Source organism: Lytechinus pictus, chromosome 2, assembly GCF_037042905.1.
Source record: "Lytechinus pictus isolate F3 Inbred chromosome 2, Lp3.0, whole genome shotgun sequence".
NCBI lineage: Eukaryota > Metazoa > Echinodermata > Echinoidea > Temnopleuroida > Toxopneustidae > Lytechinus > Lytechinus pictus.
The window spans coordinates 4849923-4909785 of NC_087246.1; the positions used below are offsets into that span (position 1 = coordinate 4849923).

Sequence of the window (59863 nt, forward strand, 5' to 3'; positions counted from 1 at the left end):
AAATCAAATTTGGTGATTGTTTAAATGTATCAAAAGCCTGTTTCACTCATTTCTTTTCCTTTTCTTTCTTTTCTCCTTTCTTTGTCGTGATTTTTTTTTTTTTTTTTTTTTTTTTTGGGGGGGGGGGGTGGTCCAAGGCCCCCCAATCACCACATCTCAACGCCAACGGGGGGGGGGGGGGGGCGTGTGGGCATTCCAGATGCTTGAAGTTTTAAGTCAGTGTTTGTTAGTTTTATTCTTAAACAAGACTAGGTAGGCTAGATCAATAAAGCGAGCATGAAGCGCGAGCTTAAGTTTCTAGATAGGGCACGTTACGTATGTAACGTAATAAGAGTGTCAAAAACACTAAAATATTGATAAAAGGGTATATTATTTCGCAGGGAAAACTGTATACGCGTTTGCAGTGTCCAATTTGCGAGGGCTCATAAAAAGACTAAAATACTTTATAAAGGCTGTACTTTTTGCCCCAACACTTCGTGTTTAGGGTCAGATTTGAGCGAGGAGTGTGGGGTGGTAGTATAAACCCAATTGAAAGTAAAGGTAAAGGCGACGTCCGTGACATAACAATTAAGATATCGTTGTACTTGTTCGGGGTCTCAATTCAGGGATACTTTCAAGGGTACCGTTTTGTTTCCAATTCTTGTTAAGGGTAGTGTTTCACATGCTAATACTTGTTAAGGGGTGCATTTTCAGAACATGGAAAATACTTATTTAGGGTGCTTTTCAAGACACCATGGTCACGCATGGTCTCCACTCATCAATGGAAGTGCCCCTCCCCCTGGTTAATGATTCATCTTAAAGGTCAAGTCCACCCCAGGAAAATGCTGACTTGAATAAATAGAGTGCTGTAAATTTCATCAAAATTGGATGTAAAATAAGAGAAAGTTATGACATTTTAAAGTTTCGCTTATTTTTCTCAAAACAGTGATATGCACAACTGGGTGAGTCAGTCGATGATGTCCATCACTCACAATTTCTTGTGTTTTTTTATTGTTTGAATTATAAAATATTTCATTTTTTATAGATTTGACAATAAGGACCAACTTGACTGAACCATGTGTTAAAAAATGCTAAATCTACATGTTCAGGGAGCAATTAATTGTTGTATCACTTGACAATGAGGAGAAAATTAGAATATATCATATTTCATATAATAAAATACAAAAGAAATAGTGAATGAATGACGTCATAGTCTCCTCATTTGCATTCCAGCCAGGATGTGCATATAACTGTTTTGTGAAATTAAGTGAATCTTTAAAATGTCATAACTTTCTTATTTTACATCCCATTTTGATGAAATTTTTAAGTGTTATGCTTGTTGGATTTTTCTCTTTTTATTCAAATCAACTTTTTGTTGGGGTGGACTCACTAGCGTACCTACGGGGGGGGGGGGGGCAGAGGGGGCAGACTGCCCCCCTGACGAGTCACAACCCATGCAAGGGACATATCCCTGCCCCCCCCTGACGAGTCTTGAAGACCTTTTTTTCTTCTTTTTTTTTTCTTGCCCTTGCGATGAAATCATCGTTAAAGGTAGGTCGTAGAAGTAACAACCAAGTTTTTTTTTTAAGATTGCATTTATGTATAAGAATGACCGTACGCAACGGGGGAGGGGGGGGGGCGACATTTTGAAACATTCAGAATTTTTTTAATGAATTTTTGTATACAAAATTCGCCAAAGGATGTGCACAAAACATTCAATTTTGATTTTTTAAAAAAGATGCAAATGCCACCAATGACAAGCTCGGTCACTTCACTCCCTCGCTCTCAATTTTCTTCGAAAATTGTTGAATGTCTTGCCCCCTCATTAAAGTTCTGTGTAAGGCTATTGTGTAAAACATAGATAGAAAGCCGAGGTCTGATAGGTGTAAAACTATATTAGCATAAACAATCAATTCACATCATATACCAAGATGAATAAGCCTTTGACCCAACACTGACCTTAATATGGAAAATGTTAAGTGAAATTATTGTCGTTATTGTTTATACAAATTAATAAACATGCATGTCAACTTGAAAAAAAGGAAATACCTGCTTATGGTGAAAAAAAGTATTGTGACAAGTCAAAGAGCACGCACTCTGAAACGTTTTTGAAGAACCACGGTCATGACTGTGGTTTATATGACAATTTTTTAAATTTATTTTCCGATTATGAAAAACATAATACATATAACATGAATAAATAACCTAGATGGCATCAATTGAAATAAACAAAATGAATTGCAAATATGTTGAATAGATAAATAATCGAAAGGATTGCCCATTTCAGAGTCATTAACATAATTACACTGTTCTTCCATTGGGTCCATAAAAACATTAAAATAGTTTACATTGCAATACAAAAGAAATTAATAAATAAAATACGCGCGTCTAGTTGTAATATGCTGTAAAGCGCTTTGAGCCATTCTGGGAAAAGCGCTATATAAATATTGGCTATTATTATTATTAGTTCCAATTCTGTAGTTTCGTGTAGACTACATCAGCCAGTTAATACAAAGTAAGTTGTCATACGGCATAAATATACGGTATTTTCATGTTTATTTAGGGATCATACTTAATATTTTCCTATATTGAGTTTGATAATATATATTTTCAGGCTACTTGATCTTTCAATATTGTTGGGGTCCTGGGACCATTTTTGTTTTTACTGGGGGAGCTGAAGTAAATTTGACAAGCAAAAATAAAAAGAAGGTTTCACTCCAACATATAGGTCCTTTTGGTTACATTTTTCATTTTTAACACCTGACGGATTTCCAGGGGACTCTGCTGCCTATGGAAAATAATACATGCAGCACCCCAATGCAAAATCTTGGGGGTGCCTCAGCACCCCGCTTCCCAGGACCATGGGGTGAACCTGGCCTCAATCTTAATTTCGTAACTGATTATCCCTCATTAAATCACCCCATTTGACCGGCTTTTGTAAAGGAATTCGATTGAGAGAAAATTTATGAAAAAATGTGGACCAGAGAGTATAATGGAGGAAGAATTTTCCTAAGTTTCATCAAGCTTAGAGGTACTATTGTCGAATCTGCGACTGCATTAGTGTATAATGAATATCATAATGAATACTAGAGTGTACATATAAAGAGCGCATTGACGAAAATCTGTATTTTTCATAAATTTATTTTTCCCAATTTTCTCTCGTCTTCCTCATTTTTTGCCAGCAAATGGAGGGGGATAACCCTTCAAGAATTTGGTTTGATTCATATTTTGATCAAAATTTTCATTTACATGATTTTTGTGTATTATTAGTCATTTAATTGTTTATTGTGATTAATTATTATGGTTAATTATTTCGTTCTTTTATTTATTCATTCATATATTGGCTAAATTTGCTTACCTATCGGCTTATTCATTATGTATTCATTTACTAATAATCAGGCTCTATCTATTAATCCGACCCCGGATCAGACCTCTAACACGATGATTTTATCATCGATCGATGAATTACACATTTTTCGTATAATATATGCCGGGTGTCTATCGAAGCTAATCTCACTTAAATGTTTTGTTTAGTTTTGTTTTTAATTTGGTTCCATTCGTCTAGCTTATTTACTTTTTTATATTTGTTATTCATGCTGCGTTTTAACTAGGCCTTTATTGAAAACATCGCTCGTTGTCGATCATGGATATTCTCATAGAATTAAAGGTAAATTCCAGTTTTGGTAACGATCTCAAAATGACCTTTTACAGAATCTAATATAATGACCACCCAAGTGTCTGTTTGTATGAATAAAAAATATGTGCCAAAGGATTCTGGAAGAAATTGTGTAATTGCTGAGAAATAAGCAAAATAAGCGCGGATTTGGTCACTTCCGTCGGGTCTTTATTCCAGCAATAATAACACACTGTCCCACGTGTGCCTATCTGTGTTTGCGATCTTCAGCGTGATCGTATTTCAGCTTAGATTTTATGATTTCACAAAGTTCAGTTTATGTAACTGTACCAGATCTAGATCCACGATGATATAGTCATACTTAACCTTGGTTTTACAGACTTTCTCACGAAATTAGTGTTTTACTGCAACTACTGTAATTTAGCTTTAACCCGGCTCATCTCGACAAACAACAAGAACGGGGAAAAAGGGGGAAATTCCCTTTTCGAAAGTCTATGGGCAGCAGTCTTACGCTGCGAATACTAGTAGTGTTTTAAAGAACACGAACTATCATTCATGAACACAGTAATCAAAATATTAGATTGATAAATCATATATAAAAAGTTGATTTAAGTGACGAACATTATTTGAAACCTAAATCAACTCAATATTTTCATTCGACTACAATATTTTTTATCCACCAGCTCAACTTGAAAAAAAAATGCAAGCGTTCCATACAATGCACCGGGGGCGCAAGCAATTTGCTGGCCATGTACTGTAGCCAGATCAAGGCGAAAGGCGATTTTCTCAATAAAAGATTAGGCCTACAGTTCGATAGATCACGATGGAATTGAGTTCTTTGGAAATCAACGAGATAGCGAGTCTAATCGACATCAATGTTATTCGAAAACTTGGATTGCATTTTGGTTTTGAACATGCAGAGATACAGCGTTACGAAAAGACGAATAACCAAAATCCTTCACAATGTATTGGCACCGAGGATATGATGGTTGCCTGGCACAGGAAGGGCGGGACAAGGGAACAGCTCTGCGGGGCTCTCAGAGCAGTTGATCAAAGCAGATTAGCCATCAGAATTGAGAGCGGTGAGTGAAATAAATGTGACATCTCCCCCATGCTGCATGATGTTCAAGCTTAGATAAATAAGAAATCAAGTAGAGCTTAATTTTCTTTTTTTTAATGAATTTTACATAAATGACAAAAACTAGAAAAAAAGCAGAAAGATAATTTGTTGGGCCTTACCTCCAAGTCTGAATTTGCATTTTGTATTAAAACATTTTAAATTTCAATAATAAAAACACAATTACACAGAACATAGAGGTCTAGGATTGGGAAGAACAACATTACCAGATGGTATTCAAAAAGAAAAGGAACTAGCAGAGTTGATGGGACGCTGAAACGTTGCAACCACACTTGGACATTTTTGCACCTAGTCCTAGAGTTTACATTATTGATTTTCTTCATCTTTTCGGTTTATTCATCACTGCTGCTGATTTTGACATCTTATATTCAAACAGTTATGTATAGTATGTCAGTGTATGTGGTATTTACTCATTTTTATTTCTATCCCCAAATATGTGTAAATGGCATTAAATCATTGTTAATCTTGAAAAGAGTATGACCTGCATTAGACAGGAATAACCATCGTTTCTGGGGATTTATTCAACAATTTCTGACATTTTACTATAATCCCCATTCACAAAACCCGTCCCCCGAATTGTCGACCAAATTACACATGCAGGCTCGCACTAACACACTACCGTCGGTGAATGGGGATTATAGTAAAATGTCAGAAATTGTTGAATAAATCCCCAGAAACGACGGTTATTCCTGTCTATGTATTGGTGAGTGAGCCAATGCAGTTCAGCGGAACAACCAAAATACAGAGACTGAAGCTTTTGGTCTAGACCTGCATTTGTTTACTAGTTAACTCCACCCAGAAAGACGTACTTGTAGGATGTCCAGAGAGAGAAAGGCCGTAAGCCTCCATTCTAGGAAAATTCTTAAAAGTTTTGGTCTTCCCAAGAAGCCTTTTTTTAATAAACAAAAATACTTGTTATATAAGGAAACGGAGAGATGCATTAATGAATAGAACAACCTCCCCTTATGTGGTAAAAAGGTCATCAATAATTGTTTCAAATACAACTTGTTATAATTTTGGACTTCAAGGAAAGAGATTTGACCCAGGAGATCCTTTGCTTGTCCTTGTACTTCTTATATCTTACAAGCACTTTGTGTATTTGATGATAAAGAAGCTCTTGGCTAGATAAATTATGTTTCTACTTGTTCAAGATAAGGTCAAACCATGCTTAACATTATTGGAGGAAACAACTAAAATAAGTTTATATTTTGGAGTAAGATTAACAAATTATATTGAGTAGCCTTGAGGGGAATATCAAATATATTGCCCACAACAGAATCATATTGGCCCAAGTCTTTAGATGAGGCCATGAGGGCAATATGGTTCTATTAAGGGCAATATATTGATGTTTCCGATAGAAAAACCAGTCAATATTTTTTGTTATCATCTAAATCATACATCTAGAGCAAAAATCGTGAAATTGGAGATATATGATCTTTTATGGATAGTATTCTATTGTGTTTTGTTTGTATCAGGGGCGAGGCTCTGCAGGTTACAATTATGACATACATGTAACTTGTAAGTAATAATCGCTTTCCTTGGGATGCATGCATTATGACATGTATCTCTTTCCTCGCATCCTCAAGAAAAAGGATGTGAGACGAGGAAAAATACAAAGGTATATTTTGCGCCATCTCTGCATGCAAAGTCAATGTGCACATAAGATCAAGCAAATTACAAATAATATACCTATCCCTCCCCATTATTCATGAAATCTAGAGCAATGCTGTTTTTTTTAAATGACCAGCTCATATGTCTGATATGGTTAATAATGATAATTATTCATAAAATGTGAAGAATTTTTCTCTCTTTTTTCCTTTAATTTTTTCCACCAAATAATGTAAATCATAAGGTAACTCTCTCTAGAATAGTACAGAATTTCAAATTATTGTTGCATAAAGGGGAAACAGTGTCGTCTGGGCTTAACCGGCGATATAGACGATTAATAGCCCTGCACCCACCTCCATGCATGAGTAAACATTACGAACGGTGACCAAGAATCAGTGTCAAGGTCAGTTGAGAGTTCTGTGTCTGGAGAGTAAAGGTCAAGTCAAGTACGTGTTCAGCAGCAACAGGCATGACCTTCGTTGCTGGACAATATTAATTCAGTAAGTGCCTCTCACTCGCACCTACCGGTAATTTATTCATCAATGGCGTTGCGAGCAGGGTTAAATGTGTTTCAATCAAGAACTTAAAAAGTAATTTATACTGCCAAGTAAGCTTCTTGTGATGATGATCACTGGCGTAAATTCAGGCAGTGAACCTAATGTTCAGGTGTCACTCTTCCCCCCCCCCCCCCCGGGCCCCCACTTTAACAGTATGATATAATGTATTTACAGTGTTTTACACAGGTCTGTGATGGGGTTGCAGCTCTGCATACATATCAGATTGGATGTCTGCTCGAGTTTTAAACCCTACATGTATTGCAAAAAGAGTGATTGATTCCTTGGCTCAAGCCCCTCTGTATTGGGCATGCATAGAGTAGTCCGACCTCTCTTATCCGGACACGTTGGGACCAGCACCAATCCGGATAAGGGATTTATCCGGATCTGGGAGACCCAATATTAAATACACGCAGCTGCCTCCGCAATAGAAGCTGCACGTAGTCTATTTAGTGGGCATACACAGACAGTATTCACTGCAGTGTCAGTGCAAATTATAGGCTGTATTTTTACGGAAATAAAATCGATTGGTGGCCAAAACTGTTGGATAATTTACCTGCTCAAATGATTGAGGTATAAATCGAGCATACTTCGAAAGAAAGAGAATGAATGACTCGATGAAACTAAGTTTTACAATAAGATCATCGCGGCGGCTATCGCAGCTTCGCAATGTCAGCCATTGTTACACTGACTGTAGGCTTAAACATGATAGATGGCGCTGTCCGTATTGAGGCCTAGCATTAGCTAGCGAGACATGTGTTGTTTTTCCCGGGAAACAAAAAGAGAACGTGATGAAATGTTTACATTGCGCCCCATTTTCCTGGAAAATTATCCTGCCTAAGTTCTTTCGGTGATTTGGGTGAGATATTTTCATGAAAAATAATGTTGTTTTAGGTAGACTATATTGAAAAATATATGTAATCAAAGGGAGTTTGCCTATAGGATTGAGTTAAGATTGCCATCTCAATTTACTCACGTACTAGATTGAATTTAAAAAAAAAAATCTCGGCAAATGTGCGTCCGGATAATAGAGAGATCCGGATAAGGGGAGGCCGGATAAGAGAGGTCGGACTGTACATACAAAGCTTATTGATTGGTACCCAAACTTTCAGGAATCAAATTTGTATTTTATTATCATTCTCTACAACCCTGTGAGATTTCTAATACAATGCAGGTGAGTTTCGGGTTGCACCAGTTGCTGCACCAGCTGCTGTACCACTTTCTTCACCAGTACCAGTTTTGGTACCAGGACCAGTACCTACACCTTCGGGTATGCACAATCCTCCATGTACAGCCGTGAAGCAACAGACTGGAGAGCCTGAGGCAGCTTTACATGCACAGTCTTCTAATAGCAATGATAGGTAAGTAAAACGATGAATGTTGTTACTGTATTTTTTTAATTTTGTATATGCCCGAATTAGTTAAATTAGTTAATGACCCTACAAGCCAGAACAACAATGGACTTACCAATGTCAAAGTATGAAAATGCTGGCTAAGTAGGTATATATCTTTCTTTGTTAGTGTCAAGAGAACAACTCGGAACTACTGCTCACAAAAGTTTTTTATGTACTTTTGTGGGGTTTCTGTTTTATCAAGTACATGCTGTTTCTTATCCTGTACATTATAGTATGCCATTTTTACACTAAGAAAATAAATAAGCCTACATTTAACTTCACTGAACTGAACAGCAGAGTTTAGTCAGTACACACTGACTGGTAGCAAAAATTGCTAACAACTTAAATTTTGTGCAATGTATCCACTTTTTGCTTATAAAAATTGGAACATTCCATTACACCTGGCAGATTTTCAGATAATGGTACACAGGTACACATATAAAATATATCCAGATAGGATTTCAATTATTTAATAGTTAGTCAGCTCTGAGTAAGGATTAACCACATAGATACATGAACATGTAGTACAGCTTAAAATATTGTCAATTTTTTAAATGTTATTAATTCTAAACATGCCATAGGAATTGCAGCTCTATGGGAAGTATGTTGGCTAAAAATATTTGAAATATATACAGAGTCATCTAGACTCTTGAAATTCTTTATCTTCTGCACTGTATAGGCCACATAGAACAGGAAAGGTAGCAGCAAGTGTTGATCTTGAAAGAGTTATACCAAATATTGCACAGGATATTCGGCAAGATCAAATTAACCAACTTGGTCGTGCTCTTGGTTTTAGACAAGCCGAAATAAAAAGGTGAGCAAATATAGTGTTCGTAGAATAATAGTAATAATAATAATAATAATAATACATTGGATTCAAATCATGCTAAATCCATTCTATAGAGTGCTCAAGGCGCTTGTCAAGAAATTTTGGATAATATGGGTATTTACAATGTGTAAAAAAAATTGTATTTAAGCTATTTTTTAAATGATTGCTAGATGTCTCTTCATTGAGACTTAATAATTATAATGGTAGTGATAGCAGAAATGGCATTTTACTTTGCTGTCCTTTTTTATGGCTTATTCAGTATATATATATTTGTTGTGGTTATTATCATTATTGGAATTACTCAGATATGAATCAACAAACATCATAGCAGGCAATTTTACAGCATTTAAGCTACTTTTAAAATGATTGCTGGATATCTCTTCACTGAGACTTAATAATTGTAATGATAGTGATAATAGCATTGTAATTTGCTGTCCTTTTTATGGCTTATTCAATATATATATATGTTGATATATATTGAATATATATATTGAATATATTTATTTCATATATATATACATATATATATATATATATATATAAATATTATTGGAATTACACAGATATGAATCAACAAACGTCATAATGGGCAAAGTGACAGTGACAGGTACCAGAAACATGCTCCATGACTGGAAGTCAAGAACGTCTATAGCAAAGCAAAAGGATGAGCTAAGGCAAGCACTTGTGGAATCGGGGTTGACAGAAGTTGCAGACGAGCACCTACCACTGGGTGAGTGTTGGGATGGCATAGCTGGGATCTCTTACATAGAGTAGTGTGGCCCATTTTTGTCTCACCTGCATAGCAGAGTGAGACTATAGGCGCCGCTTTTCCGACGGCGGCGGTGTCAACACCAAATCTTAACCGAAGGTTAAGTTTTTGAAATGACAGCATAACTCAGAAAGTATATGGACCTAGTTCATGAAACTTGGCCATAAGGTTTTATAATCAAGTATTACTGAACATCCTGCCTGAGTTTCAAGTCACATGACCAAGGTCAAAGGTCATTTAGGGTAAAACTTGGACATAAGGTTAATCAAGTATTACTGAACATCCTGCCAGAGTTTCAAGTCACATGACCGAGGTCAAAGGTCATTTAGGGTCAATGAACTTTGGCCAAATTGGGGGTATCTGTTGAATTACCATCATAACTTTGAAAGTTTATGGATCTGATTCATGAAAATTAGACATAAGAGTAATCAAGTATCACTGAACATTCTGTGGGAGTTTCAGGTCACATGATCGAGGTCAAAGGTCATTAAAGGTCAATGAACTTTGGCCAAGTTGGGGGTATTTGTTGAATTACCATCATAACTTTAAAAGTTTAATGGTCTAGTTCATACAACTTGAACATACGAGTAATCAAGTATCACTGAACATCCTGTGCAAATTTCAGGTCACATGATTAAGGTCAAAGGTCAATGAACTTTGGCCATGCTGGAGGTATCTATTGAATTACCATCATAACTTTGAAAGTTTATGGATCTGATTCATGAAACTTGGACATAAGAGTAATCAAGTATCACTGACAATCCTGTGCAAGTTTCAGGTCACATGACCAAGGTCAAAGGTCATTTAAGGTCAATGAACTTTGCCCATGTTGGGGTTATTTGTTGAATTACCATCATATATCTGTAAGTGTATTGATGAACATCTTGTGCGAGTTTCAGGTCACATGACCAAGGTCAAAGGTCAATGGACTTTGGCCATGTTGGGGGTATTTGTTGAATTACCACCATAACTATTGGTATAGTTCATAAAACTTGGACATAAGAGTCATCAAGTATCACTGAACATCTCATGCAAGTCTCATGCAAAGTCAAAGTTCATTTAAGGTCATTGAACTCTGGCCATTTTAGAGGTAATTATTAGATTGCTGTCATAACTTTCAAAGTTTATAGATATAGTGTATAAAATGTGGATATAGGGGTAATCAAGTATCACAAGTTTTAGGTCACATGATCAAGGTCAAATGTCAATAAACGTAGTATTGTCTCATTATATGAATGGTGTTTTTTGTTAATAATTATTTTATAGTAGTTTTCAAAGTCAGCACTGCTGCTATATTGAATCGCGTGATGCAGGTGAGACAGCCAGAGGCGTTCCACTTGTATTTGATACTGTACCATGTGAGTAAAACAAAAAAACTTGACACCTCTCAAATCCCCAATTTTATGAAAAAAACATGTCATGAACAAATAATTATTTTATATGGCCTGAAAGACTGAAACACTATAACACAGAACGTAGAATGTAGATTATAGACCAAGGAAGGACAAGAATACCGGACAGGGTTAAAAAAAAAGAAAACAGTTACTTACGTTCCGGGAGGGGTGGGGGGACTTCCATTGACGAGTGGGTATCATTTTAAGGAGATATTGTGCCCAGGAGAGTGCTTCGCTTGTCCATGTACTAATTCTGTAAAGTGCCATTATTACAGTGTTCTTGTCAGAATTCCCCATTAGATGTTAATGAAAGCCAATAAGTTAATAACTTTAAAGGGAAAGGTAACCTTGACGATAAGTTGGTTTAAATTTAATAATAAAATTAGAGAAAAATATTGGTGTAAATCAGTTTTGTGATGTCGCCCTTGAGCAGTGCATCCATATATGATATGACTTCCCCAAATGCTGTTTTCTCAAAAGAATTAAAGGTCATTTTATTTATGCAGTAGATCATCAGGCACATCATTTCATCTCACTAACAAACAATTCCCGGGGGGGGGGAGTCAAATATATAGCTGTACACACGTGACCAAAAAAAAACATGTTTAAAGGGGTGTTTTTTTCAGTTTTGGACGCGGGCACTCATTAAGGGTATCAAAAACACAGATTTTCACAAATAAGGGTGGTTTTGAAAGACTGGTCAATGGTCAATTGCGGGTTCAAACGTATTTAGGGTATTTTTTCTAAGACCAGCCAAACGTGTTAAGGTTATGTTTTTCCCCAAGCTTTTTCCTCAGGGCTTTTTCCTCCTTGTTTCTGAATAATAATAATAATAACGGTTATTTATATGCGCTATACACCAAAAGTATCACAGCGCTTACAATTGTCAGAAGTAAAATATAAATCTTAAGTAACAAAAAAGTATAGAATTGTATACATTAAATTGCATCAACTATAGGTGTTCTCAACTGCGCCAGATGAGGCCTGGTGGCCTCTTGCTTGCTGCTTCGTTCACCAACAATTTAAGGGACAAGCCCGATCAGCACATCATTCACAGAAGCTCTAGTATAGCAATTGAGGCCACCAGGCCCCAGATGGGTTAGCCAAGTCAAACCAAACAGTGATAGCAAAAATCATCAAAACAAATACATATTTAATAAATGAAAATAGAAAACTAGATAGTTGGAAAAAGATATGACTTGAGTTGTCGTTTGAAAGATGATATGGTTGGTGTTGTACGGATGGTAGAGGGAAGTGTATTCTAAAGTCTAGATCCAGCTATACTAAAACGTTTTTCTGCTATGGAGAGGTTTGTTCTCAGAATAACAAGTTTCGTGGTATCATTCAGGGAACGTAGATTACGAGCAGGTGTGTAATGAGCAATTGTGTTTACAAGATATGAAGGACCAGTACCGTTAACCAATTTATAAATGTACAGACAAAGTTTGAACATGACACGTTGAGAAAAAGGGAGCCAATGGAGTTCCCTAATCAAAGGAGACGTATGTACATTGCGACCTACTGAAAACACTAAACGTGCGGCACGATTCTGAACACTTTGAAGTTTTTTCTGATCTTTAACACAAAGAACTGAAAAGAGACTGTTACAATAGTCAAGTCGAGAAAGTACAAGTGCCCTAACTGCATGATGGCAAGTTTTTTCATTGATAAATCTTCTAATGGTCCATAGATTCTTAAGATGGAAATTACAGGTACGTACAGTATTACTGACATGAGATGAGAGTGTAAGGCACGAGTCAATACATATGCCAAGATTCTTAACTTTAGAGGATAGTGCAATTTCATTATCACATAAATTGAGTTTTTCATTGGATAGATTTTCATTTAATTGATTTTTCCGACATAGTACAGTGAATTCAGTTTTAGAAACATTTAGTTTGAGGAAGTTTGAAGTCATCCACATGTTTATCTCAGCAATACATAAAGAAATTCTTTCCAACACTTCTTGCATACTTGATGGTGAACGAGGATCAAACGCATCATATAATTGAACATCATCGGCATAGATAAGATTGAAAAGATTGTGCTTACGAATGACAGTTGAGACAGGAGTGATATAAACATTGAAGAGTATAGGGCCCATAACAGACCCTTGGGGAACACCGTATTCGGAGCTGAAACTTGCTGTGATATTTTAACACGGGATGTCCAGCCAGTGAGATACAAGTGCATCCATTGTAGAGCAACATTTGTCACCTTGAAATTTGATTCAAGTCGTTTTAACAAGATCTTGTGGTCAACCGTGTCAAAGGCTGCACTCAAATCCAGAAGCACAAGAAAAACTGCCTTTCGTTGGTCGAAGTGAGATAATGTGTCATTTTGAAACTTTAGAAGAGCAGTTTCAGTACTAAAATTCATTTGATAGGCTGATTGCATAGGATCGTATAAGTTGTTACTGGTGAGGTATTCAACCAATTGAGACGCTGCAGCTTTCTCAATAACTTTAGCTACAAAACTTAGATTACTGACAGGTCTATAATTTGGCAAAAAGAAGCTGCTGAAAACTGCTTATCTAATAAAAGAGAGCCAATGGAGTAAATTAGAAAGTCAAAAAGGGGCCTAAGCTTTCGATCCTAGCAGAATCTTTGTCGGAGGCAAAATGACAAACATATGAAGTGGAACAACCATAATATAGACCACAAACAAGCTACAGCAACACTAGAAACAAGGAGACAAAAGGGGCATTAGTGAGTAGAGAAGACCAATCAGGTTAGTGAAGGGGATGAAAGAAAAGGAGAAGGCAGACACAAAGGGAAGTTAGTGTAAGTAAGGCCAGTAAAAGACCTCAAGCCAAGAGGGTTTAAGATAATGAGGCAGGCAACATCAAACAGGATCTGGAACAAAACAGTGATAGAGGGATGAATAACAAGAGAATTAGTGAGAGGTGGGTCAAACAGGTTACAAAGAAAGGCATAATAAACTGGTGCATAAGAGTGGGGGAAAAAGGGAATAGAATGGGGAACAACTGATAATGTGCAAAAGACATATAAGTATATATGATAAAGCATTAAACAAACTAAGAGAAGAAGGTAAGTGTAAATATGTATCTATAAGTGATATGTATATAAATATATCCAAAACAGAAATGTATATGAAAAAGTATAAATACACAAATGGTGTAACTGATATTGTGATCCGCTAGGTGTGACGGGAAAAAAACAAAAGACTATATAGTAGGGAAAAAAAAAAAAAAAAAAAACCTGTATATGTGAAAAAGAGGAAGCAAATTGCCTAAAAAGGTAAAAAAGGTAAAAGGTCTATAATTTTTCAGATCTTGATAATCTAGTGTAGTTTTCTTAAGCACAGGTGTGACCTGAAAAGTGTTCAGGTTCTTCCTGATTGTGGTATTTTAACCCTAACTGCACTGGGGGTATGCAATACCCATGAAAACCCATGCGTGTGTACAGTAATACATTTGACTGCCCCCCCCCCCCCCCCGGGAACAATTCCCTGCATCATGTTTCATTAATAAATGGAATTTATTGCATAATAATATTATATGTATTATGGTGGAGCTGCTCACATATTCATCAAAAATAAAAAATAAAACATTTTTTTTTAAATCCTAATTTCCTCTTATTATAGAAATTGAACCCCCTCCCCTAAAAATTTTTCGAAGACCTTTTTTTTTGTTTTTGTTTGCTTGTCAATTTTTTTGTGGGTAGGAAACGTCCAAAGACTAGTGGTGGAGACCTTTTTTTTTTTGGGGGGGGGGTTGTCAACATTATCATTCAGTTTGAACCCCCCCCCCTTAAAATCATGTGTAAGCTACTGCTACAAGTACAAAGGTACACAACTGACATCACACAAGGCTCACTATTATCTTCTTTTAAGTTAAGTATGATATGTTAAAACCATGCTTTACATTATTGGAGGAAACAATTGAAAAAGTTTATATTTTACATAGTAAGATTAACAAATTATACTAATTCATGAAATGTGCAGTTCCATTTTCCCCTCCAAATAATGTAAATCATGGGTTACCTCTCTTGTGAATAACACATTTCAATTAAGAACTTAAAAGTTATCTCGATCTATACTACCATGTAGAAGGAAGCGTAGTATATGGTATGTTCTCTGGCATAAATTCATGCAGTGAACTGATTGTTCAGAAGGGATGAACTAATGTGTCATTCTACACCCACTTGAATATTATGATGTCATGTATTTATGCCTGTGATGATGGTGCAGCCCTGCATACATACATGTATGAGATTGGATGTCTGCTCTAGTGCTAGTTCTTAACCTATATTGCAAAGAGAGTGATTTATTCCTTGACTCCACCCCCTCTGTATTGGGCATGCACAGAGAACATGATACAAGGCTTATTGATTCATGCCCAAACTTTCATGAATAAAATCTACATTTCATTTTATCATCTCAACAATTCTGGGGGATTTCTGTTTCAATGCAGGTGAGTTTCGGGTTGCGCCAGTTGCTGCACCAGCACCAGTTCCGGTACCAGGACCAGTACCTACACCTTCGGGTATGCACAATCCTCCATGTACAGCCTCAAAGCAACAGACTGGAGAGCCTGAGGCAGCTTTACATGCACAGTCTTCTAATAGCAATGATAGGTTAGTAAAAGTATGTGTTTGATTTGGTTTTATTTCTAAAACAAATTTCAAAGCCAGAATAAAATGGTTAATTGACCGTACAAGCTAGAACAATAATGGACTCTAATGTAAGAAAACGCTTGGTCGCGAAAGTTTTTTTATACACTTTTGTGAGGTTTCTGTTTTCGCTAATATCTTATAGTATTCCAATTTTATACTGAGAAAAAAAATTGAAGTTCACTGAATTGAACAGCAGAGTTAGTAAACATTGACCAGTAGCAAAAAATTGCTAACAACTAAAATTTTGTGCAATGTATCCACATTTTTCTTATGAAAATTGTCAGATTTTCAGATAATGGTACACATATAAAATATATCCAGACAGGAATTCAATTATTTTGGTTAAATAGCTGAATAATGATTAACCAGATAGATACATGTAGTACAGCTTATCAATCTTTTATCATGGTATTTAATTTATTCTTAACATGCCATAGGAATTGCAGCTTGATGGAAAATACATTGGCCAAAATGGAGTCTTTGAATACTTCTGTACTTTACAGGCCACATAGAACAGGAAAGGTAGCAGAAAGTGTTGATCTTGAAAGAGTTATACCAAATATTGCAAAGGACATTCAGCAAGATCAAATTAACCAACTTGGGCGTGCTCTTGGTTTTAAACAAGCTCAAATAAATAGGTACGTAAATATAGGGTTCGCAAATTCAACACCCATTTCAAAAAGTCATGTTTTTTTTTTTCAATTTCAAAACATACTTCATATTTTGGTACCATTTGGCTCTAATTACTATAATATGTAAGCTCTTAGTTTTCTTAGAGTTACCTTTAAGTGGTTAGGCATTATCAAATAATAAATGTTGAAGCTTCCAGTCTATTGATAGAAAGTCTTTTTGTTTCTTTTCTTAGAATAATAATAATAGTAAATTTGACTTTTATCATGCTAAATCTACTCTGTAGAGTGCTCAAGACGCTTATCAAGAAACTTTGGGTAATATGAGTATTTACAATGAGTAGCAAAACAGCATTTAAGCTACTTTTAAAATGATTGCTAGATATCTCTTCACTGAGACTTAATAATTATAATGATAGTGATAATAGCATTGTAATTTGCTGCCCTTTTTATGGCTTATTCAATATATATATGTATATATGTATATATGTATATATATATTGAATATATTTATTTCATATATATATATATATATATATATATATATATATATATATATATATATATATATATATATATATATATATATATATATATATATATATATATATATATATATATATATATATATTGTAAAGAAATGGATGAAGAGAACACCGGCGTTCAAAGCTGGGGGCCCGGGTTCGATTCCCGGCAGAGACATTTTTTCGGCATCACCAATTTTTCCAAAGGGTAGATAGCTCTGGGGAACCTTGATTTAAGCTACGCCTACCATTGTTCTCTTCATCCATTTCTTTACAATATTTAAATAAAAAGAGTTGCCAAAGCTGTTGTACATGTATAACTTTACACATATATATATATATATATATATATATATATATATATATATATATATATATAAATATTGGAATTACACAGATATGAATCAACAAACATCATAATGGGCAAAGTGACAGTGACAGGTACCAGAAACATGCTCCATGACTGGAAGTCAAGAATGTCTATAGCAAAGCAAAAGGATGAGCTAAGGCAAGCACTCGTGGAATCGGGGTTGACAGGAGTTGCAGACGAGCACCTACCACTGGGTGAGTTTTGGATGGCATAGCTGGGATCTTACATAGAGAAGTGTGGCAAAGTTCATTTGATATTATACTGAGTGAGTAAAAGAAAACTTGACACCTCACAAGTCCCCAATCAAGGAAAAAAATGTCATGAACACATAGGCCCGAATTCACAAAGGTGGTTTTGAAAACCCACGATTGAGTCCATGGTTTATGCAGAATTTCTGTATAAATTACGCTTAATTTAGCGCGTATTGGGCGCGTGTATAAAAAATGTCCAATGCTGATGCACGTTTTTGTCACAGTGCGCCAAATTGACGCCTGTTACCATGGTTAGATACGCTATTTTATTTATGAGTCCACTGTCTGAAGAGTGGACTCATTATTGAAAACAGTGGACTCATGAATAAAATAGCTTGGATAACCACAGCAACAGGCGTCAATTTGGCGCACTGTGCAAAAGCGCACATCAGCATTGGACATTTTTCAATATACGCGCTAAAATAAGCGTAATTTATACAGGAAATCTGCATAAACCATGGACTCAACCGTGGGTTTTCAAAACCACCTTTGTGAATTTAGGCCATAGTCTTTATATTCGACCAGAAAAAGTATCTTCTCCCAAATAATTCAATACCATATTTATGTAGTATTTGTTAATGCTTGGATAATAAGGAGGTATTTTTTACTGTGATATAAAATTTGATTTGTACCAAAGTTAAGGCAATCCAGATGCCAATGATGTCATTATCCTACATGAGTTAGTAAATGTATTTGCGAATCCCTTTTCAATTAATTTAACTTGAGAATTGATACTAAAAAATGTTTATTGAATAATTCTAATGTTAATTATTGAAAAGGTGTAGGATTATGACATAATTGTCATGTGTATTCATTCATTGCAGTCATCATAGCAAAAGATACATTGTTTTAAAATGTCTTTCGAACATGAAAATCCTATACAGGACCTTGTCCGTTGGATCAATGTGTGCATTACTCGACCTGTTTAGTTCTGTACATAAACAGAGATCAGCGAAAATGCTATGAAATATTAAGATACTGATATTAAAAAGAATACAGAAATTAACATACCTATAGTTACGTCCAAGATTCATACTTTTTCCTCTAAATCTTGAGGGAGAATATTTCATGATCGGAGTAATTATACTCTAGTGATCAGTCCACAATCTTTTTAGCGATTTTAAGCTGATATAGCAACGCTTATCGTATGCGCTGTATACTCTGTAGATTATAATCTGCATCATGTAGTGATACATAAATTTTTGAATCTCTCTCTTTGTTTGATATTCTCTTTGAAATGAATTGTACTGTTTATAGGTCTATTACAGTCATGAAGATATCATGTTGATATTGTTCATTCATGAAACAATTATTATAACCATTATTACGTATTGACAAACAATAGATGTTTGAGATAATACACACATTGTAATCAGCCTAAAGTCTTTGTTTCAGTTTTCTTTATCAATTTCCAAATCTATCCGTGAAGGACTAATGCACTGAAATCTATATTATTGCAAAAGGTCTATAACAGCCATTCTCAATTACTTTTTTGGAAGCGCCACATTTCTTGTTGAGAATCTGTAATGCTCCACTATCCATTACGCAAACCAGCAATGTATCAGCGGATGGGGGGCCCAGAGGCCCCTGGTGGCGTGGGGGTCGAGGGGGCAGAGCCCCAAGAAGTTTTGGAATATGAGGCCTTTTAAATTGCCCAGAGGGGTTCTACTTAATATCAGAAGAAGAAATACAAATGCCAACAAACTACACAATATTAAAAGAAAAATGACCAGTGACTTTTTCACAACATACCAATGATACCACTAGTTCAGACTGTTCTGCACCAGATCTATTGGCTGAAGCAAGTGGCGTAATGAGTAAAAAAAAAAATGAGGGGCTAGATATGGCAGCTGAAGCAAAAATATTGAACTTTTCAATACAAAAATCTATATTTTGACATAATATTAAGATAATACAATATTTCCCTTTTCTTTCCTTTTCTCCTCTTTTCTCCTTTTGTTTTCTTAGCCGTGTAACACTTGGGGGCCCCCAATCCCCGCCCCCATATGTACGCCAGTGGCTAAAGTTACGTTCCCCGATTTTGCAAGGGCTGAAAATTAGGCGTTGCACTGCACTAGCGCCCAAACTGCCCCTCTACAACTGACGTGCAGTATCATTCATTCAGTTCGTGTTAAGCAAGAGTGCATGCAGGCAATCACGGCAGGCAATACATCTGAGCATACATGTATTTCACTTTACACCTTCGGATTTTAATCGGCACCGGAAACAAATTTTCTGCTTGTTATGCCCCAAATTCATAATTTTTTTATGATCAGGATGCTCTTTGAATATCACATTATTTGATATTTAACTCTTAAACAAAAAGGATACTCTGGAAATGCAACATTTCTCGCCGTTGAAATAGAAATCCTACAAACGGGGTTTTCAAATCACTTGTGTGGCACATAAACTTTGTACAGCATAGAATAAATAAAAAGAACAACATCGATCCTCTACAATAGAGGTTATCGAGTGCTAAATTGGACAAAATTTGAAGAAATCAATTAAGTGTCAAGTAAAGAGTTTTTTTTTTCTCTTTGTATTAAAATGATCACCAAATCCTTATTTCCAGGTTTCTGGTAGATACATTTTTATCTCCCTAATTTTTCTTTATTTTTACTTTTTTATACCGGCTCCCAAGCGCCACTCCGCAAGGCTCGGTGCGCCACAAGTGGCGCGCGCGCCACCATTTGAGAATCCCTGGTCTATAAAACTCCGCCTTTTCCCCGTCAACTAAAGTATAAAATTGGATAAAAGAGTGAGAAGTTCATAATCCATATCCTCTGGTTTGAGTAAATGCATACTGAAGCGTCTGATATAATAAGCATAAAGTACTATCAAGAACAATGTGTGTATTACTATTACCATTTTTTTGGAATTGCCATATATGTAAGCCAGCGAATATAACATGTAATAACTACTGACCCTTAGGAAACAAATCACTAAAACTACCATAGTGATTAAAAGATTTCACCACTTTCTCCAGAAAGTCGTGGTAGAAATATTACATGATATAGATAAATTCCACAACTGAGTCGATATCTCTATTATTAGTACAACTCTTTTACAGGAGAAACTAGATTCACTTGAAAATCAAATCATTGATAAGAACATTATTCAACTGTCGCTCTTTCTTTCTTTATGGAAATGCTACAGAGCTAGATTTTCACATTGCACCTTGTAATATCATTCGCCACAAAAGCATGTATCAAACCAGGTGAACACTATTTTGAATAAATCGTTTTCCGAAGTGAATAAGACATCCTTTTTGCAGATGAGCTCCATTATGCGTGCACGATAATTCTGCTGTTCTTACTATATACTGTTAACATAATTCTATGGCATTTTATTATTAATACATTAATACATTTTGATATAACGCTCAAACATAATTGTTCATGCTTTGATCGTTATGTAAGTTCAATCTAATCATTGACCGATGAACTGGGTCCTTAAATGCATGTTATGAGTATCGATGGTGACTGTCACTACAGAGACGATTTTAACACGGTCAAGTGATTCCCTCTGAATTGTACTATTTTTTGCCTGAACTCGTACCTGATTCTTTTTCTTATGGAATGTTGATATTTACTACATGTAATTCGTTAGTGTGTATTGCAATCCACAAATCAATTAAATTACATTTCAACTGAATTCAGGTATATGCAACTTGCAGAGTACATTATAGAGCAGCTGCCAAGTAACTAACTACATCGTCTCACATTTCGATGATACATGAAGTTACTATTGAGCTTTTGTTTCGTTGCCGCTTTTTAAACATGTAAAGATTGCGTTAGAGTTAGGGTTAGGGTTGACTGTGTTCGCCGGCTCGATATACGTTCTTGTGTTCGCAAACTCAAAGCAAATTCTTATTCATTTAGTCTCACTATTTTAAATAGTGGATAGTCTTTACCACCTTCAAATTGTATACTGCACTTACAGTTTAATACTAAAGTGTCTTCTTTATTTTATAATATCGTTTTTTTTTATGTTTGGCAGTTTGACGTTCCGTTCAATAATTGCCATAGAATGTTAGGTAATTCAGATGTTCTTCCTAAGCTCCTTTATATTTTTACATTTCTTTTTTGCTGTTGTTGTCTTGAATCATTTTAAGGCATCTGCCAAATGGACCAAAATTACTTACGACTTCTCAGGCAAAATCCTTTTACCTTTTTTTCACATGGATCATCTATCATGAATGCTTTGAACATGTTGAATATGATATCAGATAATTTGTAATTCAAAAATTAAAAGATTGGATCTTAATGAGTTTTGGATTGGAAACGGATCCGTTGTTCGGTTGGTCGCTGTTTGCGGCCCTTCAGTGCTGGATTTGTTTTGATCCTTGATATCTTAGGTATACTTGATATATTTAATTCATCCATTATTATTTTGTATCATGCTCAATTTATTTTGTTCAACGTTTAAGCATAAAAAGAACATTATTGATGTACTACTTTCATATATAATATGTATATTTTTGTGTAGATACGATTTAGACAACCGAAGTCCCACACACACAAAACAAAATATTTTTGAGACCACATTGTAACTGCTTTGTTCCCTTCAATATTAGAATTGTTCAAACATGACTACATGCACTCTGCACCACACCCCCGACACCTTCCCTTGCGCTTGGTCCTTACAGGTGTCACCTACCTTTTCAAATGAACTCTAATTTAGATGAAATAGACCAAATAAATAACATTAACAGGAATGATATTTAAAATTGCTGTTATTATACCTCCCAAGAATTTATATCAGCTTTTGAATCAAATGATAACGTCAATAATCTCAGTCTTGTACACTTTAATTCAAGAAGTATTAACATAAATTTTGACTCTGTAGAAACTTTTTTAAATTCCCTACACACGTTTTCATTTTCAATTATTGGTGTTTCTGAAACTTGGCTGAGTTCACATTCCCCAGACATATATAATATACCTAATTATCGCATGTTACATGCTGATAGAAAAAGAGGCAGAGGAGGAGGTGTGGCAATGTATATGAACTCAAAGCTAAAATACAAAGTAAGATCAGACATTTACATTAATGACATAGAAACTCTCTTTATCGAAGTAGAAAACAAATTTGGTAAAAATATAATAGTAGGAACATTATACAGACCGCCTATTAACAACATCGGCAATTTTGTTGATAATTTTGATAAAGAACTTGAGAAGATATCACGTGAAAATAAACAAATATAATAATGGGCGATTTTGATATTGATTTATCAGATATTTTATATAACAAACCATCTTATAATAATTCTAATAAAGTGAGGAATCAAAATAGCAGCAATAATGCAAACATATTTCTCAATATACTTTCCTCATATGCTTTTCATCCTTGCATTGATAACATACCTACTAGAATAACGTCCACGTCAGCAACATTTATTATATTTACAAATTCTTTTAGCAATGATAACAATAGTGGAGTTTTTACTTATGATATTACGGATCATTTGCCAATATTTTTTATTTCTTCAGAATTTAAAGTAAGTGTAAATAAAGAAAAAATTAGGAAAACATACAGGAAAGAAAATATAAAGACTATTTCAGCTTTGATTGAAGATTTAACCAATGAGAAATGGAATGAAAATTTGGAAGAAAATGATGCAAATGTTGCTTATAAATTGTTTATTGATAAATTCACTCAATACTACGATAAAAATATACCACTTATTCAAAGCAAGAAGCGTAGAAATGAAATCAGAAATCCATGGATTACTCGAGGAATTTTACAGTCTATCAAAAAAACGTAATAAACTTTATAAATCATTCATTTCTAATAGATCTGAACATAATTTTATCAAGTATAAAAAGTATTGAAATACACTCACCGGCGTAATTCGATCTTCGAAAAATAAACATTATTCAAAATGAATAAAAAACGCAAAAGGGAATTTGAATGCAACTTGGAATGTCATAAACAAATTAATAAACAAAAGTAAACCCCATGATAAAATTGAAAAACTTGAAGTTGAAAATAAATTCTTTACTGAACCTTTTGAAATTGCTCAAGCGTTTAATCTTTTTTTCACGGGCATTGGTCCTGACCTGGCTTCAAAAATACAGAGTGATGGTAAGAATTTTCTGAGTATCTCTCCGAGCCCAACTCAAATACAATGTGTTTTATTCCAACAGATCAACATGAAATACTTAAATTAGTTGAAGCCTTAGCATCTAAAAAATCTAAAGGATATGACGGAATCAGCACAAAACTTTTAAAACATGTAATATACAGTGCGTCCCAGAAAAAACGAAACCGAGATTAAGCGATGATTTATCATAACTTAATCACAAATACAATAGACAAATGACCTACCAATGTAAAGCTTAGAATCTCCTCTTTCATCTAGATTATTCCTCATTCACGAAAGAGTGAGCAAAAACAATTTGAAGAAAGGATACCAAAAAGTCATTTGGCGGGGGGTATCTGAATTTCAAAAAGAAAATCACATGCCTAAAAAGTTCAATATCTGCTCTTTTATTTGATACCTTAATCACAAAAAAATGGTCAAGAAGCAAAAAAGTTATGTTCCCTCGAAACAATGCTTGTATTTCCATAATTTCATTAAATAAACGTGTTTTCACCGGTTTCCCACAGAAGCTATATCGCATGGTTAACAAAAAGACTTAATGCATTGCTGATCGTCAACAAAACAGAGTGTCGAGTGAGTTTGAACGCTAGCCTGAAAAACCTCTTCATTTTATGAAATTATTGAAATTCAAGCCTTATTTCAAATAACCAGAACTTTATTATTTCTTGACCATATTCTGTAATTGAGGTATCAAATTAAAGAGCAGATATTGAACTTTTAAAAAATGTGGTTTTATTCTTGAAACCAAGATACAGCCCGCCAAATGGTATCCCCTCTACAAATTGTTTTTGCTCACTCATGCGTGAATGAGAAATAATCTAAGTAATTTCAGATGAAAGAGGAGATTCTAAGCTTTACAATGGTATGTCATTTGTCTATTGTATTTGTGATTAAGTTATGATAAATCATCGATAAATCTCGGTTTCGTTTTTTGTGGGACGCACTGTATAGCATTGTCTTCTCATTAGAACATATCTTTAATCTATCTCTCTCTACTGGCTGTTGTCCCAATTTATTAAAAATAGCAAAAGTAGTCCCAGTCTACAAAAAAGATGACCAGACTAAAGTTACGAATTATCGTCCTATATCACTTTTACCATGTTTGTCAAAAATATTGGAAAAAATTGTGTACAAACGATTGGATTCTTTTTTGTCATTACATAAAATTCTTACTCCAGCCCAATTCGGCTTTAGAAAAAATTTCTCAACCGATTTTGCAATAACTGAATTACTTGATAGTGTTGTTAACTCTCTTTCAAAAAGCAAAAAGAAGTCCTATAATCGCTTTATTTATGGACCTAAGTAAAGCCTTCGACACCATTGACCATAACATTTTATTACATAAATTATATAATTATGGAATACGTGGAGTTGCCTGGTCATGGATTAAAAGTTATCTTTCAAATCGACAACAATTCGTCTCTATTAATGATATTAAATCTCCACTGTCCTTTCTTAATTGTGGAGTGCCACAAGGTTCGATTTTGGGACCACTTCTGTTTTTAATATATATCAATGATATAGTAAATTCTTCCCAAATTCTTTCGTTTATTTTATATGCTGACGACACCAACATTTTGTTATCTCACAGAAATTGAGATGAATTGATTAATAAAATGAATTTGGAATTAAAAAATGTTTCGTCGTGGTTTAAATGTAACAAGTTATCCTTAAACATAAGTCAAACTCATTTTGTTCATTTTCAAACTACTCATGGGAATGATGATTTTTCCCAAAACATTCTAATTGACAATGAGCCCATAGATAAAAAAGAATATGTGAAATTTCTTGGTATTACAATAGACAAACATTTATCATGGAACCAACACGTAAGCAATATATCCTCATCAATGGCTAAAGGAATTGGAATATTATACAAATTTAAAGTATTTTTTGCCAGAGCATTCCCTTTTAATGATATACAATGCTTTGGTACTACCATATATTAATTATTGTAACCTTATTTGGGGAAACTGTAGTAAAACTAACCTTGAACATTTACTTTTATTACAAAAGAAAGCTGTCAGGATCTGCACAAAATCAACATATCTTTCACACACTGATCCTCTTTTTTTATTGTCTAAAAACGTATAAGATGTATGATATAAACACTTTACAAATAGCTATTTTTATGTAGAAATATCATTACAAACTGCTTCCTCCTGTATTTACCGATTTCTTTTCATGTAATAACAAATTACATTCATATCACTTGTCAGAATATTCACTTAGACAATCCTAGAACACTATTAGCACATAAAACACTTAGACATCATGGGCCTGACATATGAAATACATTGCCAAATTCACTCAAAAACAATTAAGATTCATTTCTCCTTTCAAAAAAGGTATTAAATCATTATTATTGAATAAATATTCACAAAGTTAAATGGAAAATTGTTCTTTCTCTATATCTTATGAAACACATAATTTTAAACACAGAAAAAACAACAACCAAGAATAAAAATAAAACATACATTATGAGGACCAAACGTTCCCCCCCCCCGCCATTATGCACCTGCACCCTTACGTTAAGATATGTAGGATGAATAATAATTATCATTGTTTTCTGAGGTTGCCACGCAGTCAAGCTTAGCTTATAGTGGCAGCCCCTGCAACCTTCTAAAAATCGATATGTTTTGATAGAAAATGCAATTTTGTTCAATGTTTTGCTTGTCAGTTATACGTATAACATTATTGTATTTTCTTTGTTAATGTGTTTATGAAAAAGTGTTGCAGAAACCAATAAATTAAATGAAATGTCTTACTTTCATGCTAATACAAATTTACGTCACTGCAAAGAATACCTAATTATTTTCCAAGCGTTTTTCACATACCACATAAATATGGTATCAAATTATTTATGGTATCAAATGTCTTTATTGTACTCTTTTGAATCCTAAGATTCTGCTAAATTGTATTTATATTTTTGTTATTTGTTTTCATTTTATCAACTGAACATGCTGAATTTAAAAGTCAATGTTTACAACTATTTTATTTACTATAGACCCCCTGGACAGTTTACAATATATCCATCCAAACATTTCTCGATCCTTATAATGTACTCACTCACTCATCAATGGGATCTTTATTAAACAAAAAAAAAATCAATTTAAGCACGAGTTAACCCATCCAGTACACATGTATTGTATTACCAGTTGTGAGAATTATGTTTTTTATTCGCAATTCTCTGCTTCCCTTGCTTTCTTATCTTCCTATACCTTGTATAGCTCTGACTACCTTTTTTTCTATTTATTTGATTCCCCCTGCTCTCTCGCACTCTCTCTTTAGACTCCACCTTGTTCTATCTCTCCTGAGTACCACACTCTCTCTCTCTTCTATTAATTTTCTCCCGACTCTCTTTCTCGGTCATTCGTTTGTTTTCCACTCTCTAGTTATTTTTCTTTTGTAAGTGCACATTCTGTTGATACTTCTTAATATTTAATTATAATACATATTTGGACTTTGTTACAGGCCACCTATTGTGTAAACAAACTACAATTCAGAATTTCTGCTATCATAATGTTTTTGTATTTTAATCATTTTATACAGTACTCTGTAAATCATTTTGTATCTGCTTGCTTGAGATTACGATGATGAATAAATACCATTATTAAATTATTATTATTTGGGAGAAGATACTCTTTCCAGCCATATATTATCCTAAATCAAGTGTGCAATCTTTCAAAGAATGAGACAACAAGAAAAAAATATTTTTTTTTAACGATTTTTTTATATTTTCGAGCAGCAGCAAACCCTTTGATTAGTCTTTTCGAAGCTCTTCTTGGTTGGCAGACAACGATGGGCAATTGTTTGATTTTATATGCACCATTTTATTTAAGTACAATAAATGCTCAATTTAATATGGTCTTGATTGAGTTCTTGAAAGTTTTTAAGTCATTCTGTATGCAGCCTATAATTAAGATTATGACATTGGGCTAGCTAAATATTATTACATACATGTAATGCTATATATTGTTTTGATAAGACTAATGCCTACTTCTCAATTATTGTTAATCTAGTTTTATTACTTTTTTTATTTCAGAATAAATGCTCGTAAAATCAGAATCAGAGACTCCTCTCAATGGCTACCAGCAATATTTGACAGTCATGACCCATTGGAAGATCTGGTCACTAGGCACACCCGCAAATATCCAATGTAGTCGTTGCTGACAGACTCGTCGTGAAACTGACCAAAGACATACTTGGAGACTTGAAAGAAGACAAGTATGGTTGAGAATCTGAAATATTGCAGGGGAAGTCAACATGGATCTTCACTTGTTTCCTTCCAGTCAGATTGAACTGTAATATATATATATACTAGTCTCAGATGAATCCATGTATTATTTGTGAGTTTCTACAAATTTGTGAGTTTCTACAAATTGCAAGAAGCCAGAAATAATATAGACTAAAAAACTATCTTTACATAATTTTAGTTGATTATTCTATTACCGAGTATCGCGATCATAATCTGAGCATTGCACTTGTATGATTTTTAAAAGACAAAACATTTAACCTGCCACGGTATGGTAACTTTGATATCATATTGCAACTCAATGAAACTGATGGTATAGTTTAACCTTGCTTACCTGAATATATTTATTTTTGTAGAAGACTATTTAAATGCTCTGTTATCTCAAATGATTTTTTTTTTTAATATTTCATTGAAAACAATTATTTCACCTAGAAATCATAAATTTTGCCAAATATGAGATTAATGTTTATGTTACAAGAACCATACATTATGGGTGAGTGAGTTAGCTCTGTCGGTGAAGCATCAGCCTATTGAACCAAAGGTCGTGGGTTCGTCGTGTTCACCCTGGGCAGATGACTGAAGCTTACATGTGTGTTAATGTGCACCTTCTCCTGTTTCATAGATGCAGGCTATGTTACAGTTGAAATCACTCCATCCCTCGGATTGGACGTTAAGTGGAGGGTTATGGAACCCCCTTTTAAAGGAGAGTAACCACCTTTGCAATGTACTATTCATATGGAGTATGGGGAAACACCGCTACCCTAATCAGTTATATCCGGAGGAGAGACCTGCAGGTCATCAGTTTGCTTTCTGCCTCCCAGGCATGGATGATGCCAAACAAAATGATAATAATAATAATTCAAAGTGTTCAGTCTGTTTTACTATGTGTTACAGTTAGGTTATAATGAGTTTAGAGAGTTTTAACTGAAAACTCTGAAAACATATTCAATACCAAAGCTTGTCACCTGCTTCGTGGTAACCTAGCAACTAGACCATGTTATTTTAGCTTTCCAAAAGAAAGACATAGCTCTATGAACTTATGAGAACCTGGTCATGGAAGTATTCATCACATCTGGCAAGGTTTGATGGAGGAAATAATGATGATAGTAAAAACTTTCTTCAACATATGATCCTGTGTTAATGCTGTATGATAGTGTAATCATCTGTAATGCAGCAAATCATGTTCTGCATCATTTACTAAATTTTCCAGCTACAGTGAAGATTTAATGAAGCGTGCTGCAGCTGTAAGATGAACCTAACAAGTTATTTATCAGTGATTGTTTGAAAAAAAAATCTTCAACTCTCCACCTGTCGCAAGGGGTTGGAACATTCCAACCTCTTGATTCATTTTGTCCATTTCTTCCAAACTTGATGAAAGTGTAATAAGTGCCTTTTACACAACTGTAAATACATGTAATATGTTTGAATGTCATGAAAATGCAAATTAATGTCAGCATTTTATTCTACATGTACAAATATTCATAATGGACTGTATTTCTTTTTCAGGGGGGCTGCTTGATAACGCTATAAGTTGATAGATTACTATTGACTGAACAATGCTCTAGATTATAAAGTGCCATTTTAGGTAGGCCTACTGAATGTTTCTCAGATTATGATATTTAACAAAAGGGACTATATTCTCAATAATCATATTAGATTTTTGTATTAGGAAATAATTTGCATTGAAAGGATGTAAATTATTTTAATCTGCATACATGTACAAATATGTCCTTTGAATATATGTGATATTATTCAAACCATTAGTCAAGGTTGGGTCGCACATGCATGTCACACAAATTTTCAACCTATAGTCTTCCATTTCTAATAAGTTTGATAGGGCAAAATTTGTAATAGTGTGTGAAGCAGACAGTACCTTTCCTAACCATCATGTGCATTCTTGTTAAGGCAATTTGTGAGCTTTCAAAGATTATACACTGTCAATGAAAAAAAAGAAGATCATTGACAATATTGAAAATATTGTGCATTTTACTTATTTCCATAGTTTCTAAATATATTTTCTATTTGTTTTTCAGTCTTTGGGAGAGTCATTGTCATAATTTTATGATTTTTATTTCGTTAATCAGTTTATTTGCTCTTGATCAAAATTAATTTGGTATTCGCACCACGTTTCTTTGACAAATGATGCCATCATTAGGAGGATAATGTACTTGGCAAAACTTAGAATGGATGTTAAATTTCTTGACAAGGATGTATCTACCAATTATTTAAGTATTAACTTGAAATCATGAATTGAAACATTTCTATCATTTTAATCAGATTGACAAACAGAGCAGAGGGTATAATCATTACTATCATGTAATAAAAATGATATGTATATATATTTTGAAAACGTCTTTCAAAAATCCGGCAATATATTTTTATAATATATAGAAGTTGTTATAAATGAAATATTACATTTGTAATCTGAAAATAAGCGGATGAAAATATGTCCCTTTTATCATTTTATATTACTTAGGCAAGTGCATTTATTTCTTCTTATTAATTTTTTAAGGAAAATCATAGTTTATTTATTGTTTATTTATTTATTCTTTTTTTATGTACAGTCTTCATTTCATTCTTAAAGAATATATATATATGAATTTTTGTTACAGTATGTGTTTTTAGATGATTGCATTCCAATGTCAAGGTAATTGGTTTAGTGTTGTGAATGTTGTCTGATATTTCAAAATTATGAGTATTTTCTTATAGAACAAAATTTATTCTATATTGTCTTTATGCGTTTGTACTCAAATCATTTAATAGTACTTTGGATGGATATCTGTATTTTTATTACAAACGATTTTATACTGTACTTCGTATTAAATGTATATTTTGGAATATGCAGAAGGAAACGCTTATCCATTCATGATGCAATAAACTGAATGAATGTAAAAATTATTTTATTGCTTTCTATCTAGTATTTGACAGAAGTGGTATATAGCAAGAAAATAAAAAATATATCTGAAAATATTTTATTACATACACTTGACAATATAATGTATACTTGTATACATACAATACATATGGGATACACTTCATAATAACAATAACTAAAATATTATAGCGCAATAAAGTGAGTATCAGCCAGCAATACTGATTTATAAAAGATTGAAACGATAATGTTCATGAATCCTTATGATGAAAGAGATGCATCGATTGAATATATTTAAAATGTATGCGGTTGAAGCTTTAGTATTAAATACATGGTATGGGGTAATGCGAGTATGAAAGAAATGATGATGAAATTTAATAGTAATGACAATTATAATCATTATGACAATGACGAGATTTGTGAAGGCGAAGGTTAACAGGCAGAAGCAGCAAATGATGGAGAAGAAAGAAGGGGATGATTGAATGACAGAAGAAAGAGTTTAAAAACAGAAATAATTGCCAAAGGAGGAAAGGTAGAGGATAATCACGGGTGATTATGACCTTGATTGTGATCATGATGGAAAGATAAACAATATGATGAAAGGTTACAATGTCGAAAGAGACGTGCTGGTGACGATGAGAAGGATAGCTGTATAAATTCTATTATATTGTACATCCAATTTTTCATTCTTTTCTCATTCTGCTTTCATGATATTGAAGCAGTTTAAGAATTGATTCCTTATCAATGTTGTTTTCAGCACATCGTAAAAAACTATGCATCATAACCATAATAAATTTCAAATCTTTGATAATTATAATTGGTAGAAAATATATACATGTACATTAAATGATCCGAGCAAGGCATATTTGCAGTATAATTTTACTCGATGATATATAAAACATGATAAAGGTGAATGTTTCCGTTATAACGGTAAAAAGTATCCTAACTAGTATAATTCCTTAATGTGAGGATATTGATGAGGGAAACAACTGACGGCATTGGATATGGTTCTCAAAACCTCATCAAACCAATTCGAAGGGGTCACTTGGTGCCTGTAGGTCGAGTTAATGAAGAAATTGCCATTTTCATTACACTTGACATAATCATGATAGCCTCATTTCATAGTTACCTTTGAACAAAAATATTCAGAATGTTGAAACATGTATTATATTAATTTACTTCATAATAATTTTTATGATTATACACAAAGTTTGTGCTATTTCAAAGATATTTCGCAGCATTATTATATACAAAGAATTATACCCTAAGAGCGTTTACCATCACATGATCACGGGTACCTGTGCCATGCAAAGGCCAGCAAGAGCCATTATTTTTTTTCTTTGGAAGCTGATTTGCGTTTAGTAGAAGCCATGTAAACTGTTAACTCTTTAGTAAGTATATGTACACATACTGAGTCATCATCCCGTTACTTATGGTCCATCTTCTCTTAACTCCAACAACAGAAATTATACAAGCGTTTCTTGTTTCCTAAATTCTATGAATTGTCGGTTGTTCAACAGGGTGACTCGACGAGCCCTTGGACTAAGCCATCTTTCTCGTTTCCGACCAGGTCCAGGTCGGGGTTCATGCCGCATTTGCTGGCCAACCAACATCGAAGTCTGTAGAACCCATACATAATACCCTGAAGCACCAATAGGGAAAGGATCATCCCTAGTGACACTCCACCAGCGGTGCCTGGCTCGTTGCCGTAATCAAGGAATGGCCAGATGTATGGCTCGCCCTCTGCGTTGGTTCCACCACAAGCCCAGTAGATGACGGAGAAAAAGTCAAAGATGAGGTCGAAGGCGATCGGGTAGATGAAATGCCAGAAGCGCACGGGTGTGGCTGTAATGAAGAGCTCAGTGAAGCTGAGAAGCATAGTGATGGCATGTACTTTAGCTTTGTTGATGAGATCAGGGTCATTTGGAGTCATGTAAAGAGTTGTCCAGTAGATGATTGTGACTAAGATAGACATTGGCACGGTAGTATTAAAGAGGAACCATTGAATCTTGTAACTCAGTGGTGTTTCTGTTGACAAAGGAAGGATATAAATGAATGAAATTGTGACGAATGCAAACCTAATTGGCAACTCTTATATCACAAAAGTAATCGGACGATTTTATGGAATGGGAGATCTTTGCATATGCTCAAAATCCCTCTGGGACTGTCATCTATTTTTTAACCAGAAGATGACAAACATCCTATATCACTAAAATAACCTACTGATGCATGTCGTTGAAATACAGAAACCTACAGAAATCAAAGCCTTTTTCTTCAATGACGTTGAGTAGTGCAACAGCACTTACGCAAAGTGGTAAAGTTCAAGTGAAAATTGACAGGCAATATCATATTTTAGTACAGCACTACGCTCGCTCGCCGCAGGATGCAGTCACTCCCATACACACCCTTGAATGATGTTTTGGACATCATGTAGTCTTCATTCTTCATCGAAAAAAAAAACCGTGATAGGCCTTAGCTGTCAGGACCAAAAGTGATAGATACACCGCGCTTTCACAGCCCTCGATGTGGGGGTGCCCCCCCCCCCCCCCGCTCGTACCGGATTTACACCACTGTTGCACTTTGTCACCATTTCTTACCATCTTCCTCGTCTTTCTTCTCTGCGATGGTTTCCTTGGGTTTCTTCTTGAACTTCTTGATAAACCTTTGGAAGATACCCTGTTTCTTTCGCTCTTGTTCCTGTTTTAAACGTTCCAAATGGTCCTTACGCAGACTAACGATCTGCAGTGAAGATAGATTGGTTCATAGATAATATTATTTTGTAAAAGACAAATAACAATGAACAAAGCAAATAAATGACAATGAATTTTGAATTTGTTTCCTAAAATAATATTTACGACTTGAGATATCTGAAAAGATGATATAGATTAATAGCACATCAGGATAAAGTAAACCAACCCTTATTCAGCCAGTAACCAGGGATCGGTCTTACCTTAACTTAATGCTTTATAGTCCGTATCAAACAAAACTGTATGGTAGATTTTTTTCGAGGGGGGGTTATTTTTTTTGCGAAAAACAATTTGATACAACCCCCACAAAAAATAATAATAACTGTCACCATGGCCATCAATGTATACCCATCAACGTCCATGCCAATCACGATAACGATGTTCACTACCGCTAGCACTACTATCTTATCACCATCGTAGTCGTAATCACCGCAATATCATCGTCATCATCAGTGACCATTAATTTATCGCCACTCTCATGATTGTCGTGATAGTCAGCATAATCACTATCATCGTCATCGTCACCATAATGTTTATTAATTTTCGCCATAATGACCTGTGTGGTCGTCCTGATCGTCACCATCATAACCACCACCATCATCAACATCGGGATCAATATCATCATCAATTATCATCATCGTCGTCATCATTATCATCATCGTCATCATCACCATCATTTTCTTCATCCCATCCTCATCAACACCATCTTCACCACCATCATCGTCATCGCCGTCATCACCATCCCCATTATCATCCACCACCACCACCACCAACATCATCACCATCATCGTCATCATCATCATCGTCGTCGTCATCATAACCATGCACTCACCAGGTTAGCGGTAGCGACGGCGAAGTAGCAATCAAATGCAAAGTTCTCCCATGTGGAGAGATAGATGAAATGGCGGCTGCCGTTCTTGGCGATCCCACACACCAAGTCGTATATGAAGTAGGAGATGACGTAACAAGTGGAAAAGATCCGGTAGCTGAGGAAGAACCAAACTGGAAGACGCCACTGCAGGGTACAATAAAAGCAGGAGAGGGGCGAGAAATGTGGAGATGTGTTAGGATAATGTCAGGAAGAAATCGTGTTTTATTTTGAAAAACAATTCTTCAAAGAGAATGGATGATATATTTTATGCACTTTTATGGATTTCAATGATGATTTTAGAGCTAGCGTACTACAGTGACTATTTCACCTCCTATATATACTTATCATGCGTCAATTCTTTTATCATTGTCTATGTCTCGGTTCCGACTTTTTGATAGTGGTTCATAGAAGACATTATATCGGGGGGGGGGGGTCGTTGTCTAGTGACTCCATAAAAATTACTAGTTTGCTGTCAAAATGTATATAATAAATATGTAAAAAATGACAAAATTCTGTTCATTATTGACCGGAAACTGACCAGCTTTTATGCTCTCTGACCAGGGTGATTTAAAGTAGAGTATTTTTCTTTAAGTGTACCCTCTCCGTCACTCAATTTATTATATCTTTCCTTCCCTCTCTTTGTTAATTCTACCAGGGAATTGATAATGAGAGGAACAATTGCCTGCTTCTATCCAGTCCACTATTATCCAACGTTTCCATAATTATAATAATAATAATGATATGTCCATTTATATAGCGCAATTACTATGTGCATTTACTCAACTGCGCTTTTGATACTTGCATTCACCTCACCTGGGTCGAGTGTAGAACAATGTGGATACATTTCTTGCCGAAGGAAATTACGCCATCGCTGGGATTCGAACCCATGACCCTCTGTTTCAAAGTCCGGAGACTAATCCACTGGGCCACAACGCTCCGCGATCTGGTATCGCTACCACGATATGTGGTAGTATAAATACACTCATTCGTTTTTTCTTTTCTTTCTATTTTTGCACAGGTTTTCGAGACATCTATCATAGATTATCTTCTTTTCCATCCCAATAAATCTAATTTCCAGTAGGTCTTTTAAGTATTTAATAACACTTATCTGCTTAGTCACTAATCATGAGTCCAAGCGATGTGATTGGTAGGTCAACTAACCGCTTTCTTTCTTTCTTTTTTCCTTTCTTTTTTCTTTTTTTCCTTTCTTTCTTTCTTTCTTTCTTTCTTTCTTCTTTTCTTTCTTTCTTTCTTTCTTTTTCAATATGATGGTGATGATGGTGATGATCATGATGGTCACGATCAGGATGATGATGGGGATTGCGGTGGTGAGGGTGGTGGTGGTGGTGATGACGATGATGATGATGATGGGAGAGCCGTGGTGTAGTGGTTCTGACTCTTGCCTTGTAAACAGAGGGTCGTGTGTTCGAATCCCACACCGCGGTCTAGCGTCCTTTGGCAAGGTGTTAATCCACACTTTGCCACTCTCGACCCAGGTGCTAAATGAGTACCCGGTAGGATGCGAAAGATATTGTATGTTTGATTTTGCCAGCGCCATAATGAGGCTGCGATGAATGCAAGGAATGCTCCCCAGGGAGTGGAAATTGTGCACTTTTCGTGCGGGATTGAAATGAATCCAATGACCGGGGTAATGATATGCTGTAACGCGCTTTGAGCCATTCTGGGAAAAGCGCTTTATAAAAATTGGCTATTATTATTATTATTATGATGGCGATTGTGAAAAGCGCACGGTCGCTTAGTTCACTCACATGTTTCTGAAGATAAATTCTTGATCATAATCCTGCAAGAAAGTTATATTATATCTAGGGCAAAATGCAGGAAAGATTATTGGTAATGTTGAGGATCGATGATTCATCTTGAATCTCTCATAAGTACCAATAAAGTTAATGGCACCCTGGGATCCATTGCTGAATCGTCGATATACCTTCATAAATTTTGACACTTGTTGCATGACACTTTACGGAAATGCTCCAATATCCTAAGACCATATACTGAAGCCAAGCGGAGAAGCGTTACATCCTCTGCAGGTTCATCAATTAGGTGGATGGAAATTGATTGAGTGTGCTATACTTCGCAAGCATCCTCAGTTATTATTTGCGAAGTTGCCTAGGTATGATCTATGTTTAAATATTTCAGAAAGAATGTGCAAAGATGTTGATAATGTTGAAAAATAAAAAATTTTGAACACTAGATTTACCCATAATTTGTAGCTTTATAATTATGGTCGTGTGAAATTTTTCTTGTCTCATTATATCGTATTTTTCTTTGTAGTGTTTATTCTTCTTTTCATACAACAATAAAATTCAAGATTTCTTTACAATTTTATTTGAAGTATCATCACTGTTTTAGGAACAATACTTCAATATCATGATATATTACTGAGCGCAATGGAGCATAATAATCATTATTATAATTCTTATTTTTCCCAGGGTAGTCACGTATGATCTGTTCCCCAGCGGACACAATAATGAGCATCCTTCTCCATTCTAATAAGTCGAGAGCCTGACAATGAAACAGATGGTCCCATCTTTAACATGTTTGGTATGGCACGACCGGGGATCGAACACAGGACCTCTCATTCATGAGGCGGATGCTATATCACTGAGACACCATGTTTGAATAGTACATTTATGTTTTCATATTTTGACATTCAAGACTCAACATTATTTCATTGATAAGTTTCATTTCATCTCTTCTGTCTTTTTATTAAGGAATATTTTATCGAATAGTCATGCTGTTGCAGGTGTACAGCTTTTCCGTTTTCTTGTCGTTTTGTTCTCTATGAGTTTCCAAATTTTATTCATCTCATTTCCCTCTATCAAAATTAATTTCGTTGCTAATTTGTATTGATTATAACACAAAAGGTTACTTTTCATATCCCTATTTATATCCATTGTTCTATTCATAAACATGTAATAGTCAGTTAATTGGAATATATTCATTTAAGGTTGAAGGTAGGTGATTTTACAGCCAATCATTTTCTATATTAGGATGCGGATATAGGCTAATTTGCATGAGATTTCAGAAATTGAACGTCCGAAGGAAGGGATAGGTCTACACCATGTCCCCGCTGTCTGCTTAAAGATGTACTCGGGGCTGAAAATAATTATATCCAAATAAAGATAGTAAAATTCATTGAGCAAAACACTGAAAATTTCATCAAAATCTCCTTACAAATAGCGAAGTTATTGCATCTTTATGTTTAACCATGATATTGAAAACATTAAAATACACGGCGTCATGAATATTCAACAGATGCGCTGAAGATGTCGTGTTCCCACCCTCTCTGGCAAATCATGATATTTCCATACGTGGGTGTATGTCTCTCTTACAAGAAAATGAGTTGCAGCAATAAAAGTGTTCGTTCTTGGTGGTCCAAATTATCAATAAATATAATATCATATGAATAAAATATGAGTGGGGACATGACATCATCAACTAGCTCAATGCATATCCATGAGACAAGCATAGAACTGCATTACCGACATAAATGCAGACCTTTGTTACTCCTCGGCAGATTTTGATGAAATCTTGTTTATCTGGTTTTACTTTATCTGTTCAAATCATATTATTTTCAGCCTGGAGTAAAAGGCCCGAACCCGGACCTAAATGGTTTTGATATCTTATAAACCTTGCCTGAATTACACCGATTCTACAAAGGGGGCAACACAACTGAGCTACCAAAGGCTGTACGGAGATAAATGAAAACGAAGGAAACCTAAATTTTATATTTTTTTCGTGAGAAAAATATTCAATCAGTGACAGTCAAAATACTATGCTTTCACAACTTGTAAGCATTTCAGTCATACTTTTGCATAATATTTTCGGAACGGTTGTGTTCACTAATGCACGTTCCTAGAAACATGTGAGAAACCTAATTGGAGTGCCCTTAAACTGCGATTGAGTTGTTTTTACAAGCAACATAGATTTTAGTGTCACTGATGTTATAATTTATTATTTAATTTAAAATATGAAATTTGTTTTCTCTCTTCTTCGATACAACCTGTACATACATAGCTGTGTTTCTTTAAATTTTGTAAGGGGAAAATTGGTAATAGAATAAATTGTAAATCTGACAACGATAAAGAGATGACCTCGAAAGAATATTTTTCCCTCAAGTAACGAACAATATGATGAAAATTTCTGCCACCTGAACTCAATTCAATCCTCTCTAAGACAGAAATAGTAGATGACTAATTTCAAATCTGCTCATGGGCAAAAATCTTGCTTTCCTGAGAAACCAGTGAGCTGAGGTTAGATGTCGGATGAAAAACCCCAGGAAGTTTGTGGTTAAGGGGAAAGGAAAAAAGTTGAAATATATTATTCAATGCACGATTAGTAAAATAATTGCGTCGTTTTTATTTACTCGCGTACCTAGGAATTTCAAACGGCTGGGAGGGGGGGGGGGGGGGGGGCAAGGCAAGGGAGTGAAGCAAGGGATCATGAAAAGAGTGTGGAACGGGATAACCCCGTCCAAGGTAAAGCTATATTTAACATTGCATGGAATTAGGATTGTTTGTAACATAAAATGCAGAGTAAGAATTAGGCCGACAGGTATGCATACAATAACCTGGAGAGAGGTGTTTGGCATCCGAGAGAGCGTATTGATCGAGCGATTATTTTTATTATTTTTTATACCGATGAAGCTTACAACATTTTACGCTGTAACTACAAGGTAGGCTGTACACTGTATACTATAAGTCATTGCAGTGAAGGGACGAATGTAGGCTATACGTGTGTGAGATGGAGCGTGTATATATATATAATGACTGAACAGCAATGTTTTTATTCTCATTTATTTGTACCCCAAAACGGTTAAAAATCGAAAACAAGGCCTTAAATGAAGGGGATGAAGGGGGTATTTTTGTTTAAGTTTTCACCGATGAAAATGAAAATAAACACTATGAAGCAACAAGATGATATTCATTACGAAAATCCAGTGAACTGATTGATTATATTCCTATGTGACGTTTTGTTTTCAGTGGAACTTCAACTCGTTGAGACCACAACACTTTTTTTCTTTCTTCGTATATCTCCGTATATCTTCGTATTATTATTTTTTTTTTCAAATAAAAAAAGGAGAAGTCACGCCCCCGCCCCTGGCTACTTCAGTGTTTATATACTAGAAACGCTCCACGTTACCGATCTACTATCATGTTAGAGTAAAAACAGACTAGATTTGTTTCAACGATCATAAATAGTATAGAGCAGTGATATCATCAGCGGTATTCCGGATGGGGCGTGCCTCTCTCCTCGATCTTCAAATTGTGTTTAACAAATGAAAGAGCCCCCCCCCCCCCCCCCGACCAAAAATCGTACGAAATCGCTGCCTATGAGTGATATTGATACACATTTCACTGATGCCAATACGACAAACCTACATACGTGCTCTTAATTATAACCGATACAAAATAGCAACTCGACATTTAACTTGGAAATCGTATATGTTACTGAAATACGTCATAATAAGGACCCCCTGCGGGCACATCGACATGTAAATGACGACAGCATATCAATTTGCCATCATAATATGCAGGTTTGATTTCAAAGAAGACATTGAAGTCGAAGTTGCCAAAAAATTGGTCAGAGAAGTTACAATAATTAGCTCCTTTCCTTACGTCCAGGTAATAGGTTTCCTGATGACTGATATGGTGATTTGATAAAGAACGGAATGAAGAAGAAGCATTCAGCTCATCTTTAAGAAAGAGTCTATTCCTAATGTCATCCCATTGTAAAAAAAAATCGGTACCGGATATTCTCACAGGGAGGGGGTGGTAGACAAGAACTCTTCACTAAATGACCAATTGGTAAGGAAATTAATTCGTTACGTGGAAGGGGATCGCCTAATATAATTTTAGGTTATAATCTGTAAAGTATTTGAAAAAAAAAAATCATCAACCAAACCAAAGAGCATGCCAAAATTGAATAAAATTAATTGAAAAATGTAGGTGCTCTCTGACAAGAATTTTATGCAACCATTAATAAACAGAGAAAAGATTGGAAGGTAATGACGTTTATACAGTAGTATTCATGATATTGGTGTATAGATAGACCAACAAAGAATGTTTGACGATTTATCTACAATGTTATGTTGATAAATTTGAATTTATGCTTTATCATTTTATAACATTAGCATACAAATATTAATTTTGAACAGTCGTCTTCCGGTATTTTCTTTTTACAAAATATGGAAAAGAGGAGAGAGGGATGAATTGAGAGGGAAGAAAAACGAGGGAGGGTAAGGAAGAGAGAGAGAGATAGAAAAGGGGTGTGTGTGTTAGGGTGTGGGTGTGTGTGTATGTTAGGGAGAGAGGGAGAGATAGTAAAAGAGAGAGATATCATATGGCACGTAGGGCGTTTATCGTAATAAAAAATTATGCCTTTGGGCAAGGAGATCCAACCCTTATATTCAATGCATCCAAACTATTTAGGGACTGCACGTGACGACAATTGCCATAACGAAAATACCCAAAATAGGTTTATAGATCTCGAATAGATCCTTGACCTTAAAGTTCTACTGACTGATATCGATCAACACTTTTAAAACACGAGAAAACAAGACTTGTTTGGAATCTATGAAATAAGATTACACGAATGTCAAAGGATATTGTAATATCAACGATGGTAAAGTGGTTAGACATAGTTACTTGAATCAATGGTATTGTTGCTTATGTTTTTTGAGGCCAAAAGGAAAGAATATCCACAATTAGTATCAAACAATTATAAATGATATGGATTATACTTTATTATTTTTCTTTCTTGTGTAACCCTTCCCCATAACCATAATAGCGCCATGGAGAATTAAATGGGGAGGGGTGGGGTGCAGCCAATATGTGCCAAGATATATAGATGACAAAAACTGTCCCCATGTCATTCACGTGCATGACTTGATGATGTATCCGAAATGAACAGATAAGCAAAAATGGCGGACGTCGTCAGACCATGCATCCTATGTTCATGATAAAGGTTTGTTTAGATACGATATTCATCAGCGTGACACCATTTTCGCAACTTTGACTGCAATCTATTTCCCTTCTACTGGCAAAGAGACAGTCAAATGAGGTAAAGGTAAAAATCGTGAAAAACATGAGAGAGAGAGAGAAAAAAAAAGATAATGTTTTCACCTCAGCAATGAACATGTTTTAAGCTCTAATGCAATGAAGCATATTAAATGATGAAGGGAGCGAAATCCAGTTTGTATTTGGTATTTCATGTTGAAATCGGCCCCTCATTTTGACCCCTTAAACCAAACTGATTTATTTTCCCTTGAATTGGCTTGGACGTGATGTGTTATCTGAACACACATATAGCATTATGTTAGATAATTTGCTCCTATTCCCCATGTACTGCAATCTGGCAGTCTTCATCATTTTACATAATTTTGCATATCGGTCCGGTCATTGTGACGTAAGTCGTCAAGATGTGGCGTCAAGATTTCGGATGTAATATCTACTCCTGAAAATGTCACCATCGTTAAAGATGAAACGCTTTGTTATGAAAACTGGGCATTATGACCAACTTATAGGGGAAGTTTATTGTAAAAATAGCAAAAAATATAACAAAAAATATTAGCGAAGGTTTGAGAAAACTCCATCAAAGAATATAAAAAGAATATCAGAATATTTATTATTGGATTTTTGACGTCATATGCGAGCAGCACATATCGTATGGTAAAAAAAATCAATGAAATTTCATTTTTCTCAGATAAGTTAAAATGTTTTTAATGTGCCTTCAGTATATCAATAAACAACTTATTTCACACCCACTCCTAAAAATAAAAATAATAATAAGTCATCACGAAATATTAAAAAATGAAATTTATGCATTATATATTACATAACATAATATGGGGCAGCTGCTCGTTTATGACGTCAAAAATAAAAAAAAACCTTGAAATTCTAATAACTTTCTTAATCTTCAATGGATTTTTCTCAAATCTTTACCGATGATTTTTCTATTATTTTTCTTTTGCTATTTTATAACAATTTTTTTTCAGGGTGAAATTTCCCTTTAAGATTACAGGCCTTTATTCGCACACTGCATGTGTTTATCATCTAAGTGTTCGAAAGCTCTGATTACGTCCTTTTTTGTTCCTATTGGAAGCGATGTGGCTTATAAATGTGTAATGTGACATAGATTTGACGAAATGCCTTTAAAGTCCTTTCCACTTTATGCTGCTAATTTACTTGTTGTGGTCTCTATCACTTCTGAGATGTTTCATGTCATGATATTTCATACTTATTTATTTAATTGGTACATATATATACATATTTCAATAGAATGTACGCCGGTCATACTTAAATGAAAATTAATTCATCCATGCCTGCAAAAGTACCAACGTTTCAAAAGTTGCAATGAGATGCTTAAATTTCCTTTGATGCGAATCTATTTTTTTTCTAATAATGATACTCATCATAAACGCTATAGGAACATTTAATGAGACATTCTAGCATTTTCAACATCTTTTTTTTTCTTCATTTCATTTCTTTTTAATTCCTTATCAAGTATTACTATCACTATCATGCTCTCGATTCGATGGAAATTTGAAAGAGCGAAGGAGAAGAGTTTGATGGCCAAAGGAAACATTAAAACTCTCGCCAGAATTATATAGATTAAAAGGCATCACCGCAAAGTTGGCTGATGTCATAATGGTTCACAGTAGATTTTCATTTTACGACCACCATACCTTACTAAAAATACTCCCGAATCTGAGAAAACACATTTTGATTATAACCTGTGCTAAGCATGTTCTAAACTTGGCCTCACTTAACTTTTATTTCATAAACTTCTGATAACCGCAAGTCCAATGGCCTGATAAAAGGATTATAGTTCTTCTGAGACCAAACAATGATTTTCAATCAGTGCAGGGGCGGATCCAGCCTTCACCAATAGGGGGGCCCGGAATTATTTTTCAGCCATATTTTCCCTGATCGGCCGCTCGAAGATGATTTTTGTTTGTTTCTTTGAAGGGGTAGTCCTCATAGTAACTTCTTAGCTTTATCCTTATAAATCAACATAAATATATAATATCATAATCCTTATTCATACAATGCGAGCGCGAAGCGCGAGCTAAATTTTTTTTGAAAATTTTATGTATTTTTCCTAAAATTTGAACATTCTGGGCAATGTTTGTTATCCTGAAAAAGATGTATATGCAACTAAATAATTACCAGGAACGCGAAGTGCGAGCAGAAATGAACTGATGGAAAGGGTACCTGTTAAAGACTGCTTGCAGTTAGCCATGAAGACGATGCATATTTCAACAATCAAACAATGCGAGCGCGAAGCGCGAACTGAATTTTTTTTGACATTTTGACCTAAAAGAATGGAAATTCTAAGCACTTTTTGTAACTTAAAAAGAATAGGTATATAACTAAACAATTGATGCGAGCGGAAAATTTCGAGATTTATACCTAAAAACGAGACACTCTATTCCAGTGGCGTACCTAGGATTTTCAACAGGGGGGGCATAATCGACCGCCAAAAAATTTGACAAGCAAAAAAAAAAAAAAAAAAAAAAAAAAAGGTCTTCAATAAAAAAATTTAGGTTCTCGTACCAGAAAATAATTTGACAAGCAAAAAAAAAAAAAAAAAAAAAAAAAAAAAAGGTCTTCAGGTTCTTCAGGGGGGGGGGCATTAAAGGTCTTCAAGTTCGTCAGGGGGGCAAAAAAGGTCTTTTAAGCTCGTCAGGGGGGCAGGTATATGTCTTTTGTATGGGTTGTGGCTCGTCAGGGGGGGGGCAGAGTGCCTCCTCTGCCCCCCCCCCCGTAGGTACGCTAGTGCTCTATTCATGTTTTGTAAATCATGAAAAGTATGAGTAATTGGGGGTCTCCCTTACATTAATAATGCGAGCGCAAAGCGCAGGCAGAAAATTTTTATACACGTTTTCAGCTGATTGGAGAGGTATACCTGCCAAGGATTGCTTGCACTTAACCATGAAGACGTTACATATTTCAACAATCAAATAATGCGAGCGCGAAGCGCAGGCAGAAAGTTTTTATACACGTTTTGGTACTGATTGGAAAGGTACCTGCTAAGGACTGATTGCACTTAACCATGAAGACATTACATACTTCAACAATCAAATAATGCGAGCGCCGCCAAAGCGAGCTGAAATTTTTTGACATTTGTACATAAAGAATTGAAAATTTTAATCAATTTTTGCAATCATGAACAGGATGATTATATTATTAAACAATTGATGCAAGCGCAAAGCGCGATCAAAAAAATTGAGATTTAGACCTAAAAACGGGACACTCTGTTCATGTTTTGTAAATAATGAAAAGGATGAGTATTAGGGGATCTTCCTACACTAATAATGTAAGCACAAAGTGCGAGCAGAAAATTTTTAAAATTTGATCTGAAACTGGATGATTTACATATAGACAAAGATGAGTATCTGAATAAACATGCGCGCGTGTTTCAGATTTAGACCTAGAATCTAGGCATTCTAAATACATCATGAAAATCAAAGCGAGCGCGAAGCGCGAGCTTAAGCCATTTAATATTTCAGCTCTATATTTCAAGCACTTTGTAGGAAAATTGTGAGGTGGATATGGATCGCACTTAATAAAGATCTGATATTTTTCATTATTCATATTACTTTAAAACTAAGTTTTGACATGGGACCATCCTTAGGTCATCATATGCAAATGACTATCTTCCTTTTCCTCTTGCTAAGCGCGAGATGAAACAAAAGGGACAATTTAACTATTAGATTAATATCTTATTTATTAATGCCTAATGAGAGCGAGGAATCTGATGATATTATGGCCTGAAAACTGGAAATTTCAAGCACTTTTGTAATTAGGAATAAGATGCATCAGTTAATATATTTTTGACCATTAATGCGAGCGCAAATCGTGAGCCAACATTTATGATAAAATGTCATGTAAAGGGGATTTTAAGTAGTTTGTTGAGACATACACAATTCGCCAATAAAAATGTGAGCGTGTATCGCTATCTGATACGTTTTGACAATCATACCTGAAAAGGGATATTTTGAAAACTAAATGTAATACACAAAAATAATAGGTACCTGTTAAATCAAATTTTGCGAGCGCGCAGCGCGAGCAGAAAGTGTTAATATTCACTCAGACCATAAAATTTTTATTTTAACAGAGCACTTTAAAAAAAAATCAATTTGGAAACCACACAAAATAATGAAAGTTCGATTTCCGATGTGAAATATGTATTGTATATTGACTTTCAAACGTGATATTTAAGCTCCATATTGAACAAGATATGTAAATCACCTAACAGGGAATGCAAGCGCGAAGCGCGAGAGAAAATTTTATAAAGTGACATGAAAGATTCTTTTTGTTTTACAAGTCTCCCCCATCTTATTTTATGCACTCGTCTTCCTCCTCTTTTTTTTCTCCTCTCTTTTCCCTCCTTTTCTTCTTTTTTCCCCCTTTTTTTTATATTTTTTTTGCTCCGCCAATAGGGGGGTCCGGGCCCCTCGGCCCCCTGGATCCGCCTATGCAGTGGGCAGTAACGCTATAATTTAATTTAACAACTCCTCCATAATTTCTATCAAGGATTCACAACTTGAGGGGGTTTTTCTCAATCGTTTAAAGTGTCTTCACTTGACAGAATTACACTACGTTGTTGAATATCTTTTTTTTTTAATCAGAGAAGAAACTGTCATGCTATCTCAAGAAAGCCAAGTATTCTGAGCACAATAGGACCCTTTGAAAAATGCTACACATTGTACCTTTCACCTCTGATTTGGTGGACAAAGTTGCAATGATCTTTTTATCGCAATAATATTCCCTCCGCGAAGCCCATTTGAAATAGTGATTGATTCAAATTATATATAAATGAATAGCAACATCCGATTTATATTATGTTCGACTTGTATCTAATGGCCAGATGATAAAGCCTCTATTATGCAGTGATTTTGTTTGTTTTGCTTGTTTTTATACTTTTTATATTTTTTATTATCATTATCATTTATTTATTTGTTTATTTATTTATTCCTTTATCTAATTATTTATTCTTCTTTTTTGGGGGGGAGGGGCATTCCGTCATTCCTGATCAACTGTTACTTATCATTAATGATGATGACATATCTACATTGTCCCTTACCCCCTTCCATTTACCCCACGGTTTCAGTTTTAAACTATCAGTTCATGTATAAAATGGCTTGGTGCCCCCCCCCCCGGGGGAGGGGGCACTTCCATTGACGAGTGGATACCATGCGCGACCATTGGGTCTCGAAAAGCACCCTAAACACGTATTTTCTATATTCTGAAAATGCACCCCTTAACAACTATTGGCGTATGAAACCCTACCCTTAACAAGTATTGGAAACAAAACGATACTCTTGGCAAGTATTCCCTGAATTGAACCCCTAAACAAGTACAGCAATATTTTAATTGTTATGTCACGGACGTCGGTCGTCGGTTTTACCTTAACCTACATCGTTGGGTTTAGTACAGCCCAACCTCCCACACCTCGCGCAAATCGTACTCTAAACATGTAGTGTTGACTCTTGGGGCAAAAAGTACATCCTTTATAAAACAATTTAGTCAGTCTTAATTTCTTTTATGCCATAAGCATCGCAAATTTGACCCTAAACACGTAGCTTCCTAGCAAAAATAGATACCCTTTTTCATTATTGTAGTGTTTTTGACAACCTTATTACGTTACGTACGTAACGTGCCCTATCTTGAAAAAGACACAATTTTTACGTGTTTTTTGGTAGCGCATGGTATCCACTCGTCAATGTATGTGCCCCCCCCCCCGGGCTGGGTGCCTATGAAAGAGCACTCCGGTATTCTTTTTTTTTCAGCTTCAAATATCGACTATGTATCATGATGTATGGAAATAGGAGGAAGTTTGAGCGCGGGAGACTTGATCCATCGTGGGTGTGCCGATGTGTGGTGCTCTGTCACCTATATCGTCTGATGACTCAAACATGAAGATGAACTATCTATCCAGTAAGACAACACCTGCCAATAAGTATGTACAATATGTCCACAGTTCTAGATCCTGGTGAGAAGGGGCAGGGGAGGGGGAGGAAGGGGACAACGGGGTGCTTATTTAGCCTGTTACACTTTAAATGTTCACCGGATGTGACTTAAGATATTCCGGTCATAGAGACTGAATATTACAGAATTAGATTACTTTAGGGTGTAACATAATGGTCTGACTTACTTTATAGCAAGTCCAGATTGACAAGAAAAGAGGAAAGGGAGAAAGAATTTTGAAGTAAAAGTTTCTATGAGTGAAGTTATCGCGAGAGGAGGGTAGATGAAAGTCGCAGGAATATGGAAGGGAAGGGGGAAAGGGGGAGGTATCGAGGCTAGACATGATGTAAGAGGACGGTTTAGAACGGGAGGGGGTATTACTGATCTGCATGACTTCCACAAGTTCTATTTTATATAGGTATATATCACTGAGGTCAAAGTTGTTTAACAATACACGTTCAATTCATCTGTATTGGCTTAACAGTACAGAACGCCTATATACAGTATATATCGAGAATACAAAACAAAGCATTTGACAGAGTGATTATCTTACAACATAATAAATAAACAAATGAATGAATGATAAATATCAAAGGCTGACTGGAAGGAGGACATAAAGAAAGTAACAATCTCTGATAGAAAACAGATTGATTATTCAATTAATCCCTATATACAAAAGTCTAGAGGGAAAAAACAAATCAAAATTAAAATTTATTCGGGCAAGCCGGGCAGGGTCCTCTAAAATGAGTAAATATTCAATTTAAAATAATCGATCTTTCCCTAGGAAATGCAAAAAGGATTGATAATATCTTTCCGGTATTTTTTTTAGAAAGAGAAATATACTTCACGCGAAGAACAGTGCGAATTGTATTGCAACATCTTTCCTGAAATCAAAATTATTATCTATTTCTTTTTCACGATTTAATATTCTTGCCATCAGCCTTTCCTGATGCTGACAATACCAATTTGTCTTTCTTTATATCTTTTGTAAAAAAAAGACCCCTGATTCACATACAGTCATTATTTGTTGGTGGATGTTATTTCAATATTTTAATGATTAAATGGAAACTTTGATGAACCCAAGTCCGAAAGCATTTTTCATCATACTGATCTGCAACTTTCATTTTGGATACCAAATCACCTATCATTCTGAAACACAGAGATCTAAAAATTATATAATTCTAGTATTTGACTAGATTCAATTTTACTACCTAACGCAAATGTTGTCTTTGTAAAAAAATAATGATAAAAACATTAATGAATTTAAAAATGTAATTTGACACGAAAATTGTTAATATTAGCTTGAGTGCTGATGCCGTATTGTCACCAGGTCTGTAAAACCCAAGTTGCAATGAAGCATTGTATGTCTGGAAATAGATCCACAATAATTTCTTATCAGATTTATGGTGGTGTTTTGAAAGTTTACCAGTTCCAGCACGTGAATCCTGAACCAGCCAAAAATAGACTTTGAGATATTTATTTTAAGCGGATTGTGTCACTTATGAGTATAGGGGAAATACTCTTCATTTCATCGGCAAGATTTCAAATCTTATAACTCAACGTCATGTGTCTCATTATTTGAGCAAAATAGGTATTGTTCCATGAGATGATATTGCTCACAAAGTGAATAAAATGAATGTCTTCAATCATGTCTTTATATCATTTTATTACTTATGAAAATTTCCCCCGTCATTTCCCCCCATCATTGAATAAGAGATTCGTTTCTGTTTACACGCATCGTTTCGTTATAATAATTTCTTTACTTTTGGCGTCTTCTAAAAAAGATACAAGAGCTCTATCATGATGTTAAAGTACTTTGTTAGAGTAATTTCATTTCATTTCTCGCCATTTTTTTCATATTTCTCGTTTGACAATTGTTTCACATAAAAGAAAGCAACAGCAATAATAAATAATATAAAATTACAGACAAATAAAAAGTATACAATTATTATGATACAATCAGTCAAGTAATACTTTAAGTCAAAGAAACATAAAACCAAGCCTGTAGAACTGCGGGGCCCGGGAATCACATAATGTTTCTTCCTTACCATGCCTAATGTACCAACTAACCCTTATTTACAAATTGAAGTATAACTTTTACGATGGAAATATAATCAGTACATTGTTTGTTCCGTCACTATACCAAATAAAACTGTAAAGCAGCATGTCTTAGCTCTGTTTGGTCGATTTTTTTTAAATCTTTAATTCCACTCTGGAATTTGGAACCTTCCGATTTAAGAGTTTAAACAATCATGTTAAAACTCCTTTCTGATTTTATTGGTTTTTAGCTAGTTCGTCCTTGAAGAATAGTTTCAAAATATATGCTCCAGAAATCCCCTCACTGGCAATCTATACTCACTCTTTATATACTGTACGTACTATAAAAAAATGTAGCGTAATATATATATATTTCATTATCTGATGAATTTCTTGTAACCTTGGGCCAAACTTCATCGCACATGATTGGTCTGTGACACGATCTATTTTTTTTTTTTTTATAAAACAATATATGATGTGAACACTGGAAGTTGGCACCCTCAGTTCTCACCGTATATTAATACTGCAGTTAAAATCAATGACTATTTCACTTTTCCTTACACAGTTACAAGTATAAATAATCTTTACGTCCAGCTACGATTGGAAACAATCATGGCCTTTACTCCAACTTCAAGGGTTGCAATTCCGACAATTCCGAAATAAGTTACTAATTCTCCAATTAAGAAAATTATATTCGTTTACATTTTCAGAAAATTTGCCAGATGCGATTTTTCCCCAAAATACTGGATGCGGGTAGACCATGTAGATAAGTCGTAACGTAGAGGCCTTATACAATACAAACTACATGGCCTGGTGGCTGTTTCATAAAGCTATTCGTAAAGTTACGCGCAACTTTAAGCACGACTGGAGCATGTTCTTAGGTGATAAATCCATTCTATAAGGATATCACATAGCACAATCATCACCAGTCGTGCGTAAAGTCATTCGTAACACGCATCTGAACCTGTATACCAGGTTTCTTTTTTTTCGCGCCAAGATAGCGTGGTTTTAATGATTAAGGATGAACATTGTCTTGAGTCAGACGACAACTGTCATGGTAACACAACCCTGGGAATAATGTTTTCAATATTTTAGAACAGACATTCCAACTAAATTTTGAGATACTAGGGCCTATAGTTGGTTATAGGCTTATGAATGGATGAATGTAATGAGTGAAATGGGTGGCAATGACAGTGGACATGAAATAGAAACAAAGTGACTCTAATCAGTCGATGCATTTCTTCAAATTCTGTAAACATATGAAATTTACAAAGTAGGATATCAATGATCCATTGCATTTTTTTTACAAAAGGTAAGAAATTAACATGATTAAGACATATAAAACATTTGATAATCATGATTAAGGAATATAAAATCAAGACATGACAGAGGACTAATCATTAGCTTAGCCTAAGTTTAGAGCACTGTACTATCAAGCGTATAGTTTGGTAACTTAAAGGACAAGTCTACCCCAACAAATGAGGGACCTAATGACATCACTCACTCACTGTTTCTTTTGTATTTTATCATATGAAATATGAAATATTCTGATTTACTCCTCATTGTCCTGTGAAACAAAGTTTTATTTCACCCTGAACATGTGGAATTACCATTGTTTAACATTAATATGGTTCAGTCAAGTCGGTCATTATTGTCAAATCTGTAAGAATTAAAATATAGAATAATTCAAACAATAAAAACAAAATAAATAGTGAGGGACATCATCGATTCTCTCATTTGCATGTGACAAAATTGTGCATATAACTATATTTTGTGAAAAATAAGCGAAACTTTAAAATTTTATAACCTTCTTATTTTACATCCGATTTGATGAAATTTTCAGCATTGTCTGATTCTTCTCTACTCATTCAAATCCACATTTTTCTAAGGTGGACTTAACCTTTAACATCATTACAAGCGCTAGTATAAAGAGTAGTTTCGTTAACCAGAACAATAATTTATTGATCAAAGAAGTAGGTCAAAATCCATATTTATGAGCAAAGGAATCAGAGTGATGTTGAACTTACTTGTGGCTTGTAAAAGACCTTAGGATTCTCGTGTTTCAAACCAAACCAAGATTTCTTCACAGGAAACTTCTTGGCAGCAAAAACTTTAATAACAGCTTCCATATTGGCTGGCAGAATTAAGTATAGTCCTTGAAGATCATAAAACTCCCTGATCAGGTCGTCTTCATTCCGAAGCTAGACCATCAAAGATAAACCGTGTTCCAGTTTCAAGTAATCTTGATAAAAAGTACACTTTTGATGATCCACCAAGCTCTAAATAAACAGGCTTTCCTGGTGTGCACGGAATTAAATTGAAATCTTTCGGTTGAAGTGAGAAGACAAGAAGTTGTCAAGGATCACATCGTATTCAGCCCGGATTCTGGTTAAGCGTGTTAAGCAGGTAAGTAGCAAAAGGAATCAGGTTCAATTAACGCCTACTAACCTTCACCTCTCAAAGAATGGATTCCTCGTATATCACGTGCTTCGTGGACAGTTATGGCCCCTGTGAAGCCGTGGATAGATGTCGTTCATATCACAGGCATGCAGAGGTGTGCTAGCATCGTGTTAATCCTCCTAGCTAATTCTCAAATCACTCCATCTGGTCGACCGGACGGGTATGCAGCAATGGGAGCTCACTTTCTTTGTAATGGCGGTTCAATCAACGGCTTGACTCTCCAGGCCTCTACATCCAAAGATTAATCGCAAAGTAAATGGGGGAAACTTGGGGTGAAGTAATAGAATGTGTGTCTCTTGAATAAAACAGTAGCACTTGTAGGAAGTAGTGGGTGCTCTCTACTATCCTCCAGAGATTGCGGTCGGGGAGAATGAGCATTCCGGTAAACCACCATAACCCATTTATATCCAACTACACCCCCTCTCAGATTATATAGGAGATTGTACCTATTTTATACTTTCGTAGCCTCCTGGACAGTCCGCGCTGGGTGAATTACTCATCGGTCAATCCTCGGCTTGATTCATGAGAGGATTAAAGAACAACTGGTCGAAGAGACTACTTGGAGATGATGGAAGTGACTTTGAAAAATTACCCGCTTCGTACCCCAAAAACGGTTAGTTCTAATTTGTTCGCTGGTGTTTGGATAAATTCCATGTCTACCATGCCAGGCTAGGTTCGAGATTGATTTTAAATCCATCTAGTTCTGAAAATAGCTGCTCTTATAATCCCATCAATTATTCTTGGTTGTGTGAAAAATGACATTTCAAGCCAAGCTTTATCCCTTCGCTTCAATCATTAGAACAGAGATCTAGGTCTCAATGAACAATAGGATTCCTCATCTTTTCTACAGAATAGTTCATATTCAATCTTCAAGCATTCCAAATTTTTCATAATCCATATTCTTAATGTAGGTTTAGATTTAACCATTGTTTGTTGAACTGATATAGGAGGAGATGAACAAATGACTAGGGTTGGAGTCAGTAATGTTTCGACATATTTTCGAGTCAAAGCTCATTTTTTTCATTATTTATTTTGAACAAAATCCCCTGATGTCACATGATCAAGAACCCTGGTTGATCAAATTAACAATTGACGCCATGATACAGGTCCAAATAACTTGGCGGATAAAAGAGACTGTAAAGAAGAGACGTGGAATCAGTATTCTTCTGAAGAACTGATTAATTGTAGAGAAAACAAAACTGAGAAGTCAAACTACAAAATCTTGATATATCAAGTATCTAGAATCAGCTTCCCATATCAACAGCAGTATAGCTAGGATTTTTTTTTAACAGGGGATTTTTAGGGGGCACCAAAACATTTTTCTGGAGTAGTCCTAATTAAATATTTTTTATACACCTTAGCTTTAATTCATAAAAAAGATAAAAAGAAAATCCCTTAACCCCTAAATAAATAATGAAAGCACGAAGCGCGAGCTGAAATGTTTATATTCCTGTCTCTTTAAGTCTAGACCTGAAAGTTGAACATTTCAGCATTGTTTTTGTAACCATGAACAAGATGCGATCTAACTATCATGCAGAGCGAGGTGAATATTTATTTTTCATATGATTGTTTTTTGTATTCAGATCTGGAAACTGAATATTTTTAGGACTTATTGATAAAGAATACTATGTATAAAAGCAAATGCACGCACGATTTTTTTATATATTCAAACCTGACAACTGGAAAGATAAGCACGTTTTGAAATAAAGAACAAGCTATGCATCTCAATAAGCATTTAATGTAAGCGCAAAGTGCGAGCTGAGATTTTTATACCGACCTGAAATCGACATTTCTGTATCTATGTCGATAAACATTAATGAGAGCGCGAAGCGCGAGCTGGAAATTTGTGGTGTACAGACCGGAAAAGAAAACCTTTTTAGCATTGTTTAACATGTAGGAAAATTCTGAAGAGGATAGTAATGTCACTGCAAGCTTGAAGCATGATCTTTACATCTTTTTAACTAGAAAGCGAGGAGGAAAAGAAGGAAAAGAAAAACAAACGGAAAGGATTATTCGATTAAGAAAATAACCGAGAATCTTTAAGTGACCAGCTATCCATCCAATCACGACGATAGGCTGTACAACCTTTTTTATTGCACCGATTCTACGTCACCAGGGTGATTGTTTTATGTGTGAGGGTGTTTGTGAGCGAAGGAGAATTGATTTCTTGACAGAATCTTACGGTTGATCGATTGATTTTATTATTTTTTTTCTTCAGAGTTTGACGATGAATGAATAAAACAAAAACCCTATTTCCAATGCCATTTTAATACACTTATTTCCCCAAACGAACAATGCAACAAATTTGTCAATAATTAGGATGGAATAGAATATGGAATAAATGAACAATAGTATTTAATGTAATTTGACGTGACAATTGTCAGAGGCCCAGCAATAGTCATTATTCCTTTGGGGAAATGTTGGACATCTGCTGATACACATCCGGTTTATAACCAAATTTGTCAAAGAGTGATCCAAAATAGTAACAGTTAATCTGTGGATATGTAATTTGTCAGCTGCATGGTAGGGATTAGTATATATCAGGACAACACTCAGATAAATACATATTGTTCAACCATTTATTCATTTCCGTTTTCAATGTTTTCGTTCGTTTTATGCCAGTAATAAGTATTTATCATTTCAACGAAAATGTGCCATCTCCTCCCAATATCGGTAGTGCTATTAGTCAGGGAGTTAGCTCGTGCAATTCAGCACTTGTAGCTTGCTTGTTACAAGCAGGTTGAACATGTTGAATAGGATGAAAGCTGAAACAATAGATTGGGATTAATTTCTTTATGTATATCACTGTCCATCTTCCTTTGAAAATCAGTTGAATTTACCACTAAACCACTGAATATAAACGTATCATGATAGTTTCATGATATTCATGTGATTTTGAAATTTCATATGTTATACAATACAAAATTCCAGGTGCATTGATTAAACTTCTCGCCAATATCAATTTAAAATATATGTCTGTAAAAGCTTGACGCACCTAACTGACGTAGACTAATCGGTTTATATTCACTTGAACCACACACTCTTAAAAATGTTGGGCAACATTATACATATTCTGTCCACCCAACAATTGGTTAGAACTGTATCCAATTCTGGGTAGTTTTAAACCAATAATGTGTGCTTTTGGTGAAAACTACCCAGAGTTGGATAAATGTTTTAACCAATTGTTGTGTGGACAGTATGTTTGCCCTGCATTTTAAGAGTGCATCAGTTGGACCACTTCTCATTGCAGATAGACAAATACCACAACAGGACCAGGGCTAGACCCATTTGATCTACTATCAATGCACTTGGTATACCCACTTGGCAGATTAGTCTAATCAGGGAGTTGGGATTGTCTAATTTCCACTTATAAAAACTATACTAATAAAATAAGATTTTATTAACTCTATTGACCCCTTCTAGTGTTATGAGAGTACACATGATATTTAACATCATCGAACATACACAGCATAGATAAAATGAACATGGAATAATAGTTGAAATAAACTATAAATACATGAATACAAGCTTAATGCCATTAAAAAGTCAAGTGTGCAGGATTTTTAACAACCTTGACACTATGTGTATTTTTTTAATCAGCTTCTGCTTAGGTTCGTGTGCAAAGTGAAGCATGATTATTTTACAAATTGCACAATGTCTATAACATACGAGGAATTACAGGGATTGCTAAAGGAGGTGACCGCCCTGTAATTTATCTTTTATTTTGAGGGCGAGGAGAAGAAGGAAAAGAGAAACAAAATGAAGAATTATTTGATTAAGAACTTATATATTCACTGGAAAATAACTCAGAGTCTTTTACTGTAAATCGATCAATCTATCAGTAGCCATCAAGCTGGACCATAGGGGAGTCCATCGATGGCGGAAGATGGGGACTCGTCCGTGGTCACTGCGAAGTTCCTCCCGATGGACAACCAACAAGTACCTAAAAATATCCTATCAACAAGGCTATCGGAAACACTGAATTCAAAGGAAGATAGAGACCCCAAATAGAAACAACTATCTGATAAACAAAAACATATTTAGAGAGGTATTTTCAAACAGAATCCCTTTCAGTTGTGTATCAACATAACACGTACTGAAGATGACCAACATATTAATTGAAGCTTAACTTGAAATTACCTTATCAAGTGGAAAAAAGGAAAAGACGAAGCAAAAAGATTCGATTATGCCTTAGCTGAAGTGTTGCCTGACAATTTATCTTTAAAGTGCTTAAATTTGGTTAATTATATTAGTCCTAACAATGTAATGCATGTTAATTAGAATACAATATCTTTTAGTTAAAATAAAGCGGAATGCATGACATTTTTTCCAACTGAACTTATTTGGACTTGGCAGTCTCAAGCATTTGACATAATTATGAACTTTATGTACCCCCTTTCTTCCATCTTTCATTATTCATTCATGCATGTACTTTCATATTTTTCTCTGACTACCATTCTTTGTCCTCTTTCAATCATTATATAGTGTTTATCCTTCACACATTCCTCAATCATTCCCCTTCTAGTGTCTCTCTCTCTCTCCTGATCTTCTTCCCTTTTCTGGCTCATTTTCCCCAGTTGATTGGCAACTTAAAACTGGGACATGATAATGAAGATTTAACAAGGGCGAACATTTTCACATTTTGAGAAACTTATTCAGATTTCCTCATACAATAATCTTTCTCATGCTGTTAAGGGAGGGTAGGGATGCAGCAGTGTGTTAAGATGACACAGATATAGGGTGAGTCAGACACACGCAAAGAATGAGCGGAAAATCATGTTTTCCTAAATCAAGGCGAAAATCAGATTATTCAACGAAAGTTCACCTGAATGCTGAATGTTTATGAATATCGTTTGTACCTTTGTCTTGGGACATATCCAAAGTCACGGGATAAAATGGAATTTATTTTCGACTGTCTGTACATTCTGAACAATGTTTATTCAAAACAAGAAAATAAAAGAAATAGTAAAATATTTTAATATTGAAAATATGTACCTTTTGTCTCTCCCCTTACAAAACCGAAATAAGATGATAAGAATGAAAATTAAATGAGTCGCCCTTTTTTTCTATATGTATTATTTTCTTATTTGACTCCTGAGACAAGGAATACAAAATCATCAAAACTTTAGAATCATTCGAAATAGAGAGACAATGTTTGCATGGTTGAGTAATGCCGATTGTTTTCACAATGATGTTTTTTACTCTGAAAACAATATCGATGATTGATCTTTTACAACAGCTACGAAATATATAGTCAATTAGCTTAGTGTTTTGATAGTTATAGTCATGGGTGTTTAAATTTTGCTGGAAAATTGTAAAGTTGCTAAAGTCATAAGACCTAAGTATGTTCACTTTCTACGGGTAAAATATTGCGAGAGTTGTAAAATTTATGTTTTCATGCATGATTGTAAACTATAGAACAAACCGAAAGTCTAAACGATCTGCCAAAAGTTTACTTAAAAAAAGAGGCATTGAGCAAATTTTGTTTTCGACTATATGCAAGAGTGTAACGGAACGCTAACAGTACTATAAATAATTTATCTTTAGAGGGAGAGGAATAACAGAAAAGTCAAATCAAGATGTACTAATTGGTTTGATGGTTTTCTCTGATGGATGTTAATTGGTTAGAAACCAATCGGGAATCCTACGACTTCCGACCAAAGCCTGACTGTCAAAATGAGGAAATTGATCTATTACTTAGGTGGTATTAAAAGGGTGTTAAATCTTTACTAATTGATTTATAATTCGTTGAGTGATCATCATTTACACCCTCTCAAAACAGTGGGTTAATAAATGACAGGTGTATTCAGGATACAGGTGGCTGTGTTCAAGTCGTCGCATTATACGAATCCTTCGCCCATAAATCTTCTTTTCCGCCCTGATATAAAATTGGTTTCAATAAATAAGCAAAAAAATATACAAAAATTGAAGGTTTGACGAAATTCATAGAAAATAAATTGTTTAAGTTAATTCATTTCCCATAGACCTATCTAAACTTGGTTAATTTTTTTTTAATGTAAACCGTGCAGGTGAACAAGCAGATTGTCTTTTTTGTGTACTACCGCTTTGGTGTAATTGCCATTATGGTCTTCACCTGGTCTAATAGTACCTTCATAGTCTTATTTTCATTTACTGTACTGCCCGTTTTCCACTTCGTGCAATTATTGATGTTACTTTGTCAAATTAATATTTGTTTCATGAAGAATCAATCTATAAAATAAGTGGTGTTAGACCAATTTGATCTTAGACGACATTGGTACAGCCTAATTGGAAATTAGACAACATGATAAATGAGCTAAATGTCAAAACTGGTTTAAACGGAGAGTAGAAGAAGCAGCTAAAGACCAATCATCGATACCTTTAATGGTTCGTGATGACTGAAAATATTACTCTCCTAGAAGCATAGGTGGAAGAACGTATCTGATATCTAAAACCATTCAATGGATGTATAAAATCAATTTCAATTTTCTCAGAAAACTGCTTTTTATGGAATTTATAATTTTATAACAAGACTTATTATGTAAGCTGCTGCAATATGTGACGTCATAAATTTGATCTTTGAGATGGATTTTCACCAACAGATATGTTTTAGCCATGTTTATACTTTTACTGAAACGAACTTGACGTCACGTTAACCATGGCAGGGGTGATGGGGATGCTTCAGGACCCAATAAGACAAAGGGGTGTAGCTATGTTATATACTATAGGCAGCACCCTATGGAAATCAGGTTGGTATGCTAAAAAGGATAACTTTGACCAAAATTACCATCATTTTAGAGCGAAAATCTTTTTCCGTTTATTAATTTCTTTTCAAAACCAGCACCCATCTGCAAAGATCGTTAACTGTCTCTGACAATTCATGTCAGAGCAGTGAAAATTGAAATCAATGACTTTGCGTCAATGTTTGTATCTGTGAAGCGCTCAGAGACGTCGTTCCGATGTATTAAGCTCTTAAAAAGAGGAATATTATTACGTCTTATGTTTATGTATATTTCATTTCTACGAACAAATATTTCTTGAATTGGGACTTTAACCTGTTGAAAAAGCTGAACGCTTTTAAAAACCCCCCTCACTTAAACACAGTCCTTGGTACCTGGAGGAGCTAAAGAAAGAAAATACAGCTCTGTTATTCCCCGACTCGGATATTGATGGTGATAGGTACATCCTGATTGTGTTTAAATCGAGATCCTAAAACACTTGCACTAACCTCAATGTTATAATAGAAGTTCAGGGGTGACATTACTGGGATACTGGCATCAGGACATGAACATTGAATGTAAAAAATGAGTATACACTCTCCTTTCTAAAATGTAGATTCCTAATTTGTCATGTTGGTAATATCAAACAACCTGCAAATAAGTGGCTTTAGAGAATTCATGTAGCACGTAAAATTTATATGATTTGTTTACATTCTAATCCTATTATAGAGGTCTACCCTAACATAAGTAAACCTTTAAATGAATAAATGAAAGAATACATAGTTATTATATACATGATATATGGATATGTAAATAAATGAATTATTATGAATTAACGAATAAATAAACGAATGGATCTGTAATTGTTAAATTCATGGAATAGTATTTTACGCAAATCAATAAATAAGTCAAAAAAATAATAGAATTCTGTTGATTTGCCAAATTAATGGATACAAATAGAATCAATTACTGAAGCGAGAAAATGGATAATTAAACGAAATAACAACAAATGAGAAAATCCGTTCAAATTGAGTAATAAATTTCTGCTAGATTTTCGCTATTTGAAGATCCAAATAAACTTTGATATCACCTTTTCCCTGTTTATATCT

The 59863-nt window shown here is 34.9% G+C and overlaps 2 protein-coding genes across 3 annotated transcripts; one reads left to right on the forward strand and one right to left on the reverse strand.

The window, feature by feature from the left end:
* The first annotated feature begins 4365 nt into the window (after positions 1-4365).
* LOC129254958 (uncharacterized) lies at positions 4366-30964 on the forward strand. 2 transcript variants are annotated; one of them, XM_064107864.1, is made up of 8 exons: positions 4366-4695; positions 8088-8274; positions 8987-9121; positions 9700-9866; positions 15735-15897; positions 16374-16574; positions 17487-17724; positions 27865-30964. In XM_064107864.1, the coding sequence occupies exons 1-7, from the start codon at positions 4437-4439 to the stop codon at positions 17671-17673; spliced, it is 1299 nt and encodes a 432-aa protein (XP_063963934.1). In that variant the 5' UTR covers positions 4366-4436; the 3' UTR covers positions 17674-17724; positions 27865-30964. The 2 variants fall into 2 exon arrangements, with proteins under 2 accessions (XP_063963934.1, XP_063963938.1); XM_064107868.1 differs by having other exon boundaries at positions 16440-16574.
* On the reverse strand, positions 30631-52434 carry LOC129253647 (protein rolling stone-like). The gene is made up of 4 exons (XM_054892070.2): positions 51624-52434; positions 34526-34708; positions 33544-33685; positions 30631-32974 (listed from the first exon to the last, which is right to left on the reverse strand). The coding sequence occupies exons 1-4, from the start codon at positions 51723-51725 to the stop codon at positions 32460-32462; spliced, it is 942 nt and encodes a 313-aa protein (XP_054748045.1). The 5' UTR covers positions 51726-52434; the 3' UTR covers positions 30631-32459.
* Between the last annotated feature and the right edge of the window lie 7429 nt (positions 52435-59863).

Coding starts and splice junctions, on each gene's coding strand:
- LOC129254958 (XM_064107864.1), top strand. CDS start 4,437: ATGGAATTGAGTTCTTTGGAAATCAACGAGATAGCGAGTCTAATCGAC. Junction 15,898..16,373: donor TCTTCTAATAGCAATGATAG/GTTAGTAAAAGT, acceptor AACATGCCATAG/GAATTGCAGCTTGATGGAAA. Junction 16,575..17,486: donor AAACAAGCTCAAATAAATAG/GTACGTAAATAT, acceptor GGAATTACACAG/ATATGAATCAACAAACATCA.
- LOC129253647 (XM_054892070.2), bottom strand. CDS start 51,725: ATGGAAGCTGTTATTAAAGTTTTTGCTGCCAAGAAGTTTCCTGTGAAG. Junction 34,709..51,623: donor AGGTCTTTTACAAGCCACAA/GTAAGTTCAACA, acceptor TGTACCCTGCAG/TGGCGTCTTCCAGTTTGGTT. Junction 33,686..34,525: donor CCGTCGCTACCGCTAACCTG/GTGAGTGCATGG, acceptor TCTTCACTGCAG/ATCGTTAGTCTGCGTAAGGA.